General features: G+C 43.4%; 3 protein-coding genes across 7 annotated transcripts; all 3 read right to left on the bottom strand.

Annotated features, from left to right (window-relative positions):
* Positions 1-16,842: 16,842 nt before the first annotated feature.
* Positions 16,843-45,741, bottom strand: LOC129820922 (neuroligin-4, X-linked-like). 2 transcript variants are annotated; one of them, XM_055878042.1, is made up of 9 exons: positions 45,310-45,741; positions 41,965-42,619; positions 41,301-41,453; positions 36,001-36,186; positions 35,580-35,860; positions 28,676-28,837; positions 28,140-28,501; positions 27,867-28,013; positions 16,843-27,278 (listed from the first exon to the last, which is right to left on the bottom strand). In XM_055878042.1, exons 2-9 carry the CDS (start codon positions 42,449-42,451, stop codon positions 26,462-26,464), a joined length of 2,595 nt encoding a protein of 864 aa, XP_055734017.1. In that variant the 5' UTR covers positions 42,452-42,619; positions 45,310-45,741; the 3' UTR covers positions 16,843-26,461. The 2 variants fall into 2 exon arrangements, with proteins under 2 accessions (XP_055734017.1, XP_055734018.1); XM_055878043.1 differs by having other exon boundaries at positions 35,580-35,845.
* A 5,555-nt stretch (positions 45,742-51,296) lies between these two features.
* On the bottom strand, positions 51,297-54,382 carry LOC129820921 (protein mab-21-like 3). The gene is made up of 2 exons (XM_055878041.1): positions 52,443-54,382; positions 51,297-52,338 (listed from the first exon to the last, which is right to left on the bottom strand). The coding sequence occupies exons 1-2, from the start codon at positions 52,486-52,488 to the stop codon at positions 51,845-51,847; spliced, it is 540 nt and encodes a 179-aa protein (XP_055734016.1). The 5' UTR covers positions 52,489-54,382; the 3' UTR covers positions 51,297-51,844.
* Positions 54,383-54,467: 85 nt separating this feature from the next.
* On the bottom strand, positions 54,468-63,912 carry LOC129820920 (serine/arginine repetitive matrix protein 2-like). 4 transcript variants are annotated; one of them, XM_055878040.1, is made up of 8 exons: positions 63,792-63,912; positions 62,772-62,881; positions 60,560-60,767; positions 60,008-60,084; positions 57,037-59,922; positions 56,087-56,565; positions 55,345-55,455; positions 54,468-55,229 (listed from the first exon to the last, which is right to left on the bottom strand). In XM_055878040.1, exons 2-8 carry the CDS (start codon positions 62,797-62,799, stop codon positions 55,227-55,229), a joined length of 3,792 nt encoding a protein of 1,263 aa, XP_055734015.1. In that variant the 5' UTR covers positions 62,800-62,881; positions 63,792-63,912; the 3' UTR covers positions 54,468-55,226. The 4 variants fall into 4 exon arrangements, with proteins under 4 accessions (XP_055734015.1, XP_055734014.1, XP_055734012.1 ...); XM_055878039.1 differs by lacking the exons at positions 62,772-62,881; positions 63,792-63,912 and adding an exon at positions 61,365-62,728 and having other exon boundaries at positions 56,087-56,350; positions 56,381-56,565; XM_055878037.1 differs by lacking the exons at positions 62,772-62,881; positions 63,792-63,912 and adding an exon at positions 61,365-62,727.
* Between the last annotated feature and the right edge of the window lie 7,637 nt (positions 63,913-71,549).

Below are 71,549 nucleotides of genomic sequence, written 5' to 3'. Positions count from 1 at the left end.
AGAGAAACAGTGAGTGTGGTTACATGCACACAATAATACAATTACTATGGAGATTAATTTAATAGTTTGATTTAAATGTTTAAATTCTTTGCAAGAAGAACAATGTTTACATGGACTGCTTTGTGTGATGTATTGTTGTCTCTTAACTTCTTGCCCTTTGTGCTGTTGTCTGTGCCCAATAATGTTTGTATCATGTTTTGTGCTGCCACCATGTTGTGTTGCTACCATGTTGTTGTTCATGTTGTGTTGCTACCATGCTGTGTTGTCATGTGTTGCTGCCTTGCTATGTTGTTGTCTTAAGTCTCTCTTTATGTAGTGTTGTCTCTATTGTTGTGATGTGTGATTTGTCCTATATTTATATTGTGTTTATTTAATTTTTTAAATCCCAGGCCCCCGTCCCCGCAGGAGGCCTTTTGCCTTTTGGTAGGCCATCATTGTAAATAAGAATTTGTTCTTAACTGAGTTGCCTAGTTAAATAAAGATAAAATAAAAAATATACATATAAACTAAGCAAAAAAAGAAACGTCCTCACTGTCAACTGCGTTTATTTTCAGCAAACTTAACCTCTTTGGGCTCAAGGGGCAGTATTGAGTAGCCAGATAAAAGGTGCCCATTTCAAAAAGGCCTCGTACTCAATTCTTGCTCATACAATATGCATATTATTATTACTATTGGATAGAAAACACTCTCTAGTTTCTAAAACCGTTTGAATTATATCTGTGGGTGAAACAGAACTGGACTGAGTTTTCCTATGTGTATGTCAGAATGCAGAATTTTGCTGGCTGTTCTGAGACCTGTGTATTAATTTGCCTGTCCTCTATTGGTTGAGATGCACTGCATACGCCTTCCACTGGGTGTCAGCGAATAGGGAGAGTTGAAATGGAGTTTCTACGTAGGTCCCAAAGGTTATAAATTGCTTGGAACCGAAGTGTCCCATCTTTCCACTCTTCGCTCTGACGCAGGGAGGGTCTTGGCATGTCATTTTAGAAGCTCCCGTATTAGCTCCTAGATATATCCGGCTGTGTTTTTATTCGATATAGGTGTTGAAGACATCATAATGTTGTTATTTTAAACCAAATTATATCAGTTTATGTCAGTATATTGCGATTTTCGGGGATTTATTTTCATGACGTTTTAGGAAGTTGGGTATCTCTGGCCCACATGGCTATTGTTTACTGCTAATTGCAACGTTGAAGACGACGTTCTCCAACCTAGCAACGATTATTTTGGACAAAGGACACATTTCCCAAGATTCTGATGGGAGTTCATCGAAAAGTAAGAACTATTTATGCTGATAATTCATTGTTCTGTTGAAAAATGTCAAATGCATAAGACGCCATTTCCTGCAGTGTAGCCTTGCGTTATCGCAGCCTGTATTGCGCAGTAAGGTTAATTTTAAAAATGTAATTCAGCGATTGCATTAAGAACTAATTTGTCTTTCAATTGCTGTCTACCCTGTATTTTTTTAGTCAAGTTTATGAATAGTTTTCGATAAGAAAAGGTGCCTTTACAAGATGGCGCCGGACAGATTGCTTGACGTTATGGACACTATTCTCATTGTATAAGCACGATTTGTTCCACTAAATATGCACATTTTCGAACAAACTCTATATGCATTGTGTAATATGATGTTACAGGACTGTCATCTGAAGAATTCTGAGAAGGTTAGTGAAACAATTAATATATTTTGGTGGTTTATACGTTATAGCTATTTTTGCCTTGAATCAATGCTGTTGTTATGTTTGCTATTGTGCTAAGCTAATATAATGCTACATTTTGTTTTCGCTGTAAAACAATTAATAAATCGCAAATATTGTATGGCATCACAAGATGCCTGTCTTTCATTTGCTGTAAACTATGTATTTTTCAGAAATGTTTTATGATGAGTAATTAGGTATTTGACGTTGGTGTCTGTAAATATTATGGCTGCTTTCGGTGCAATTTCTGAATGTAGCTGCAATGTAAACTATGATTTATACCTGAAATATGCACATTTTTCGAAAAAAACATATGCTATACAATAAATATGTTATCAGACTGTCATCTGATGAGGTTGTTTCTTGGTTAGTGGCTATTTATATCTTCATTTGGCCGAATTTGTGATAGCTACTGATGGAGTCAAAAACTGATGGAGTAATAAAAGACTGATGGAGTCTTTTGCTAACGTGGTTAGCTAATAGATTTACATATTTTGTCTTCCCTGTAAAACATTTTAAAAATCGTACATGTTGGCTGGATTCACGATATGTGTTCCTTTCATCTGCTGTATTGGACTTGTTAACATGTGTAAATATTTGTATGAACATAACAAGATTCAACAACTGAGACATAAACTGAACAAGTTCCACAGACATGTGACTAACAGAAATTGAATAATGTGTCCCTGAACAAAGGGGAGGTCAAAATCAAAGTAACAGTCAGTATCTGGTGTGGCCACCAGCTGCAGTAAGTACTGCAGTGCATCTCCTCCTCGTGGACTGAACCAGATTTGCCAGTTCTTGCTGTGAGATGTTACCCCACTCTTCCACCAAGGCACCTGCAAGTTCCCGCATTTCAGGGGGGAATGGCCCTAGCCCTCACCCTCCGATCCAACAGGTCCCAGATGTGCTCAATGGGATTGAGATCCGGGCTCTTCGCTGGCCATGGCAGAACACTGACATTCCTGTCTCGCAGGAAATCACGCACAGAACGAGCAGTATGGCTGGTTGCATTGTCGTGCTGGAGGGTCATGTCAGGATGAGCCTGCAGGAAGGGAGGGGGATGTCTTCCCTGTAACGCACAGCATTGAGATTGCCTGCAATGACAACAAGCTCAGTCCGATGATGCTGTGACACACCGTCCCAAACCATGATGGACCCTCCACCTCCAAATCGATCCCGCTCCAGAGTACAGGTCTCGGTGTAATGCTCATTCCTTTCGATGATAAACCCGAATCCGACCATCACCCCTGGTGAGACAAAACCGGGACTCGTCAGTGAAAAGCAATTTTTGCCAGTCCTGTCTGGTCCAGCGACAGTGGGTTTGTGCCCATAGGCGACGTTGTTGCCGGTGATGTCTGGTGAGGACCTGCCTTACAACAGGCCTACAAGCCCTCAGTCCAGCCTCTCTCAGCCTATTGCGGACAGTCTGAGCACTAATGGAGGGATTGTGCATTCCTGGTGTAACTCAGGCAGTTGTTGTTGCCATCCTGTACCTGTCCCGCAGGTGTGATGTTCGGATGTACCGATCCCGTGCAGGTGTTGTTACACGTGGTCTGCCACTGCGAGGATGATCAGCTGTTCGTCCTGTCTCCCTGTAGCTCTGTCTTAGGCGTCTCACAGTACGGACATTGCAATTTATTGCCTTTGCCAAATCTGCAGTCCTCATGCCTCCTTGCAGCATGCCTAATGCACTTTCATGCAGATGAGCAGGGACCCTGGGCATCTTTCTTTTGGTGTTTTTCAGAGTCAGTAGAAAGGCCTCTTTAGTGTCCTAAGTTTTCATAACTGTGACCTTAATTGCCTACCGTTTGTAAGCTGTTAGTGTCTTAATGACCGTTCCACAGGTGCATGTTCATTAATTGTTTGTGGTTCATTGAATAAGCATGGGAAACAGTGTTTACTGTTTACTGTTTACTGTTTACTGTGGAATCTGCAGACGTGTTGCTGTGCGTTTTGTTGCTGTGCGATTTGCTGCAAACTTTACTTTACTTTGCTAGCTGACAACTTTACGTTTTTTGTTTTGTTTCTGTTTTTAATTACCGTTTATATTTTTAGTTTTTCCATCGCAACTTTTTTCCCTCATTCAACCTTTTCACTCCGGACGCTTTATCTGGACATGGTTCGTCAACACCTTCAACAACCGAAGCTAAGTAGTAACATTAACATGATGTCTTCTAATTGCAGTCGCTGTACTCATAATATACAGGAGAACGATCGCCTTACGGCGAAAATAGCTGTGCTGCAAGCCCAGCTTCAGACGCAATCGTTAGGCAAGGGTATTTTCAGTGTAGGAAAGGAAGAAACAGCGTCTGTGCCACCAGTAAGTACAGATAGTAACGTTAGTATAAATCCCCCCGCACAGTCCCCGCAGCCGGACAACTTTCTCATGGCTTCTGGAGGGAAATGCTGTTGGAATGCTCAACCGGTGTCGCTCATTCAGCCGACAGAAACTTTCAACCGGTTTTCCCCATTATGTAGCGAGTCGGAGTCTGAGTCTGAGTCTTCTCTTGTCTCTACTCCTCCCGTTACGGGGTCTGAGACGCCGAAGGCTCCCACCGTTAGCTCTGACAAATTGAAAACCCTAGTCATTGGCGACTCTATTACCCGCAGTATTAGACTTAAAACGAATCACCCAGCGATCATACACTGTTTACCAGGGGGCAGGGCTACCGACGTTAAGGCTAATCTTAAGATGGTGCTGGCTAAAGCTAAATCTGGCGAGTGTAGAGAGTATAGAGATATTGTTATCCACGTCGGCACCAACGATGTTAGGATGAAACAGTCAGAGGTCACCAAGTGCAACATAGCTTCAGCGTGTAAATCAGCTAGAAAGATGTGTCGGCATCGAGTAATTGTCTCTGGCCCCCTCCCAGTTAGGGGGAGTGACGAGCTCTACAGCAGAGTCTCAGCACTCAATCGCTGGTTGAAAACTGTTTTCTGCCCCTCCCAAAAGATAGAATTTGTAGATAATTGGCCCTCTTTCTGGGACTCACCCACAAACAGGACCAAGCCTGACCTGCTAAGGAGTGACGGACTCCATCCTACCTGGAGGGGTGCTCTCATCTTATCTACCAACATAGATAGGGCTCTAACTCCTTTAGCCCCACAATGAAATAGGGTGCAGGCCAGGCAGCAGGCTGTTAGCCAACCTGCCAGCTTAGTGGAGTCTGCCAATAGCACAGTCAGTGTAGTCAGCTCAGCCATACCCATTGAGACTGTGTCTGTGCCTCGACCTAGGTTGGGCAAAACTAAACATGGCGGTGTTCGCTTTAGCAATCTTATTAGGATAAAGACCTCCTCCATTCCTGCCATTATTGAAAGAGATCGTGATACCTCACATCTCAAAATAGGGTTACTTAATGTTAGATCCCTCACTTCAAAGGCAGTCATAGTCAATGAACTAATCACTGATCATAATCTTGATGTGATTGGCCTGACTGAAACATGGCTTAAGCCTGATGAATTTACTGTGTTAAATGAGGCCTCACCTCCTGGTTACACTAGTGACCATATCCCCCGTGCATCCCGCAAAGGCGGAGGTGTTGCTAACATCTACAATAGCAAATTTCAATTTACAAAAAAAAAAATGGCGTTTTCGTCTTTTGAGCTTCTAGTCATGAAATCTATGCAGCCTACTCAATCACTTTTTATAGCTACTGTTTACAGGCCTCCTGGGCCATATACAGCGTTCCTCTCTGAGTTTCCTGAATTCCTATCAGACCTTGTAGTCATAGCAGATCATATTCTAATTTTTGGTGATTTTAATATTCACATGGAGAAGTCCACAGACCCACTCCAAAAGTCTTTCGGAGCCATCATCGACTCAGTGGGTTTTGTCCAACATGTCTCTGGACCTACTCACTGCCACAGTCATACTCTGGACCTAGTTTTGTCCCATGGAATAAATGTTGTAGATCTTAATGTTTTTCCACATAATCCTGGACTATCGGACCACCATTTTATTACGTTTGCAATCGCAACAAATAATCTGCTCAGACCCCAACCAAGGAGCATCAAAAGTCGTGCTATAAATTCTCAGACAACACAAAAATTCCTTGATGCCCTTCCAGACTCCTTCTGCCTACCCAAGGACGTCAGAGGACAAAAATCAGTTAACCACTTAACTGAGGAACTCAATTTAACCTTGCGCAATACCCTAGATGCAGTTGCACCCCTAAAAACGAAAAACATTTGTCATAAGAAACTAGCTCCCTGGTATACAGAAAATACCCGAGCTTTGAAGCAAGCTTCCAGGAAATTGGAACGGAAATGGCGCCACACAAAACTGGAAGTCTTCCGACTAGCTTGGAAAGACAGTACCGTGCAGTACCGAAGAGCCCTCACTGCTGCTCGATCATCCTACTTTTCCAACTTAATCGAGGAAAATAAGAACAATCCAAAATTTCTTTTTGATACTGTTGCAAAGCTAACTAAAAAGCAGCATTCCCCAAGAGAGGATGGCTTTCACTTCAGCAGTAATAAATTCATGAACTTCTTTGAGGAAAAGATCATGACCATTAGAAAGCAAATTACGGACTCCTCTTTGAATCTGCGTATTCCTCCAGGGCTTAGCTGTCCTGGATCTGCACAGCTCTGCGAGGGCCTGGGATCGGGAGAGACACTTAAGTGTTTTAGTACTATATCTCTTGACACAATGATGAAAATAATCATGGCCTCTAAACCTTCAAGCTGCATACTGGATCCTATTCCTACTAAACTGCTGAAGGAGCTGCTTCCTGTGCTTGGCCCTCCTATGTTGAACATAATAAACAGCTCTCTATCCACCGGATGTGTACCAAACTCACTAAAAGTGGCAGTGATAAAGCCTCTCTTGAAAAAGCCAAACCTTGACCCGGAAAATATAAAAAACTATCGGCCTATATCGAATCTTCCATTCCTCTCAAAAATTTTAGAAAAAGCTGTTGCGCAGCAACTCACTGCCTTTCTGAAGACAAACAATGTATACGAAATGCTTCAGTCTGGTTTTAGACCCCATCATAGCACTGAGACTGCACTTGTGAAGGTGGTAAATGACCTTTTAATGGCGTCAGACCGAGGCTCTGCATCTGTCCTCGTGCTACTAGACCTTAGTGCTGCCTTTGACACCATCGATCACCACATTCTTTTGGAGAGACTGGAAACCCAAATTGGTCTACACGGACAAGTTCTGGCCTGGTTTAGATCTTACCTGTCGGAAAGATATCAGTTTGTCTCTGTGAATGGTCTGTCCTCTGACAAATCAACTGTACATTTCGGTGTTCCTCAAGGTTCCGTTTTAGGACCACTATAGTTTTCACTATATATTTTACCTCTTGGGGATGTTATTCGAAAACATAATGTTAACTTTCACTGCTATGCGGATGACACACAGCTGTACATTTCAATGAAACATGGTGAAGCCCCAAAATTGCCCTCGCTAGAAGCCTGTGTTTCAGACATAAGGAAGTGGATGGCTGAAAACTTTCTACTTTTAAACTCGGACAAAACAGAGATGCTTGTTCTAGGTCCCAAGAAACAAAGAGATCTTCTGTTAAATCTGACAATTCATCTTGATGGTTGTAAAGTCGTCTCAAATAAAACTGTGAAGAACCTCGGCGTTACTCTTGACCCTGATCTCTCTTTTGACGAACATATCAAGACTGTTTCAAGGACAGCTTTTTTCCATCTACGTAACATTGCAAAAATCAGAAATTTTCTGTCCAAAAATGATGCAGAAAAATTAATCCATGCATTTGTTACTTCTAGGTTAGACTACTGCAATGCTCTACTTTCCGGCTACCCGGATAAAGCACTAAATAAACTTCAGTTAGTGCTAAATACGGCTGCTAGAATCCTGACTAGAACCAAGAAATTTGATCATATTACTCCAGTGCTAGCTTCCCTACACTGGCTTCCCGTTAAGGCAAGGGCTGATTTCAAGGTTTTACTGTTAACCTTTAAAGCGTTACATGGGCTTGCTCCTACCTATCTTTCCGAGTTGGTCCTGCCGTACATACCTACACGTACGCTACGGTCACAAGACGCAGGCCTCCTAATTGTCCCTAAAATTTCTAAGCAAACAGCTGGAGGCAGGGCTTTCTCCTATAGATCTCCATTTTTATGGAACAGTCTGCCTACCCATGTGAGAGACGCAGACTCAGTCTCAACCTTTAAGTCTTTACTGAAGACTTATCTCTTCAGTAGGTCATATGATTGAGTGTAGTCTGGCCCAGGAGTGTGAAGGTGAACGGAAAGGCTCTGGAGCAACGAACCGCCCTTGCTGTCTCTCCAGGGCCGGTTCCCCTCTCTCCACTGGGATTCTCTGCCTCTAACCCTGTTACTGGGGCTGAGTCACTGGCTTGCTGGTGCTCTTTCATGCCGTCCCTAGGAGGGGTGCGTCACTTGAGTGGGTTGAGTTACTGACGTGAACTTCCTGTCTGGGTTGGCGCCCCCCCTTGGTTGTGCTGTGATGGAGACCTTTGTGGGCTATACTCGGCCTTGTCTCAGGATTGTAAGTTGGTGGTTGAGGATATCCCTCTAGTGGTGTGGGGGCTGTGCTTTGGCAGAGTGGGTGGGGTTATATCCTTCCTGTTTGGCCCTGTCCGGGGGTTTCTTCGGATGGGGCCACAGTGTCTCCTGACCGCTCCTGTCTCAGCCTCCAGTATTTATGCTGCAGTAGTTTATGTGTCGGGGGGCTAGGGTCAGTTGGTTATACCTGGAATACTTCTCCTGTCTTATCCAGTGTCCTGTGTGAATTTAAGTATGCTCTCTCTAATTCTCTCGTTCTCTCTTTCTCTCTGAGAACCTGAGCCCTAGGACCATACGTCAGGACTACCGGGCATGCTGACACCTTGCTGTCCCCAGTCCGCCCGGCCTTGCTGTTATTCCAGTTTCAACTGTTTCTGCCTGCGGTTACGAAACCCCTACCTGTCCCAGACCTGCTGTTTTCAACTCTTAATGATCGGCTATGAAAAGCCAACTGAGATTTATTCCTGATTATTATTTGACCATGCTTGTCATTTATGAACATTTTGAAAATCTTGGCTCTCTCTAATTTTCTCCTTCTCTCTTTCTCTCGGAGGACCTGAGCCCTAGGACCATACGTCGGGACTACCGGCCGTGGTGACTCCTTGCTGCCCCCAGTCCGCCTGGCCTTGCTGCTATTCCAGTTTCAGCTGTTCTGCCTGCGGTTATGGAACCGCCACCTGTCCCAGACCTGTTGTTTTTCAACTCTTAATGATCAGCTATGAAAAGCCAACTGAAAATTATTCATGATTATTATTTGACCATGCTTGTCACTTATGAACATTTTTGAACATCTTGGCATAGTTCTGTTATAATCTCCACCCGGCACAGCCAGAAGAGGACTGGCCACCCCTCATAGCCTGGTTCCTCTCTAGGTTTCTTCCTAGGTTTTGGCCTTTCTAGGGAGTTTTTCCTAGCCACCGTGCTTCTACACCTGCATTCTAGCTGTTTGGGGTTTTAGGCTGGGTTTCTGTACAGCACTTCGAGATATTATCTGATGTACGAAGGGCTATATAAAATAAAATTGATTGATTGATTGATTTACCCTTTACAATGAAGATCTGTAAAGATATTTGGATTTTTATGAATTATCTTTGAAAGACAGGGTCCAGAAAAATTGACATTTATTTTTTTGCTGAGTTTATATATAAAAACATTGTACCTGATGGGACTTTGATAAATGTTATTTTTGGGAAGCGTAGTTGATTCTGAGTTGGGGCATATAAAGTCTGTATGTGCAAACTATTTCTAAGATGCATGCTTTCAGTTTTCTGAACTGCGCTGCTGGTTCTGCCACATGCGCAGATTAAATACACCGCTTGAACTCTGATTAAGCTGTTTACATGTCCTAATAATTTGAAAGATTGCTCAGAAAACCGGGTGTTATAATCAGTGTATGCTTACTTCGATTATGACCTTAAACCGATTAAGATAAAAAGAGTAAGGTGTTTACATGACTAATGCCATACTCGGCCTACTCCCATAATCAGTTTAATATTGAGTTATTAGTGTGCATGTAAACGTACTCCGTAGAAGCCACTGGAGGGGAAGAAAGGATAATGAATGAGGCCAGAGTTAATAAGAGGCAGAGTGTTATTAGCCTGTTAGTAAGGGGCTCTGCTTGACTGTAATTAAACTTAATCCCAAGATTAAGATTAACAAGATATTGTTATATTACTCCGGGCAGATGTGGCTATAGAAACCATAATGGTATTCTGGACAACTCTGCTGACCACCAATAACTAATGATTCACACAAGGAAGGACTTTCAACCTGGGGAGGTCCAAAACCCTGCATATTAACACAATCAGATTACAAGGCCCTATAGCCTGCTTTGGCCTACTTCAACCGGCTAATTGCCTGGTTTTGTTCAGTAGGTCTCCGTAGCAAACACTGTAGCAAAACAATTTGAAGCAGAAAAACCCTAATTTTAGTTGTTATTGGACAAGGTAGTACAATTCAATTTCAGGTAGTACAGCCCCTTTTGAAAATATGACAAAGATGAGCCAAGGGGTACAGTTTGGATTGGCGCGACACACGTTGTAAGGGGTACGTAACTGGTGGCAGTGAAGTCAGACGCAGGAGAGCAGAACTAGGTAATAGCCGGAGCAGTTTAATTTAAACAAATAACCAACATGGGTACAAAACTCGACGCGCACCAGTAACCATGTGCACAAGCACTTGCAACAAACAATACCACACAAAGACATGGGGAGGAACAGAGGGTTAAATACACAACACTTCATGAGGGAAATGAGAACCAGGTGTGTAGGAAAACAAGACAAAACAAATGGAAAATGAAAAGTGGATTGAAGATGGCTAGAAGACCGGTGACGCCAAACGCTGCCCGAACAAGGAGAGGAACCGACTTCGGTGGAAGTTGTGACACACGCACACACACGCACAAACAAACACACATACGTGCATGGTTGTGAGTTCTTTAGGTTAGGTCAGGACAGGACAGGCAGAAAAATGTATGATTGGCTCCATCTGTCCGTCATCCAACATATAAAGCACCTTTCCATGTGTGATGGCTCACACTGAATCATGACAGCAAAACCTTTCACTGGACAGATGCAGAGACACACTCCAGCCTGGACAGACACACAGGCATTCTAGTCTAGAAACATCAGATTGACATCGAACACTGTGTGTGTGTGTGTGTGTGTGTGTGTGTGTGTGTGTGTGTGTGTGTGTGTGTGTGTGTGTGTGTGTGTGTGTGTGTGTGTGTGTGTGTGTGTGTGTGTGTGTGTGTGTGTGTGTGTGTGTGTGTGTGTGTGTGTGTGTGTGTGTGTGTGTGTGTGTGTACGTGTACGTGTACGTGTACGTGCATTCGTGCATTCGTGCATGTGTGAGTGAGTGAGTGAGTGAGTGAGTGTAGGACATGTGCTGACATCAGCTTGAGTCATAAACCCTTCAAATCGGACTGTTCATGTGGGTTGGATGGAACCTCTCTGTAAGAAAATGAGGAGAGGGACTGTCGGAGAAAGAGAGGAGAGAGCAGAAAGAGAAAGAGAAGAGGGAGAGTCAGAAAGAGAGGAGGGAGCAGAAAGAGAAAGAGGGAGCAGAAATAGAAGAGGGAGAGGCAGAAAGAGGGGAAGGAGAGCCAGAAAGAGAGGAAGGAGCAGAAAGAGAAGAGGGAGCAGAAAGAGAAGAGGGAGAGTCAGAAAGAGAGGAAGGAGCAGAAAGAGAAAGAGGGAGCAGAAAGAGAAGAGGGAGAGTCAGAAAGAGAGGAATGAGCAGAAAGAGAAGAGGGAGAGTCAGAAAGAGAGGAAGCAGCAGAAAGAGAAAGAGAAGGGGGAGAGTCAGAAAGAGAGGATGGAGCAGAAAGAAGAGGGAGAGTCAGAAAGAGAGGAGGGAGCAGAAAGAGAAGAGGGAGAGTCAGAAAGAGAGGAAGGAGCAGAAAGAGAAGAGGGAGCAGAAAGAGAAAGAGAAGAGGAAGCAGAAAGAGAGGAAGGAGAAGAAAGAGAAAGAGAAGAGGGAGCAGAAAGAAAAGAGGGAGAGTCAGAAAGAGAAAGAGAAAAGGGAGAGTCAGAAAGAGAGGAGGCAGCAGAAAGAGAAGAGAGAGAGTCAGAAAGAGAGGAAGGAGCAGAAAAAGAAGAGGGAGTGTCAGAAAGAGAGGAAGGAGCAGAAAGAGAAGAGGGAGAGTCAGAAGGAGAGGAAGGAGCAGAAAGAGAAGAGGGAGAGTCAGAAAGAGAGGAAGGAGCAGAAAGAGAAGAGGGAGAGTCAGAAAGAGAGGAAGGAGCAGAAAGAGAAAGAGAAGAGGGAGCAGAAAGAGAAGAGGGAGAGTCAGAAAGAGAAAGAGAAGAGGGAGAGTCAGAAAGAGAGGAAGGAGCAGAAAGAGAAAGAGAAGAGGGAGCAGAAAGAGAAGAGGGAGAGAGAGAAAGAGAGGAAGGAGCAGAAAGAGAAGAGGGAGAGTCAGAAAGAGAGGAAGGAGCAGAAAGAGAAGAGGGAGAGTCAGAAAGAGAGGAGGGAGCAGAAAGAGAAGAGGGAGCAGAAAGAGAAAGAGAAGAGGGAGCAGAAAGAGAGGAAGGAGCAGAAAGAGAAAGAGAAGAGGGAGCAGAAAGAGAAGAGGGAGAGTCAGAAAGAGGAAGGAGCAGAAAGAGAAGAGGGAGTGTGTCAGCAGGAGAAAGCAGGACAGCTGAACGCTTTTGGTAAAAATATAAAGACAAACGCACACACGCACACACGCACACACACACAAAACCTCTACTGCTAGAGCTGTCATATGTCTTTGGAGCAAGAAGAGTGATGCTCTCCTTTCCTGAGTCCTGACCTAGAGGCAGGCTGTGTGTGTCTGTGGGTGTATGATGATTTAGTGAGTGAAACACTTCACAGTATGTTATCACTGACAGTTCCTCCCCTAACAGCTGTTTAGCAGTTGCAACACACACCATCTGAATGACGCCCCACACCAGAGTTGACCACGTCCCAGGGCACCTAGCCCTAAAACTAACCCTACCCCTACCGCCACATACAACTCCTCTAGAGTGGGTTATGTGAGTGTTACACTGAACCGAAGGAAGACAACTACCTGACAGAATTTCACACACACACACACACGCACGCACGCACACACGCACACACACACACACACACACACACATATGGCTAAGATATCAGAGGTGAAAGTTGTAGAGGCTGACCTCAGTAGGTGGAGTTACTCTGTCTTTATAAAGGTCATCACCTCTGACCTCTGTAAATCGAGTCTCTGTATCACTCTTGATCTCTGTCTCTATCTCTCTTCCCATCTGTCTTGCTCCACCCCCCCCCCCCCCCCCCCCCCCCCCACTTTCCTGTTTCATGTCCACTGATACAGTAGTTTTCCCACTGCTGTAGAGGTCCCCTCTCTTTATTCAGGTGGGACAGTGTATGTGTGTGTGTATCTTGACTTGGACATATGGAGTGTTTGCCATGAGTAGAGTAAAAGCTGAAAATCCAAACTTCCTTCCTGTCTGAATGAGAGTACACACACACACACACATGCACGCATGCAAACACACACACAGCGAGTGATCATACATCAGCCAGGACAACACACGCACATGCACCCACACACACAGACATCGTGTGAACGGTACACACACTCATCAACCAGAAGACAGGTCGTGTGAACGGTACACACACTCATCAACCAGAAGACAGGTCGTGTGAATGGTACACACACTCATCAACCAGAAGACAGGCCATGTGAACGGTACACACACTCCTCAACCAGAAGACAGGCCATGTGAACGGTACACACACTCATCAACCAGAAGACAGGCCATGTGAACGGTACACACACTCATCAACCAGAAGACAGGCCGTGTGAACAGTACACACACTCATCAACCAGAAGACAGGCCATGTGAACGGTACACACACTCATCAACCAGAAGACAGGTCGTGTGAACGGTACACACACTCATCAACCAGAAGACAGGTCGTGTGAATGGTACACACACTCATCAACCAGAAGACAGGCCATGTGAACGGTACACACACTCATCAACCAGAAGACAGGCCGTGTGAACGGTACACACACTCATCAACCAGAAGACAGGCCGTGTGAACGGTACACACACTCATCAACCAGAAGACAGGCCATGTGAACGGTACACACACTCATCAACCAGAAGACAGGCCGTGTGAACGGTACACACACTCATCAACCAGAAGACAGGCCGTGTGAACAGTACACACACTCATCAACCAGAAGACAGGCCGTGTGAACGGTACACACACTCATCAACCAGAAGACAGGCCGTGTGAACAGTACACACACTCATCAACCAGAAGACAGGCCATGTGAACGGTACACACACTCATCAACCAGAAGACAGGCCGTGTGAACAGTACACACACTCATCAACCAGAAGACAGGCCATGTGAACGGTACACACACTCATCAACCAGAAGACAGGTCGTGTGAACGGTACACACACTCATCAACCAGAAGACAGGCCATGTGAACGGTACACACACTCATCAACCAGAAGACAGGCCATGTGAACGGTACACACACTCATCAACCAGAAGACAGGCCATGTGAATGGTACACACACTCATCAACCAGAAGACAGGCCATGTGAACGGTACACACACTCATCAACCAGAAGACAGGTCGTGTGAACGGTACACACACTCATCAACCAGAAGACAGGCCATGTGAACGGTACACACACTCATCAACCAGAAGACAGGCCGTGTGAATGGTACACATACTCATCAACCAGAAGACAGGCCATGTGAATGGTACACATACTCATCAACCAGAAGACAGGCCGTGTGAACAGTACACACACTCATCAACCAGAAGACAGGCCATGTGAACGGTACACACACTCATCAACCAGAAGACAGGCCGTGTGAACGGTACACACACTCATCAACCAGAAGACAGGCCATGTGAACGGTACACACACTCATCAACCAGAAGACAGGCCATGTGAACGGTACACACACTCATCAACCAGAAGACAGGCCGTGTGAACGTGTGATATTGTACTCTTGTGCAGTTGTGCGTTTCTCCACCATTTCACTGGCTTTATTGCAGTAACATCCTCTTGGGTTTATGAAGCAGGAATGACATCTAGTGGCATTTGTTGATATTAGAAGCACACAGTTAGTTCAACAATCACTTGAATGGTTTATTTATTTCTTTTGAAACTGAAGTCCAAACCACAGGAGGCTGGTAAAGGGAGGAGAGCTTATAATAATATCTGTAATAAAGTGATACCATTCATTTAGTTCCAGCCATTACTATGAGCCCTTCCTCACCAATTAAGGTGCCAGCAGCCACCTGTGGTCAAAACATATAGCACGTAGAACCTAGTGTCCCTTTATGCAGTGTTAATACAATAATCTTTGGACTATGGAGCTTTTTGTCAGTGTGTGAGGTGTGAATATTGATATGTACAGTTTAGGATGGCATTTTAGACCTAAGTTTTCTGTATTTGTGTCTTTCTATTTGGTGGATATGTCTCTGATGGACTCATAAACTACATTATCCAGGCAGATTATCTCTGATGGACGAACGGTTCATAAATGTCATAACTACTGAGTTAGCTGTGATGGACTAATTACTGTCATTCTAATTGTCTGTAGACCTGATGGACTAATGACTATGTTATTCAAATTGTCTGTAGACCTGATGGACTAATGACTGTTCTTCTAATTGTCTGTAGACCTGATGGACTAATGACTGTCCTTCTAATTGTCTGTAGACCAGATGGACTAGTAACTTTGTCATTCTAATTGTCTGTAGACCTGATGGACTAGTAATGTTGTTATTCTAATTGTCTGTAGACCAGATGGACTAGTAACTTTGTCATTCTAATTGTCTGTAGACCTGATGGACTAGTGGGTATCTCAATAAAGGGCCTATAAGCCCTTTAGGGGGCCACAGCACCAAGAGGTTTGGCGTACGTCTGCAGTTTCATTTAATCTTTAAAAAATATGTTTTGTTCTTGTATCGGCTGCGGCATCGGAACAGAAATAGAACAGAGAGGTGGTTTTAATGAGTAACATCAAAGCACAGCTCAGTCACTGAGCCTCAGGCAACAATTAAACACAAACTCAAAATAAGGGAATAAGGATTCTCAAAGGATTTAACATGGAATTACTCCATTACCATTTCATACCTAATGAAAATGTAATCTCAGATATAATAATGTAATTACTAGTTTCACTTCAATCTCAGGCAACATTCAGCACCTGCACCCAACCTGTATGTAAATATACTGTGGTTTGTGTGTGTGTGCGCGTGTGTGCGTGTGCGCATGTGTCTGTGCGCATGTGTGTACAGCAGTATCTATCTATGGAAGAGAAGGGCTCCATGAGAAAATGCATTGTGTTCAGGTCACTTTGTGTAGTTACTGTTGCCAGGAAGTGAGAGAGAAGGGAGGGATGGTGAGAGCGAGAGAAATAGAAATGGAGAAGTTTTGAGTCTTTTGTGACAACTCCAGCCTTGCTAACAAATTATTATGAGAAAATATTAAAATGTAGTAATGGTGGTGCAGTGTAATTGACAATAAATGTTGACGCCAAACAAATATTTGAACATTTCACACTGGCAATTTTGGGTAATTTCTGGGGCTAGCCTAAAATAGACAGTAACGGACCAGGGTAGGTTAGGTTCCAGTGCTGGAATAGGCTGGAAAATGTGCAATGAGAAAAGCCCCCTTTTTTCTCATCCCTGTTGTTAGAAAACTCAACCTTCAGTGTTTGTCTGGAGGAAATCGTTTTTTTTTTTTTGCAAGGTCACAGCATCATTCTTGGTCACATCTAAAGGAGGGCATAATCCGAAAATAGTGAGGCAGAGGGGGAGGCTTAGTGATGAGTGAGAAAAAAGAGATTGGGGGAAGGAGCAAATGTTTAATCACTACATCTCCAGCTTCACATTTTCCCTCAATTCCTCTCCAGAACAGCACTTTAATTTCCACCACAAAGAGCACTGATGATTTTCTTCTCATAATTCATGAAGCACACAGGACATGTTAAGGAGAGAGGAGAGGAGAGGAGAGGAGAGGAGAGGAGAGGAGAGGAGAGGAGAGGAGAGGAGAGGAGAGGAGAGGAGAGGAGAGGAGAGGAGAGGAGAGGAGAGGAGAGGAGAGGAGAGGAGAGGAGAGGAGCAAAGGGTCTTTAAACATGTAACTTAAATCAATCAAATGTTTTTATTAAGCCCTTTTTACAGCAGATGTCTCACAGTGCTTATACAGAAACCCACCCTAAAACCCCTAAGAGCAAGCAATGCAGATGTAGAAGCATGTGGCTAGGAAAAACTCAATTGAAAGGCAGGAACCTAGGTAGAAAGCTAGAGAACCAAGCTCTGAGGGGTGGCCAGTCCTCTTCTGGCTGTGTCAGTGGAGATTATAATAGTACATGGCCATTAAGGTTAGATCGGTCTTCAAGATGTTCAAACATTCATAGATGACCGGTGGTTATAGAGGGTGCAACAGGTCAGCACCTCATGAGTAAATGTCAGTTGGCTTTTCATAGCCAAGGATTTTAGAGGTCAAGACAGCAGGTACGGGAAATTGAAGATTACTGTAGAATGCACAATAAAATACTGTACATTTGTTTTACAGCACACTGTAAGACCTTTCTGTAAATTCAACAGTAAAACACTGTATAATGCACAGTAAAATACAGTAAATGTGTTTTACAGTATTAATTATGGTGCATTGTGGGGAAATAGTCTGGCTAATTAACATATTTTAAGGCGTGTCTTGTAAGAGTCCCATGAGTGAGAATGCTGTACCCCCACAGAATATGGTAATATACTGTATTTTAGGAATTCTACAAACCTTGTCCTGAAACTTTACAGTAACTTACTGGCCAATTGATGCCAGTCATTTATTGTAATTCAGAATACACTACCATACTGCATTTTTGGAGTTCCAAAAACCTTTTGAATGCTAGTGAGTGCATGGTATTGTTGTTTCTCTCTCATTTTTTTGAATAGTCTTGTAAGAGGCTATACTGTATTTGTTGCACCTGTTAGGGAGAGTGCTTTATCAATTGAAGTGATATGTGGTTCCCTATTCATTCCATGTATTTAGGGGACAGATCAGAGTGGTAGAAAGTCTCAAGCCTTTATTGATTGAGTGGCTAGACATGTCCTTTTGATCTGTTTTGCCCTGTAGTCACTGTCAGTCTAGAAGCTTTTGTTAAGGCCTAAATTGCAAGTGATATTTTCAACACCAACATCAGTTGGTATAGTGTAATATATAATAAAATATTCACTATTAGCAATTGCTGATTTTATTTACAATACAATTCAACAGTAAAGTAATGTATTGCTGTTTTGCTGTATTTGCTACCTCAGCATACTGTAAATGATGATGCATTTTGGAAAAATATTGTGGGAGAAATAATCGTTGGCTCATTAACATATTTTAAGGCGTGCCTTGTAGGTGGCTATATTTGAGTCCTGTGCCAATTTAAGTGATATGGTATAGTAGTTCTCTAACAATTAAATGTACTGTATATAGGGACCAGATCAGAGTGTATTGGGTTTAAAAAAATGTAATGGTTGAATATTTCCCATTTGATCTGTTTTGCTCTGTAATCAGTTTGGAAGCCTTTGTTAGGCCTCTGGAAATTAAAGTGATACAAAACATCTAGTATTCATTAATGTGCTGTAATATGTAAATACCTACAGCCAACCTGCTTGCTTTCTCTAATCCCCTGTAATTATAGTAAAATACTGTAAAAAAAAATCTTACAGTTTAATAGTCACTTTTACTGTATCGAGTACAGTTACATGCACACTAATAATACGGTATTAAACTGATTATGGCAATAGGCCGAGTATGGCAATAGTCATGTAAACACTTTACTCTGTGTATCCTAATCGGCGTAAGGTCATAATCAAAGTAAGCATACGCCGATTAAAAAACCTGGTTTCCTAACCAATCTTTCAAATGAATAGGACATGAAAATGGCAAACCAGTGATGTATTTGATCTGCGCATATGCCAGCACTGGTAGCGCAAGCCTCCCTCTTATGTTATGCACGAGTGAAGTGAGTTCGGAAAAACAGAGATAGTCAGATATACAGTGTATTCGGAAAGTACTCAGACCCCTTCACTTTTTCCACATTTTGTCACGTTACAGCCTTATTCTAAAATTGCTTAAATTGTCACGACTTCCACCGAAGTCGGCTCCTCTCCTTGTTCGGGCGGTCGACGTCACCGGCTTTCTAGCCATCGCCGCTCCATTTTTCATATATCCATTTGTCTTTTCTTGTTCCATACACACCTGGTTTTCATTACCCCAATCAATCTACTTGTATTTAACCCTCTGTTTCCCATAATGTTTTGTGTGTAATTGTTTCATGTTATTGTGGTGTTTTATTACACGCTTTACTTTTGTTATGTTCCGTGTTTTGAGCGTGTTTGATTTATGTAGTGCTCTCGTTTTTGGAACTAAAATAAAAGTGTGCCTGTTTACATCACTCTACTCTCCTGCATGTGACTTCGCCTCTGTTACACCCATTGACATAAATAGTTTTTCCCCCTCATCAATCTACACACAATACCCCATAATGACAAATTAAAAACTGGTTTTCATAAATTTGACAATATAAAAAATATAATAAAAAATGAAATATCACATTTACAGAATTATTCAAACCCTTTACTCAGTACTTTGTTGAAGCACCTTTTGGCAGCGATTACAGCATCGGGTCTTCTTGGGTATGATGCTACAAGTTTGGCACACCTGTATTTGGGGAGTTTCTCCCATTCTTCTCTGCAGATCCTCTAAAGCGCTGTCAGGTTGGATGGGGAGAGTCGTTGCACAGTTATTTTCAGGTCTCTCCAGAGATGCTTGATCTGGTTCAAGTCCGGGCTCTGGCTGGGCCACTGAAGGACATTGAGAGACTTGTCCCGAAGCCACTCCTGCATTGTCTTGGCTGTGTGCTTAGGGTCATTGTCCTTTTGGAAGGTGAACCTTCGCCCCAGTCTGAGGACCTGAGCACTCTGGCGCAGCTTTTCATTAAGGATCTCTCTGTACTTTGCTCCGTTCATCTTTCCCTCGATCCTGACTAGTCTCCAAGTCCCTGCCACTGAAAAACATCCCCACAGCACGATACTGCCACCACCATGCTTCACTGTATTTATTTATTCTTTATTTAACCTTTATTTAACTAGGCAAGTCAGTTAAGAACAAATTCTTATTTACAATGACGGGCTACACCAGCCAAACCCAGACGAGACTGGGCCAATTGTGCGCCGCCCTATGGGACTCCCAATCACGGACGGTTGTGATATAGTCAAGTTTGGTGCCAAGTTGCCAAGTTTCCTCCAGACGTGACGCTTGGCATTCAGGCCAAAGAGCTAAATCTTGGTTTCATCAGACCAGAGAATCTTGTTTCTCATGGTCTGAGAGTCTTTAGGTGCATCTTGGCAAACTCCAAGTGGGTTGTCATGTGCCTTTTACTGAGGTGTGGCTTCCATCTGGCCACTCTACCATAAAGGCCTGATTGGCGGAGTGCTGCAGAGATGACGGTCCTCCTGCAAGGTTCTCCCATCTCCACAGAGGAACTCTGGAGCTCTTTCAGAGTTACCATTGGGATCTTGGTCACCTCCCTGACCAAGGCCCTTCTCTTCTGATTGCTCATTTTGGCCGGGTGGCCAGCTCTAGGAAGAGTCTTGGCGCTTCCAAATTCTTCCACTTTAGAATGCTGGAGGCCACTCTGTTCTTGGGGTGCTTCAATGCTGCAGACATTTTTTTGGTACTGTTCCCCAGATCTGTGCCTCAACACAATCCTGTCTTGGAGCTCTACGGACAATTCCTTCAACCTCATGGCTTGATTTTTGCTCTGACATGCACTGTCAAATGTGGGACCTTGTATAGACAGTTGTGTGCCTTCCCAAATCATGTCCAATCAATTGAATTTACCACAGGTGGTTCCAATCAAGTTGCAGAAACATCTCAAGGATGATCAATAAAAAACAGGATGCACCTGAGCTCAATTTCAAGTCTCATAGCAAAGGTTATGAATACTTATGGAACTAAGGTATTTCTGTTCTTAATTTTTGATAAATTTGCAAAAATGTTTAAAAAACTGTTTTCGCTTTGTCATTATGGGGTATTGTGTGTAGATTGATGGAAAACATTTAATCAATTTTATAATAAGGCTGTAACGTAACAAAATGTGGATAAAGTCAAGGCGTTTGAATATTTTCTGAATGCACTGTATATCATAAGGTATCTAATTGTAATTACAGTTATTTTGAAGACCAATGTATCCCTAACTACAACAACATTTTGAGTCACTGTTACAGAAACATTTTACTTACTATGACTGTGATATGTTATTTTTTTTATCAACCTTGGTTGAATGCACTGACTGTAAGAATGCCAAGCTAAATGACCAAAATGTAAATATTAAAACATGCAAAGAACACAGGGTAATATGTTGCTGCGTGGGTAATTCCAGTAATATACTGTAAATTAGATTACCATAAAATGAATTACTGTCAAATAAATGACAGTAACTTCCTGGCCAATTGCTGCCATAAATTACTGTACATTTTAAATTAAATGTGTTACAGTGCAATATCTCCTATTTTACACTCAGGTCTCATTGGTATTCTCCAGGGCAGAGGGGAGAAATCATGACTGATTCAGTTTGAAGGTTTTTCTCTGAAAACGGCTGGTCTGCTCCTCAGCTACTGTGATCCTTCAAGATCAGCTGAAGGGCATCAGATAACCACACAGCCATTTAGTGGAGAGAGAGAAAGAGAGAGAGAGAGTGTGTAAACATGTTGTTTATAAACATCAGGATTTTTATTCCAGAAGACAGTATACCTATGAGAGTATAGTATATGTAGTGCCTTTGGAAAGTATTCAGACCCCTTGACTTTTTCCAAAATTTTTTACATTACAACCTTATTCAAAAATCGATAAAAAAAGTTTCTCAAACTAGACACACTAATGTACTTGTCCTCTTGCTCAGTTGTGCACCTCCCACTCCTCTTTCTATTCTGGCTAAAGCCAGTTTGCACTGTTCTATGAAGGGAGTAGTACATAGCATTGTATGAGATCTTCGGTTTGTTGGCAATTTCTCGCATGGAATAGCCTTCATTTCTCAGAACAAGAATAGACTGACAGGTTTCTGGCCATTTTGAGCCTGTAATCGAACCCACAAATGCTGATGCTACACATACTCAACTAGTCTAAAGAAGGCCCGTTTTATTGCTTCTTTAAACAGAACAACAGTTTTCAGCTGTGCTAACAGAATTGCAAAAGGATTTTCTAATGATCAATTAGCCTTTTAAAATGTATAAACTAGGATTAGCTAACACAACGTGCCATTGGAACACAGGAGTGATGGTTGCTGATAATGGGCCTCTGTACGCCTATGTAGATATTCCATTAAAAAAAATATTTAATTGAATTTACAACATTAACAATGGCTACACTGTATTTCTGATCAATATGATGTTATTTTAATGGACAAAAAATGTGCTTTTCTGAAAAAATATTTTTTTTAAATTCTAAGTGACACCAAGCTTTTGAACGGTAGTGTAAGTATTCAGACCCTTTGCTATGAGACTCGAAATTGAGCTCAGGTGCATCCTGTTTCCATTGATCATCCTTGAGATGTTTTTATAACTTGTTTGGACATGATTTGAAAATGCACACACCTGTCTATATAAAGGTTCCACAATTGTTAGTGCATGTCAGAGCAAAAACCAAGGAATTGTCCCGAGAGCTCCGAGACAGGATTGTATCGAGGTGCAGATCTGGGTAAGGATACCAAAACATTGCTGCAGCATTGAAGGTCCCCAAGAACACAGTGGCCTCCATCATTCTTAACTTCTTATGGCTGCAAGGCAAAGTGTTGAGTAGCCAGTGAAATCGTGCCCATTTCAAACGGCCTCCTACTCAAATCTTGCTCGTACAATATGAATATTATTATTCTTTTTGGATAGAAAACACTTTCTAGTTTCTAAAAGAGTTGGAATTATTTCTCTGAGTGAAACAGAAGTCCTTCTGCAGCATTTTTCCTGAGCAGGAAGTGAAATGTCAGAAATCGATGCTCTTTTCAACTTGATGCCTATACATGGTCTTAACACTTAGGAGTCTGCTGACACTCTATACGCCTTCCTATTGGTGTAAAGAGGATGTCAGAGAATAATTTTTTTTGCTCCTCTTGGTCTGTGGTGGAAAAAAAACTATTTCTTTGACGTGACGGTCCACTTCCGGTACTCTGAAGGAAGTGGGATTGACTTCTGTTTTGCCTTGGTAACGAACGGCTAACGTCTCCGGCTCGAATTTTTTTTTGATACATGTGACCATATCATCGTAATGTATGTCAGATTATTGAAACTTTATTCGGGAGTTTTGCCGTGTTCCGTCCTCTGACTGTGTTTACGTTGGAGAAATTTATGCCACTCGGCTAGTGCCAATGCAAATTGAAGAGGGACATTTCCCATTCTGAATCGAAACAACGACTCATCTGGACAGAGGACACGTTCTTCAACATTCTGATGAAAGATCAGCAAAAGTAAGACCTATTTTATGATGTTATTTCATATATCTGTCGTGCATGTGAACTGGCCGTGGGCACCCAATTATTTCTGTCTATTGTAGCTACGCTAATATAGCGATACATTTTGTTTGCGCTGTAAAACATTTAATAAATCTGAAATATTGTTTGGAATCACAAGATGCCTGTCTTTCAATTGCTGCAGACTATGTATTTTTCAGAAATGTTTTATGATGAGTAATTAGCTATTTGACGTTAGTGTCTGTAAATATTCTGTCTGCTTTCGGTGCAATTTCGGATTGTAGCTGAAATGTAAACTATGGTTTATACATGAAATATGCAAATTTTTCTAACAAAACATATGCTATACAATAAATATGTTATCAGACTGTCATCTGATGAATTTGTTTCTTGGTTAGTGGCTATTTATATCTTTATTTGGTCGAATTTGTGATAGCACCTGATGGAGTAAGAAACTGATGGAGTTGTGTCTTTTGAAAAAGTTGTGTCTTTTGCTAACGTGGTTAGCTAATAGATTTACATATTTTGTCTTCCCTGTAAAACATTTAAAAAATCGGACATGTTGGCTTGATTCACAAGATGTGCACCTTTCATCTGGTGTCTTGGACTTGTTAATGTGTGAAAGTTAAATATTTAAAAAAAAATAGATTTTGAATTTCGCGCCCTGCACTTTGAGCTGGATGCTGTCATAAGTGTACCGGTGTCGGGCTGACCCCGTAAAAGGTTAAATGGAAGAAGTTTGGAACCACCAAGACTCTTCCAAGAGCTGGCCGCCCGGCCAAACTGAGCAATCGGGGGAGAAGGGCCTTGGTCAGGGAGGTGACCAAGAACCCGATGGTCACTCTGAAAGAGCTCTAGAGTTCCTCTGTGGAGATGGGAGAACCTTCCAGAAGGACAACCATCTCTGCAGCGCTCCACCAATCAGGCATTTATGGTAGAGAGGCCAGATGGAAGCCACACCTCAGTAAAAGGCACATGACAACCCACTTGGAGTTTGCCAAGATGCACCTAAAGACTCTCAGACCACAAGAAACAAGATTCTCTGGTCTGATGAAACCAAGATTGAACTCTTTGGCCTGAATGCCAAGCGTCACATCTGGAGGAAACCTGGCACCATCCCTACGGTGAGGCATGGTGGTGGCAGCACCATGCTGTGGGGATGTTTTTCAGCGGCAGGGACTGAGAGACTAGTCAGGATCGAGGTCAAGACGAACGGAGCAAAGTTCAGAGATCCTTGATGAAAACCTGCGCCAGAGCACTCAGGACCTCAGACTGGGGTGAACGTTCACCTTCCAACAGGACAATGACCCTAAGCACACAGCCAAGACAATGCAGGAGTGACTTCGGGATAAGTCTCTGAATGTCCTTGAGTGGCCCAGCCAGAGCCGGACTTGAATCTGATGTAACATCTCTGGAGAGACCTGAAAATAGCTGTGCAGCAACGCTCCTTATTCAACCTGACAGAGCTTGAGAGGATCTGCAGAGAAATGGGAGAAACTCCCCAAATACAGATGTGCCAAGCTTGTAGCGTCATACACAAGAAGACTCGATGCTGTAATCGCTAACAAAGGGTGTTTAACAAAGTACTGAGTAAAGGGTCGGAATACTTATATAAATGTGATATTTCCATTTCTTATTTGTAAGAAATTTGCAAAAATGTCTAAACCTGTTTTTGTTTTTGTCATTATAGGGTTTTGTGTGTACATTGATGAGGGGGGGGAAATTATTTAATCAATTTTAGAATAAGGCTGTAACGTAATAAAATGTATAAAAATTCAAGCGGTTTGAATACTTTCCGAAGGCACTGTATATGAGAAACATATAAATGGTAAAATACTGATACTTTATTTAACAAAATGGAGCAGAAAGTTCATACAGTACATACAGCAAAGACTCCTTCCATCCGTTAAGGCAGAAACTGAAAATATTTTGGAATTTTTTTTTATTGTAATCTAGCCTATGGTAGTATTTCAAATAAGATTAATTGTTTCAGATCCACTATTTCAGCTTTCAGTGTATGATTTCATATTAGTTTTATTTTATGGTTCAAAAAGCGCACAAATGCAGGATTTGTGTCGGGACGGATTTTAATCGCAACGTTTTAGACTTCAGTATGATTGAATTAGGGTCTCAGGTCAACTGATCACTTTTGTCTCTGGGAGACATGGTGGAAGCAGGTAGGGTTAGAAGACAGGGTTAGAGGTAAGGGGTCAATAAGCGTAAGGACCGAAATAAGAGTTCATAGACAGGTTGAGGGTCCAAGTTAGGATGTAGGTCAAAGTTAGGATGAGGATAGGGTTAGAGGTCAGGGTCAAAGGTTACAGGTCAGGGGTAAGGACCAAAGTAAGGGTCCATGGCTGAGAGATGGGGCCAAAAACAGACCCAGTTCCATGTCCCAGTACAAGTTTCAGATCAGAGAAGAGGTTGGGCATAGATGTGGTCAGGGTTAGTGTTAGGGTCAGGGTTTACATCTTGTTAGATGTGGTCAGGGTTAGTCAAGCGTCAAATGACATCTTGTTCTGGGGACCTATACATTTATAATCAACTCAAATTAAATCCTACGGTCGTTAAATAACATATTTGAATGCAATAAAGCACTAAAAGCTTTAAATCTTACCATCTTTTCTCCATTAAGGTTTACAAGTTATTTACATATTTGAACAGACTGCTGGTTGGTAGATCTCCGGACTGTTGAACTTGTTATTGTTGAACCATTCAGGGGAATTTGTCCCAGGTGCTATGAATACAGTCTGTCTCTGTCCCTGTCCATCTGTTGTTCTCTGTCTGTCGGTGTCTGTCTGTCTGTCTGTCTGTCCTTCAGACCACATCCCTGGCCTGGCTGAGCACAGAGCTACAGGGAACGTTGATCCTCTGAAGGATTTCATTGCAATTGAAATATTCTACATTCACATTTCACAGGTTCTTCAAGTTGTTCCCAGAGGGTTCAGTCAGTAGTCTGATCTGGACATTACAGCAGCCCCGCTCCAGGGCAAATCACATGGCAACTTCGGCCATTTCGGACGCAGCTTATAGAAGCAATGTTTCCATGATGTATGGACCAAATTGGCAGCCATATTGGATGTTCTCATTTATTATGTTCTTTTTACTGATGCACATTACTTAATCTCCCAGAGTTCATCACTTCTGCTCCCTCATTGTTCTATTCATGCAACATGGCAGACTGGATCGTTCCGCCATCTTAGGTGCTGGAGAAACTATCCTGCTTCGTTCTGCCCCATCTCTGTCTGTGGTTATACGCGTGTGGTAGAATGTGTGTGTGTGTTGGGGTGTGTGTGCGTGTGTGTATGGGGCAGGTGAGTGTTACTGTAAGGACTATAGCCCTGCATGGGCTGCACCCCCACAACAGATCCAGGGGTCATGGGGGTGGCAGGGTGAGAACCAGGGGTCATGGGCAGGGACCTGGGGGTCATCAGGGGCACGTCATCAGGGGAACGTCTCAGGGTCAGGGTGTAGTCAGGTGGACAGGTCAGTCGCAGGGTGTCCAGAGTGTTGTAGATGTCCTGTGTGTCCAGCGTGTCCAGAGCCTCCAGTGTGTGGTGTATGTTGTGTGTGTCGTGTATCTCCAGCGTGTTGTGTTGGTGCAGAGCCTCAGCCTCCAGCTGCTTCAGAAGTCCCTCCCCCTGCAGCTGGTGTGTGATGTCAGCGTTCATGATGTCACGGCGTGGAGGTGGGCGTGGCAGCCTCCGGTGTTCCATCTTGCGTTTGTCCTTCTTGTAGAGCAGAGCTGCAAAGGCCAGGATGTTGAGGAAGAGGAGTGAGGCTCCCACTGCAATGGTAACACTCAGCTCAGTGGAGTAGTCCTCCATAACGGGGTGGGGGACCTGGAGCTCCTCCCCCTGCAGTGCTGGAGCCTGGGGCGTGGCCGGGGGGTTGGGGTTGGGGTGGCGCGTGCTACCCAAGCCCAGGCCTTTAGACAGCCGCTTGGTGTAGGAGTGGGGGGTGGTGTCCTGGGGAGGGCTGTGGGTTGCAGAGGACACGTACTGCAGCAACTCGTTGATGTTGTGGAGGTGGGGCACCAGCTGTAGCCAGAAAGCTGTCTTGGCGGCTCTGGAGTCAGAATCATCATCCATACAAAGAAAAAATACATTTCACAAGGAATCGGATAATATACACAATAACGTAAGATAACATCATACATTATAAATTATAGTTATTATACATTAAACAGTCAGAAGGGGAAAGTGGCAAGTGCTGCTATTATGAAGTGCTAACACTGCAAAGTGGTTCATTATACATAATTTAACAAGATATGGAAGCAGCAAGATATCTGTTGCTCTTGGAAAGGTAGGCAAAGAAATATCTACCTGTAGTGGTCTCTGACTATGTGATCTACCTGTAGTGGCCTGTAGTAGTCTGTGATTATCTGATCTACCTGTAGTGGTCTGTGATTATCTGATCTACCTGTAGTGGTCCGTAGTGGTCTGTGATTATCTGATCTACCTGTAGTGTTCTGTATTGGTCTGTGATTATCTGATCTACCTGTAGTGGTCTGTAGTGGTCTGTGATTATCTGATCTACCTGTAGTGGTCCATAGTGGTCAGTGATTATCTGCTCTACCTGTAGTGGTCTGTAGTGGTCTGTGATTATCTGATCTACCTGTAGTGTTCTGTAGTGGTCTGTGATTATCTGATCTACCTGTAGTGGTCTCTGACACGTGGCTTCAGGCCGATGTGCAGGTACAGCTGTTCCTTGGGGGTGTACTTGGCCCAGGCCACCTCCTCAAAACGGTTGGGTTTGGTGTGGATGAACTTGGTGTCCTGGGGCACCGGCTGGTTAGGATCTCTGGGACACAGCACAAACACAATCAGAAAACGTGATCTTAAAAGTGAACTGTGGTTATTTTTACCATTCATTAGAGGAAAGTAAGATATTTCTTAGCAAAGGAGTTAGACAAGAGATTTTTCTTACCCTGTCTTGGCGAAGTTTGTCCAGTATGTCATGACCACGGCGCTGAGCATTACATCGTTCTTAGAGAAGTTACAGTTGAAGAGGTCAGTGGGGCCGATCAGCGGCAGACCGAACACATACGGCACCTCATCTCCATGAGCGGAGTCAGCCCAGGCGGGCGACGCGTCACTCTGACAGTGGTGGTAGAAGGAGTAGAAATATGTTGGCGATCCGTACTGGGCGTGGAGGTCTGCTGTGGCCACCGCCGGCGCCACCCACTGGTGATCAGTGAACAGGGCGACTAGCGTCTTCCGCCGGGTTTCAGGGTTCTCCCGGTCGGCCCAGTCTGTGTACATGAACTTGATGCTCTCTCTCAGCGTGTCCTGCCGCAAGGATAAAAACAAGGTAAAAAAAAGACCTTGTCAATAAAGCACATGAGAGCATAGACAGATTGCAGTATGCAGAGTGTAGTTCTACTTTTTGCTGAACATATTCTTTGCCCTCCAGCACCTGGCGTAGAAACACTGGATGGGCATATACATTTTCCTACAGCCTACCTTCCCCTCTGGGTAGCCGTAGAGACTGTCCACGAAGTCCGACACGGCAAAGTCAAAATCGTCACTGGAGACACCGTCCTCACTGTCCACCATCCCGTCAACGAACTGAAGCCCCTCCCCCTGGTTCACACCCAGCATGATATCATAGTTGAGGAACTCTCCCTATGTGTGACGAACAGGGTTGACAATAACAATATTATGCATCCTTAACCCTGACTCAGAACCAAATCTTGCTAAATCTAATAAACCATGTTTTATTATTAACTTTTATTTAATCAGGGGAGCCCAATTATATTATTATTCTTTTTTTACTCCATATACAAATTATACACACGAACATCAACTTACAGACACACAAAAAATGAGCACATATCATCTGCCCGGACCCGCATGCTCACACCCCCATCCCTAGTGCCTGCATTATTGTTTGCTACTTGGCCTGCAATTGTATCGATTTGTTTTTCTCAGTCGCCAATGCTATTTATATATTTTAAAAATAAATCATTCGATTTTTCCATTGTGTTAATGATGGCGGATTGATTTATTTCCAAGTTTTTACAATATGTTTTTTCAAGTGAGGAGAAGAGAATTGTCCAGCCCAGCCCAATATGCCATGTCTTGAAATATGCAGACAGACGGATTAAAAGTAAGTTACATTGAAATACTTCTGACAGCAAACTTTATAGCTCCGCCCACAACTTCCGGACTTTATAGCATTCCCAAAAAGCATGGATTATTGAGCCATTATTAGTTTTATACGTAAGACATGAATTTTGTATCTTGTATAAAAAATTCTATACAGTAGTTTATATCTCCATCTTGTACCAACATCAGTTCTTTATAAGTCTTGGTTGCAATAGTTTATATATTTTTCTAAGAGACGGTCAGTTGGATATGCCCTCTGCAAGGTTTTGTATATTCCCTATCATTTGAGCATCTGTTTCCGTAACTTTTAAGTTGCATATATTTAAAACTACTGTATCTTCATTGGTAAGTCCAAAATGACTTTTTAATTCTGTCATGGAAATACATTTATTTTCTGTTACCAAGAAATTTAGGGTTTCTATGCCTTTAGTTTTCCATGTGGACCAATTCATCTGTGAATTCTGAAAAGCTATCCAAGGATTGATCAATAAGGTTGTGTTTTTAGGGAATGATATTGTTTCTTGTAGAATATGTTTCATTTTCTTCAATATTGTTATAGTGTTCTTAACTATGAAGTTGATTCTGGAGATGAGCATCTGCATCTTCAATATATACCCATTGTTCCTCTTTAGTGCATTTAACCATATGTTGCAAATAAAAGCCTTGGGTAGTGAGTTGATACAATTCCATGTCTGGAAGGTTAAAACCACCCTCAGACTTAGGAAGATGTAAAACTTTCTTTTTTTATTCTATACATTTCATTTGGCCATATAAAGTCTGTTATGACCAAGTATACTTTTTTAAAGAATGTCTTCGGTGGGGTACTTGGTATAAAATCCAAAATCATTGGCAGCCATGCCATTCTAAAGAGGTTTATCCTACATGTAAGATTTATGGGAAGATTTTTTCCATTTAATTAGACCTGCTTTCCTATTGTTGTGTAATGGAATAAAGTTATCTTTATATATTTGTTGTTATTTATTAAGCATCGTTAGTATTTCATTTTTTTTTTGTGGTCCACTTAAAGGATTCCTGTAGATCGTGACTTATTCTTTTACTTTTTCCTAATGCCATTTTTTCATTTTTTCCCACATACATTTTTGATCCTGAGATTTTTGAGTATTCATAAAATATTTTTAGCAAAAGGGGGCATTGAGTTTTCAATATTGGTCAGGTATATCAGGAGATCATCTGCAAATAAGATAATATTTTTTATTAATGTTTACCAATACTGATACCTGTTACGTTTGGGTCCTGTCTAATTCTTTCTGCAAAGAATTCAATAGCCAGTGCAAACAGTTCAATAGCCAGTGCAAACAGGAGTGGGGAGAGGGGACGTCTTGTGCCCCTTTCTAAAGCAATTTCAGCAGATAATGTATTATTTGTGTATATTTTGGCTTTAGGACATTCATGCAATATTTTTATAAATTTATTATTTCAGCTGGAAAGTTGAAAGCTTCCAAAGTTGTGAATAGAAAAGACCATTCAAGATGGTCGAAAGCCTTCTCGGCATCAACAGCCATTATTGATAAATGTGAATCTTGTTTTTTGGGGTATTGTATTAAACTAAAACATGTTCTTGTATTTGTTTGTGTATATTTTCAATAACCCTGTTTAATTAATATATACTGTATCAAGTCTGTTAAGACTTTTGCCATTCTATTGTTTATAAGCTTTGTTATTATTTTATTGTCACAATTGATTAAACTTAAGGGTCTATAATCAGCAGGGGACTCTCCAAGTTTTCCTGGTTTTAATATAACTGAAATAACCGTTTGATACATGAAACTAGGAAGTATTGAATTGAGTGACATGTGCTTTGTCATTTGTGTGGGGCTATTTTGTCCCAAAATGTTGAATAGAATTCTATGTGAAAGCCATCCATTTCTGATGCTTTTCTCCATGTGAATGTTTTAACACTATCTAATATTTCTTCTTGGGTGATCTCTGTTTTTTCAATGGTGTCCTGAGGACATAAAATAGAATGTAAAACAAGTACATTACATTAGAACATCACAGGCATCATAAACAAATTATTAAAGTCAATCAAAATAATTGCACACCTCAGTGAACTCATTCATCATCAGAGTTTTAAACTGCCCTAGTGGCACCAGGGAATCCAAATATGTAATCAATTTTGTAAGTGATTCCAAAAATGTGGAGCGTTAAAACAAAAAACAGATATACCTAGTTTGGTGGAGACCAACACTGTGAATGGGTTTGGTATCTCATGTTTTTATACTTTAAAAAACTAAGTTAGGTAAGTCAAGAGCTTGTATAGTAGAGCTTTGAACACAAAATGGGACAAATGAAGTGATCTACGGGACTTTAATGAGAACCAGCCAACCTTTTAATACAGGATGCAGTGATGGTAATTAAAACTATCACCTGTGATAAAACGAAGGGTGCTATGGTAGACGGCATCCAAAGGGTTAAGAGTAGTGCCTGCTGCATTCCAATAAATGGAGTCACCTTAGTCAAGCTCTGGCAGGAAAGTTGACTATACAATCTGCCTCTTGTTGTTCAGGGAGAAGCATGATCTATTTCTATAAAAGAAGCCTACTTTAAATGTCAGCTTCTTAACTAGCTCATCCATATGTATTTTAAACGTCAAATTATTATCAGTCCAAAAACCCAGATATTTATAGGCGAGAACCTGCTCAATGACCTATGAATGACCCAAGCCCAGCTCAGTTAATCCCTACCATTGTGTCGCTGAGTCATCATAATGCTTTAGCAAATGTACATTATACCAGGGGCATTGGTAGACACAATGTAAGTAACCTAATGTATGTCCCTCTAACTGCCCTGAGGCCTCTGCTGATCCTACAGCTATTGTATGCAGCAATCATCTGTCTATGAACCAGATTTATGCTGTTAGCAATGAGGCGGTGTGCACTAGTAGGAAGTCCACTGTGTGCAGCTCACCCTGCACTAACATAAATACCATGAGAATATCTACTTCTGCTAAGCTTCCCAGTAAAGCAATGAAAAGAAGCAAGCCTCCCAGAAAAGTGCTCAAAATATCCCACGTTAACATACGTATCTTGAGAAACAAGGTTCATGAAATTAATAACTTGTAGTAACAGATTACATTTATTTTCTGACTACCGGTATCTCTGAAACTCACTTAGACAATACCTTTATTGATACAGTGGTAGCAATACAAGGTTATAACATTTACAGAAAATACAGAAATGCCAGTGGTGGAGGTGTTGCTATTTATATTCAGAACCACATTCCTGTAAAGATTAGAGAGGATCTCATGTAAATTACTGCTGAAGTAATATGGTTCATCTGCCTCACCTAAAGCCCATTCTTGTGGGAAGCTACTATAGACCACAGAGTGTTAACAATCAGTAGCTGGATAGCATGTGTGAAATGCTTGATAATGATTGCGATATCAACAGAGAGGTATATTTTCTAGGTGATTAAAATGTGATTCAAATATGGCTTTCATCAAGCTGCCCACTCAAGAAAAAGCTTCAAACTGTAACCAGTGCCTGCAACCTGGTTCAGGTTATCAGTCAACCTAACAGAGTAGTTACAAACAGCACAGAAATGAAATTTACCAGATTTATTGATCACATCTTTACTAATGCTGCAGAAATATGCTTGAAAGCAGTATCTAGATCCATCGGATGTAGTGATCACAATATAGTAGCCATATCTAAGAAACCCAAAGTTCCTAAGGCTGGGCCTAATATAGTGTATAAGATGTCATACAATAAGTTTTGTAGTGATTCCTATGTTGTTGATGTAAATAGTATTTGTTGGTCCGTGGTGTGTAATGAGGAGCAAACAGACATTGCACTTAAAATTGAAATGAAATTGCTTATCCCAGTTACTAATAAGCATGCACCCATTAAGAAAATGACTGTAAAAACGGTTAACTCCCAGTGGATTAATGAGGAATAGAAAAATTGTATGGTTGAGAAGGATGAGGCAAAAGGGATGGCAAATAAGTCTGGCTGCATAACCGATTGGCAAACGTACTGCAAATTGAGAAATCATGTGACTAAACTGAATAAAAAGAAGAAGAAACTACACTATGAAAGATAAATGACAAAGAACAATAGTAAAAAGCTTTGGAGCACCTTCAATGAAATGTTGGGGAAAAAAGCTAACTCAGCTCCATCATTCATTGAATCAGATGGCTCATTCATTACAAAACCCACTGATATTGCCAACTATTAAAAAAAAAATCATTGGCAAGATTAGCAAACTTAGGCATGACATGCCAGCAACAAACGCTGACACTACACATCCAAGTATATCTGACCAAATTATGAAAGACAAGAATTGTACTCTTGAATTCTGTGAAGTGAGTGTGGAAGAGGTGAAACAATTATTGTTGTCTATCAACAATGACAAGCCACCGGGGTCTGACAACTTGGATGGAAAATTGCTGAGGATAATAGTGGACGATATGGCCACTCCTATTTACCATATCTTCAGTTTAAGCCTACCAGAATGTGTGTGCCCTCAGGCCTGGAGGGAAGCAAAAGTAATTCCGCTACCTAAGAATAGTAAAGCCCCCTTTTATGGCTCAAATAGCCAACCAATCAGCCTGTTACCAACCCTTAGTAAAGTTGAAGAAAAAATTGTGTTTGACCAGATACAATGCTATTTTATAGTAAACAAATTGACAACAGACTTTCAGCATGCTTATAGGGAAGGACATTCAACCAGCACAGCACTTACACAAATGACTGATGATTGGCTCAGAGAAATTGATGATAAAAAGATTGTGGAGCTGTTTTGTTTGACTGTTAGTCGGCTTTTGACATTATCAATCAGTCTGCTACTGGAAACACTTTATGTGTTATGGCTTTACACCCCCTGCTATATTGTGGATAAAGATTTACCTGTCTAACAGAACACAGAGGGTGTTCTTTAATGGAAGCTTCTCCAACATAATAAAGGTAGAATCAGGAATTCCCCAGGGCAACTGTCTAGGCCCCTTCCTTTTTTCAGTCTTTACTAACAATATTGAGTAAAGCCAGTATGTCTATGTATGCGGATGACTCAACACTATACACGTCGGCTACTACAGCAACTGAAATGACTGCACTTAACAATTAACAAACACTTAACAAAGAGCTTTCAGAATGGGTGGCAAGGAATAAGTTAGTCCTAAATATTTCAAAAAATAAAAGCATTGTATTTGGGAGAAATCATTCACTAAACCCTAAACCTCAACTAAATCTTGACATGCCACCAGAGGTCTCTTCAAGTCCAGAATAGAATATTGGAGGCGCACAGTACTACATAGATCCATGACTACATGGAACTCTATTCCACATCAGGCAATTGGTTAAAGCAGTAGAATCAGATTTAAAAAACTGATAAAAAACACACCTTATAGAACAGCGGGGACTGTGAAGCAACACAAACATAGGCATATCAAATCAAATGTATTTATATAGCCCTTCTTAGATCAGCTGATATCTCAAAGTGCTGTACAGAAACCCAGCCTAAAACCCCAAACAGCAAGCAATGCAGGTGTAGAAGCACGGTGGATAGGAAAAACTCCCTAGAAAGGCCAAAACCTAGGAAGAAACCTAGAGAGGAACCAGGCTATGAGGGGTAGCCAGTCCTCTTCTGGCTGTGCCGGGTGGAGATTATAACAGAACATGGCCAAGATGTTCAAATGTTAATAAATGACCAGCATGGTCAAATAGACATAGACATAGGCATACACACATATGATAACATACGCACTATACACCCACACACGTACACATGTATTTTGGGTTGTAGATATGTGGTAGTGGAATATGGGCCTGAGGGCCCACACTTAGTGTGTTGTGAGTTCTGTAATGAATGTATTGTAATGTTTTTAAAATGGTAAAAATGCTTTCATTTTTCCAGACCCTAGGAGAAGCTGCTGCCTAGGCTTTAAATTGACCCCTGTAGGACACCTTTAGTAATATCGAGGAAACTTGACTTGACACCATCAGAATGCACACATTGTGTCCTATCTGACAGATAGTTACTAAACCACTTGCAAGACGCCTGGTTAAGGCCCATTACAGACAACCTTTGAATGAGTAAGCGATGGTCAACAGTATCAAAAGCCTTGGATAGGTCTATAAATATGGCAGCACAATGATTCCTATGATCTAAGCAATTTAATATATCATTTAAGACAAACGTAGCTGCTGAAATGGTGCTATGTCCAGGTCTAACATTTTAAGAATAACTTGTAATACATGTATAATATATATAAACCATAGAGGCTTCTATATTTTCTCACCTGCTCCATGAGTATCTGGGGGTCATCAGGGATGACATCACCGTCGATGACAGGTCCGAAGGCGGTGTGGTATTTAGCTGGAGTTATATTCTGTTCCACCAGCTCCTGGTAGGTCTTCCCCTGCAAACAGACGATCAGCTCTGATGAGTCCTCCAGGCTGCAGCCCACCTTGTCCCCCAGCAGCCTTGCATACTTCCCTGGCTGGTAGTTGACCGCCCAGCTGGACAGGGCTGTCCCACTCTGGATGATCGCCTTCTGGAACAGATCTGATACACAGCATGCTGACAGAGGTTAGAGGTCAGAGGTTATGGGTCAAGAATTGGAGGTGACTCTTTGAGAAGTGTGACCAGGCTAACAGTTAGAAGTTAAAGGTCAAGGGTAAGGGTTCAGAGGTTGGGTTCAGGGGTTAGAGGTTACTTACCCTCAGAGTAGTGGGACAGAGTTAGTAGGCTGACACAGGAGGCTCCAGCCCCGGAGCCAAACACAGTGACTCTGTCTGGGTCTCCGCTGAATGCAGCAATGTTCTCCTTCACCCAGCGCAGAGCCTGGATCTGGTCCAACAGACCATAGTTGCCTTTAGCTGCCTGGTCACCCGTACTGAGGAAACCTGAGGGAATAACACATATAAAATACATAACAATATAGAAGGAAAGTCTAGTAGATATTAGAGTAAAACATTATTATAACACAACAAACAGAAATGCAGAGCATTCGGAAATTATTCAGACCCCTTGACTTTTTCCACATTTTGTTACGTTACAGCCTTATTTTTTAAATCGATTGAATTGTTGTTTTTCCTCATCAATCTACACACAATACCCCATAATGACAAAGCAAAAACATTCTTTTTTACAATTTAGCAAATAAAAAATTGAAATATCACATTTACATAAGTATTCAGACCCTTTACTCAGTACTTTGTTGAAGCACCTTTGGCAGCAATTACAGCTTTGGGTCTTCTTGGGTATAACGCTACAAGCTTGGCAGACCTGTACTTGGGGAGTTTCTCCCATTCTTCTCTGCAGATCCTCTCAAGCTCTGTCAGGTTGGATGGGGAGCTTCGGTGCTCAGCTATTTTCAGGTCTCTCCAGAGCAGAGGTCGACCAATTAATCGGAATGGGCGAAACGGGTGATGATTTAACAAGCGCATTCGCGAAAAAAGCACTGTCGTTGCACCAATATGTACCTAACCATAAACATCAATGCCTTTCTTAAAATCAATACACAAGTATATATTTTTAAACCTGCATATTTAGTTAATATTGCCTGCTAACATGAATTTCTTTTAACTAGGGAAATTGTCACTTCTCGCGTTCTGTGCAAGCAGAGTCAGGGTATTGTGATAATGTGCGTCTAGGTGGTAGGTGTAGGAGTCAGGCGCAGGAGAGCAGGGATGTCTGAGAAGCGTGTTTTAATAAGAAAGTCCACCAACACAGGAATGGCACAATCGAAAAGGTACAACGCCCTCGACAACAGAGAACCCGTACAAACGCACGGAGGAACAAACAAAGTTACGACACGATTACACTTAAGAATCCGTGAAAATAAATAACGGTATAATCTAACCGAGCACATCACAATCAAAGACTAATCTCGCACAAATTTAGGCAGGCAACAGGTTACAATTATACACACAGAAATTAACGCAAATGAAACCAGGCGTGAAAAAGAACCAAAGACAAAACAAACAGAAAAGGAAAAAGGGATCAGTGATGGCTAGTAGACCGGCGACGCCGACTGCCGAGCGCCGCCCGAACAGGGAGAGGAGCTACCTTCGGTAGAAGTCGTGACAGGTAAATGCAGCAGTTTGGGCTGCCTGGCTCGTTGCGAACTGTGTGAAGACCATTTCTTCCTAACAAAGACCGTAATTAATTTGCCAGAATTGTACATAATTATGACATTACATTGAAGGTTGTGCAATGTAACAGCAATATTTAGACTTAGGGATGCCACCCGTTCGATAAAATACGGAACGGTTCCGTATTTCACTGAAAGAATAAACGTTTTGTTTTCAAAATGATAGTTTACAGAGTTGACCAAATGAATGACCTAAGGCTCGTATTTATGTGTGTTATTATATTATAATTAAGTCTATGATTTGATAGAGCAGTCTGACCGAGCGGTGGTAGGCAGCAGCAGGCTCGTAAGCATTCATTCAAACAGCACTTTCCTGCATTTGCCAGCAGCTCTTCGCTGTGCTTCAAGCATTGCGCTGTTTATGACTTCAAGCCTATCAACTCCCGAGATTAGGCTGGCAATCCTATAGTGCCTATAAGAACATCCAATAGTCAAAGATAAATGAAATACAAATGGAATAGAAATAGTCCTATCATTCCTATAATAACTACAACCTAAAACTTCTTACCTAGGAATATTGAAGACTCATGTTAAAAGGAACCACCAGCTTTCATATGTTCTCATGTTCTGAGCAAGGAACTTAAACGTTCGATTTCTTACATGGCATATATTGCACTGTTACTGTCTTCTACAACACTTTGTTTTTGCATTATTTAAACCAAATTAAACATGTTTCATTATTTATTTGAGACTAAATTGATTTTATAGATTTTTTATATTAAGTTAAAATAATAGTGTTCATTCAGTATTGTTGTAATTGTCATTTTTACAAATATATATATAAAAAAAATCGGCAGATTAATCGGTATCTGCTTTTTTTGGTCCTCCAATAATTGGTATCGGTATCGGCGTTGAAAAATCATAATTGGTCGACCTCTACTCCAGAGAGTTAGATCAGGTTCAAGTCCGTGCTCTGGCTGGACCACTCAAGGACATTCAGAGACTTGTCCCCAAGCCACTCCTGCGTTGTCTTGGCTGTGTGATTAGGGTCATTGTCCTCCTGTTGGAAGGTGAACCTTCGCACCAGTCCGAGGTCCTGAGCGCTCTGGAGCAGGTTTTCATCAAGGATCGCTCTGTGCTTTGCTCCGTTCATCTTTCCCTCAATCATGACTAGTCTCACAGTCCTTGCCACTGAAAAACTTCCCCACAGCATGATGCTGTCACCACCATGCTTCACCGTAGGGATAGTATTGGCCAGGTGATGAGCGGTGCCAGGTTTCCTCCAGACGTGACTTTTGGCATTCAGGCCAAAAAGTTCAACCTTGGTTTCATCAGACCAGAGAATCTTGTTTGTCATGGTCTGAGATTCCTTTCGGTGCTACTTGGCAAACTCCAAGCGGGCTGTCATGTGCCTTTTACTGAGGAGTGGCTTCTTTCTGGCCTCTCTACCATAAAGGCCTGATTGTGGAGTACTGCAGAGATGGTTATCCTTCTGGAAGGTTCTCCCATCTCCACAGAGGAACTCTGGAGCGCTGTCAGAGTGACCATAGGGTTCTTGGTCACCTCCCTGACCAAGGCCCTTTTCCCCCGATTGGCCGGGAGGATAGCTCTAGGAAGAGTCTTGGTGGTTCCATACTTCTTCCACTTAATATGATGGAGGCCAATGTGTTCTTGGGGACCTTCAATACTGCAGAATTGTTTTTGGTACCCTTCCCCAGATCTGTGCCTTGACACAATTCTGTCTCCGAGCTCTACGGACAATTCCTTCGACCTCATGGCTTGGTTTTTGCTCTGAAATGCACTGTCAACTGTGGGACCTGATATAGACAGGTGTGTGACTTTCCAAATCATGTCCAATCAATTGAATTTACCACAGGTGGACTCCAATCAAGTTGTAGAAACATCTCAAGGATGATCAATGGAAACAGGATGCACCTGAGCTCAATTTCGAGTCTAATAGCAAAGGGTCTGAATACTCATGTAAATAAGGTATTTCTGTTTGGTTGTTTTTATAAATTTACATACATTTCTAAAAACCTGTTTTTGCTTTGCCATTATGGGGTATTATGTGTAGATTGATGAGGGAAACATTTTATTTAAACCAATTTAGAATAAAGCTGTAATGTAACAAAATGTTGAAAAAGTGAAGGGGTTTGAATACTTTCCGAATGCACTGTATCGTATTTAAAAAATTATTTCCATCAAAGACATGAACAGCAGGATGTAAATATGGACTTGGAACTAAAGGCCGATCTCCACTTCAAACTAGATTTGATTCCTTACAATTATGGGACTAGTAGGCTCACTGGGGATTGGTTAATATGGCAGATACTTATAAATCTCTCATTAATGATCTTAATAAATAAATAATAACAAGTATTACAGTATGCCGTTATAACCTAAACCTAATCCAGTAAGTGGCTAAAGTTGCGCACTAACCCTTATACTGTAGAACAAATTAATTGTCTAAACACAGATTGACAGACATGTTTTACAGTGTAGCCAAACCCTGAGTACCCTGGGTAATGTGGTGACATGACTCAGTGACTGATGATGTCATGTGACCGTTGCTCACCACCCTCAGTCAGACCTGGGGTAGACCTGGGACAGCAGAACATCCATGTGTCACTGAACACATGCACACGCAAAATGAGTGTGTCACTAATTCACACGCCACACTAGAGACATGAGTGTGTCACTAACAGGATGAGCTGGAGTGTGTGTGTGTTACTGAGGGCTGAGCCACAAGATACATGTGACCTTCAATGATTATAAATCCGATCACTTAGCCCTCCTCTTCTCCCCTCTTGTTTTCCTCCTCCTCCCCTCCCACTCTTTTCCTCTTAACCCTTCCCGCACTACCTCTTTCCCTAGATCACCTCCTCTCCTCCTCTCTTACCCTCTCTCTTATTCCCTCCCCTTCCTTGCCTCACACCCTGCTTCTCTTATCTCAATTCAATTTAATTCAAAGCGCTTTATTGGTATTGGAAACATATATTTACATTGCTAAAGCAAATTAAATAGATTTTTTAAAGGTGAAATAAATGATAAAAAACGAACAGTAAACATTACATTAACAAACGTTTCAAAGGAATAGACATTTCAAATGTCCTATTATGGCTATGTACAGTGTTGTAACGATGCGGAAATAGTTCAAGTACAAAAGGGAAAATAAATCAACATAAATATGGGTTGTATTTATAATGGTGTTTGTTCTTCACTGGTTGCCCTTTTCTTGTGGCAACAGGTCACAAATCTTGCTGCTGTGATGGCAGACTGGTATTTCACCCAATAGATAAGGGAGTTTTTTTAAATGAAAATTTGATTTGTTTTCGAATTCTTTGTGGTTCTGTGTAATCTGAGGGAAATATGTGTCTCTAATATGGCCATACATTTGGCAGGAGGTTAGGAAGTGCAGCTCAGTTTCCACCTCATTGTGTGGGCAGTGTGCACATAGTCTGTCTTCTCTTGAGAGCCAGGTCTGCCTACGGCGACCTCTGTCAATAGCAAGGCTATCCTCACTGAATATTTACATAGTCAAAACCTTCCTTCATTTTAGGTCAGTCACAGTGGTCAGGTATTCTGCCACTGTGTACTCTTTATTTAGGGTCAAATAGCATTCCAGTTTGCTCAGGTTTTTGGTTCATTCTTTCCAATGTGTCTAGTCTCTCTCTCTCCTCCTCCTCTCATGAAGCTTAATTTAACCCTACCTACTGTGAGCCATAAACACAAAGCTGATGGCTCCCCTCTAACCAGGCGTACACACAGATGAATCTGGCTGTGTACAGGCTGCTAGCTTCTCAGTGGCAACACAGACCGGTGACATTTCAACCAGTGAGAGAGTAAGCCAGAAAGGTGATTAGGCGGAATCTCACGATGATGATGGTAAAGATGACGACGACGCTGATGAAGAAGTTGACTAACCCAGTACTCCCAGCCTGTAGTTGATTGTGATGACAATGACGTTTCCATAGCTAGCGAGGACACTGCCATCCATCATGTTGCCGCTCCCTTCAGAATAAGAACCTCCATGGACATACACCATCACTGGCCGCAGACCGCCCTCATCATGGATGTCTGGAATCACACACACACAAGCCAGATTTGCAGAGCGTTCAACAGCTCTTGCAATATGCAAAGAAACATATGTGGGCGCATGCATAAATATGTAGAGATGGATGCATCCACCCGCCAACCCCTCTTTACGCTACTGCTACTCTCTGTTCATCATATATGCATAGTCACTTTAACCATATCTACATGTACATACTACCTCAATAAGCCTGACTAACCGGTGTTTGTATGTAGCCTCGCTACTTTTAGAGCCTCACTACTGTATATTGCCTGTCTTTTTACTGTTGTTTTATTTCTTTACGTACCTATTTTTCACCTAATACCTTTTTTGCACTATTGGTTAGAGCCTTTAAGTAAGCATGTGACAAATAAACTTTGATTTGATTGTGTGTGTGTGTGTGTGTGTGTGTGTGTGTGTGTGTGTGTGTGTGTGTGTGTGTGTGTGTGTGTGTGTGTGTGTGTGTGTGTGTGTGTGTGTGTGTGTGTGTGTGTGTGTACTGTATACACTACATACCTTCCTCAGTAGGGACGTATATATTGAGGAAGAGACAGTCTTCACTCTGCTGTGACAGGTATGCGCTGGCTATGTCCAGATTGGCAGAGTACCAGAGAGGTAACATCTCTGTCAGCAGGCTGTGTTCCTCTACAGGCTGGGGGCAGACGGGGGAGAACTGGGTGGCGTTCCTCACCCCTGGCCAGGACAGGGGGGGCTCGGGGGGCTGGAAGCGTCTCTCCCCGGTGGGGGGGCGGGCGTAGGGGACCCCCAGGTACTGGACCACAGGGCCCAGCAGGTCAGAAGGCAGGGGGGTCAACTGACCCCTCAGTCTGCCCTGGGACGTGGTGATGACTGACTGGCTAGCAGCAGGGGGGAGGGACAGGACAAGGGAGAGGAGAGGGGGGAGGATGCCCCTCAGTCTGGACAGGGACAGGAACATGGAGAGGACACACAGTAGATAGGAGGGCAGAGAGAGGATAGGGGTGGGGGTAGACGGGGGAGACATGTGGGAGTGTCTGCGTTCGGTTTAGATCAGGACTCCGTCTGAGAGTCTAACACACACTCACGTAGCCCTGCTCAGTTTTTTGTGTGTGTTTGTCTCAGAATATGTCTCTCTCCTCCCTGGGTCAGCCAGTCACCTTCCGGTTCTCTTCGTACAGTCACACTGTTCTGCCTAGATGGAGGGAGAGAGACAGAGACAGACAGAGAGAGAGAAAAAGCAGAGACAGAGCTTGAATTATATATACATACTGCATGTACAATGGTTCTCCTCCAAGCGTGTGGGCTGAACTGGGAAAATTCCCTCTTCTACTGCCAGTTGAAAAAAAGCATGCAAGTTTTGACACAGCCTACTCTGAAAGAGTACAATACCACAAATAAAGGCGAACTTAAAGTATAGACATGAAGACCCCATTAAAACAACATGACTGGCCAGAGAGAACAGGCTGCAACCTCTCAAGGTGCAGAGTGGTAGAAACTGAGAGACATTTTCTCCTCTCATGCTCCAACTAAAGAGAAACTGAGAGCAATCTTGGTATAATTTTACATTGCAGCCAGTGGCGACCTGTCATTTTGAGCCCCACTTGTTTTTTTGTTGCCTGTTTTGCATGTTATTTTGGCAAACAATGTATAAAAAAAAAATTTGCGTTAATAAAGCCGCATACAAACATGCAAGTGCTTCAGCCTAGCTCAGTGCTTTCTGTGGTGTAGGGGCAGCTAGCGAAAAATACAGAGCATAGGGGTTGGTCATCTTCTCTAGTTGTGCTGTGATTGGCTAAGTGTTCTGTCACTCATGGGGACACTACATCACCTCAAAATCTACAGGGAGAGCTAGAAATGTCAAGCCCTCTTGGGTGCTGTCATAGATTTACATTTGAAGTGCACATCCAAGAAGGATCAAGGTCATTGGCCACAGATAAAATGACGTCAAATCACATTATATCTACCGTAGCTTTGATTGAACTGATCATGTCAACATAATACTTTCAAAATCTTAGCTAGCAAGCTAGACAAGCAGTCATCATCATGACAAAATTTGCCCACAAGAAGGGCCGCCGCCCCACATTCCTGTTCAAGTGAGCACAGCACAACAGTGATTCCAAAAATGTATTGTACGTTGCTGCATAAATAATGTAATTTGCTAGGGAGATATGTAAACTGTAGCTAAGAAAGTAATACTAAGTGTATGTTGTGTAGTAAGCTGTTAGTAGCCCATGTGCCACACCCTAATAATTTGGTCCCTTTCCCCCTCAGAACTTAGCCTACTGTTCTGACTTGGTGGTGCACATGTAGCCTATAGCCTGTTTTAGAGAAATGTCCTCATTGAATATTGAAATAGCTTTCATTGTCTGCTTATATGCCCCCTTTATTTATCCTAAGGTTCTGACTTGGTGTACAGGGAGAATACGTTAAGAACGGCCCATGATCTGAATTCTGTCGCTGTACATTTCAAAAGTGATTAACAAATAGTTGTATTGACTACGTCCGTCTTAGCTCGTTCATTAAATGTCTTAATCGAAATTACGGATTACCTCTTATCCGCTCATCGTTCCCTTATGCCATAGTTTGTACATCTCAATTGTCAGTAGAAATCACATTTGTTTAAGCAAGTCAACCATATCAGCTATGTTTTTAAAAAGGCATTTTTTACATTTTTTACTCATTTACTATGAGGATGAATGAACTGTTTCGCTGCCAGACAAGGCTCCACTGATAGCCAGGTGTAGAGGTGGTAAGGATTCACTCCATGGTGCTGAAAAGAAAGCTCTGCTGTTGCGACAGTTTTATGTAGGGCTTAACAGTTTGTGGGCACCGTTTGTCACCGTTATAGTGCAATTAATGTATTGTTTAGTGTTGTGTTGTGTAGTGGCTTTGCTGGCATGCATCTAAAAAAAATGTGGGGAGTTAGCCCCACCAAGACTTACATGCTTAAATCGCCACTGACTACAGCACAGGATAAAATGGTTATAGCATTGCAATATCATGGTAACAAGTTATAGTTACTCATCATTAGGGCATTGTTTTGCCCATTTACCACTTAACTTCAGTGTAATGATCTATATTATTATTTCAGTGGAATAATCATTTGTGCCTACATTCAATATAGACATGCCAACAGTCTTGGCGCTAGCAGCACAGTATGTGCTAGTTATTGCAATTGTCATTAATGTAATTTCCTTATTGTAATTTTTGTTAAATATCAGTCCTAGGTTTCTAAATCTCAGAACCCCCCTGCCCTTTTGGGGAAATTAGTATGAATGTTTAAAACGTCCGCACAAGTAGTTGTTGTTGCTATAGCATTGATATTGTATTGGTCGTTCCCATTCGTGCCAATAAAGGTAATTTGAATTTAATCGATTTTAGAGAAAGAGATGGAGAGAGAGCGCGCGCGCGAGAGAGAGGAATTAATATGTAACATTTAAATGTTATCTCTTGGCTGTGACTGGTACTGCAGCTGCATCATCAGGTATCCTATCTCTGGACCTGTATCAGCTGCATATGGCTGGATATTTAAATCAGAGCCCATTCCTCTCCATTCGCTGCAGTGACACCCCCCAGGTGCTACAGGGGCCATGACACCGCTTGTGTTGCTTAAATCATGACGTTTAGACTCAGGACATGTCTAAATAAAATCAACCTGTTATCCATCTGAAATCCAGCTATATATCTATTATATACAGCCAATAGTGAAATAAATTCGATAGCGGGGTTTTAGTCACAACAATTTGACTGTGAAGCGCAACATCAGATGAATAGTAATGAGCGTACTGTAGCCCACAGGACCCCCCCCCCCCCCCCCCCCCCCTCCCACACACACACACACACACACACACACAGTAGAACATGGTGATAAATGAGACTCACCGACACACGTCATTGCTCCATTGGTCTGTTCACGCAGCTGCTGCAGTAAAAATGTCAGCTGACAGAGCGTTTCATCCCTCACTGCGAAGAAAACTGAAAAGAAGATGGGGAGAGAGGACAGGAGAGCGGTGAGAGAAATCCTGGGACCGTGTGTCGATGACTGCAGAGCCTCGTGCACCAGCGACGTGCCAGGGGTAAATTCCACCGTTGCCGTGAGCTCCCGGGAATAGGCTAAGTATTTGTGGTCTGAACCCCGCAACAACTGAATACGGTACAGGACGTGATTATCGTTAACAGAAGAAAAAACTACGACGTTCACATCTTTCTCGCTCTCTTTCTCCCTCTCCCTCTCTCTCTGTCTCTCTCCAGATGCTATTGGACAGTGTTGAATGGAGCCTGCAGCCAATAGATTCATGCACCCTCATCAGCTGGGACAGACACACACACACACACACACACACACCACAGGACAGGCTATCAGTAATCACAACAACACAGCCCATCTTAGCTTCTGAATCCATGTTGGGAGAACTGTGTCTCAGACAAGATGGAACATAAATGGAATATCTTCAAAATACTAGGCTTTGCCAAAACCACACATTGTATCATTGCAGCACCACGGTAAAATACATACAATCACACACACACACAGCTTCGTGACAAAAAACCTTCAATCAAACAATCAAACTAAGTCACAAGATGACATCACATTAGTGTGTTTTTCTGTCTCCAATAACTACCCTATGTCTGTATTCTTTCCTGAGGCCATTCCGGTGGACAGTGTGTGTGTGTATGAGTGAGAGAGAAATGACATGACTCACCCAGTCACCCCAATCCCTAACCCTTAATGTCAGCTCAGTGATTCATGTCCCCTCCCATGACGCTACCCTAACTCTAACCCTAACCCACGATGCCACACAACAAAGCTGATTCTCCTTACATAGACGATCTGGTTCTATAAACAAATTATACACTGCACAAATCTGACTTTGCGGCCCCCAAGAGCTAGAACGCTGGTAGGAGCAGTAGGCCTCAGTATGGATGGGATCCTGAAGATGTAGAGGTGTAAATGGTAACAGCTATACTAAAAATACTGTTGTGTGTGTGTGTGTGTGTGTCATTCTTTCAGTGTGTTTGGGAACATTCACCATGTCAGACATATTTAGTTTCCTCCACACGTTCTCTCCATCCTCTCAGTTCCCTGTGTTCGCGCCATCCTCTCTTCACCTTCTCAGCAAACATAGAAAAACATTAACCAAAAACAGTGTGTGCAAACATAAGCCCAAAACAGTACAGTGCATGAGGGTACTTTTATAAACACACAAATCCCTAAAAAGGGTGCCTAGGAGGACAGAGTGCAGTCCTTGTCATTCAGTATGTCTTCCAATATCCAATATAAAGCCTGCCTCAGGTGTCTGCTATGAGGCAATGTGAGGACTAGCTCCCTGCTGTGGCCTTTTAGGAAAGCTCATCTCATCTGCAGGTGTCACTCACACACACACACACACACAGAGGGCCGAGCACGCCCTCATCCACATCGACGGGGCTGTAGTGGAGCGGGTTGAGAGCTTCAAGTTCCTTGCCGTCCACATCACTAAGGAATTAACATGTTCCACATACACCAACACAGTTGAGAAGAAGCCGGCACAACAACGCTCCCGAGTGGCGCAGCGGTCTAAGGCACTGCATCTCAGTGCTAGAGGCATCACTACAGACCTGGTTTGATTCCAGGCTGTATCACAACCGGCCGTGATTGGGAGTCCCATAGCATTGCGTACATTTGGCCCAGAGTTGTCCGGGTTAGGGCTTGGCCGGCGTAGGCTGTCATTGTAAATAAGAATTTGTTCTTAACCGACTTGCCTAGTTAAATAAAGGTTCAATAAAAAAGAAACGCCTCTTCCCCCTCAGGAGGCTGAACAGATCTTGCATGTGTCCTCAGATCCTCCAAAAGTTATACAGCTGCAGCACTGAGAGCATCTTGACTGGTTGCATCACCGCTTCGTACGGCAACCACTTGGCATATGACCGCAAGGCGCTACAGAGGGTAGTGCGTACTGCCCAGTACATCAATGGGGCCGAGCTTCCTGCCGTCCAGGACCTCCATACCAGGCGGTGTCAGAGGAAGGCCCAAAACTTTTTCAAAAATTCCAGCCACCAAAGTCCTAGACTGTTCTCTCTGATACGGCACGGCAAAGCAGTATCGATGCTCCAAGTCTGGAACCAACGGGACCTTAAACAACTTCTACCCCCAAGCCATAAATCTACTTAATAGTTAACCAAATAGCTACCCAGACTATCTGCATTGACCCTTTTTCACTAACTCTTGACTCATCACATACGCTGCTGCTACGGTTTATTATCTATCCTGTTGCCTAGTCACTTTATCCCTACCTACAGTTGAAGTCGGAAGTTTACATACACTTAGGTTGGAGTCATTAAAACTTGTTATTCAACACCTCCACAAATTTCTTGTTAACTAACTATAGTTTTGGCAAGTCAGTTAGGACATTTACTTTGTGCATGACACAATACATTTTTCAAACAATTGTTTACAGACAGATTATTTCACTTATAATTCACTGTATTACAATGGGTCAGAAGTTTACATACACTAAGTTGACCGTGCCTTTAAGCAGCTTGGAAAATTCCATAAAATGATGTCATGGCTTTAGAAGCGTCTGATAGGCTAATTGACATCATTTGAGTCAATTGGAGGTGTACCTGTGGATGTATTTCAAGGCCTACCTTCAAACTCAGTGCCTCTTTGCTTGACATCATGGGAAAATCAAAAGAAATCAGCCAAGACCTCTGAATAAATTGTAGACCTCCACAAGTCTGGTTCATCCTTAGGAGCAATTTCCAAACGCCTGAAGGTACCACTTTCATCTGTACAAACAATAGTACGCAAGTATAAACACCATGAGACCACGCAGCCGTCATACCGTTCAGGAAGGAGACGCGTTCTGTCTCCTAGAGATGAACGTACTTAGGTAAGAAAAGTGCAAATCAATCCCAGAACAACAGCAAAGGACCTTGTGAAGATGCTGGAGGAAACTGGTACAAAAGTATCTATATACACAGTAAAACTAATCCTATATCGACATAACCTGAAAGGCCGCTCAGCATGGAAGAAGCCACTGCTCCAAAACCGCCATAAAAAAGCCAGACTACGGTTTTGCAACTGCACATGGGGACAAAGATCACACTTTTTGGAGAAATGTCCTCTGGTCTGATGAAACAAAAATAGAACTGTTTGGCCATAATGACCATTGATATGTTTGGAGGATAAAGGGGGAGGCTTGTAAGCCGAAGAATACCATCCCAACCTTAAAGCACAGGGGTGGCATCATCATGTTGTGGGGGTGCTTTGCTACAGGAGGGACTGGTGCACTTCACAAAATAGATGGCATCATGAGGGAAGGAAAATTAGGTGGATATATTGAAGCAACATCTCAAGACATTAGTCAGGAAGTTAAAGCTTGGTCGCAAATGGGTCTTCCAAATGGACAATGACCCCAAGCATACTTCCAAAGTTGTGGCAAAATGGCTTAAGGACAACAAAGTCAAGGTATTGGAGTGGCCATCCCAAAGCCCTGACCGCAATCCTATAGAAAATTTGTGGGTAGAACTGAAAAAGCGGGTGCGAGCAAGGCCTACAAACCGGACTCAGTTACACCAGCTCTGTCAGGAGGAATGGGCCAAAATTCACTCAACTTATTGTGTGAATCTTGTGGAAGGCTACCCGAAGCGTTTGACCCAAGTTAAGCAATTTAAAGGCAATGTTACCAAATACTAATTGAGTGTAGGTAAACTTCTGACCCACTGGGAATGTGATGAAAGAAATAAAAGCTGAAATAAATAATTCTCTCTACTATTATTCTGACATTTCACATTCTTAAAATAAAGTGGCGATCCTAACTAACCTGAGACAGGGAAGTTTTACTAGGATTAAATGTCAGGAATTGTGAAAACTGATTTTAATGTATTTGGCTAAGGTGTATGTAAACTTCTGACTTCAACTGTATAAGTACGGTACCAGTCAAAGTTTGGACACACCTACTCATTGAAGGGTTTTTCTTTATTTTTTACTATTTTCTACATTGTTGAATAAATACATGAAATAACACATGGAATCATGTGGTAACCAAAAAAGTGTTAAACAAATCCAAATATATTTTGGATTTGAGATTCTTCAAAGAGCCACCCTTTGCCTTGATGATAACTTTCACACTCTTGGTGTTCTCTCAACATGATTCCTGAGGTAGTCACCTGGAATGCATTTCAATTAACAGGTGTACCTTTTCTTTCCTTCTTAATGCGTTTGAGCCAATCAGTGGTGTTGTGACAAGGTAGGGGTGGTATACAGAAGATAGCCCTATTTAGTAAAAGACCAAGTCCATATTATGGCAAGAACAGCTCAAATAAGCAAAGAGAAACGACAGTCCATCATTACTTTAAGACATGAAGGTCAGTCAATCTGGAAAATTTAAAAAACTTTCAAAGTTTCTTCAAGTGCAGTCGCAAAAACCATCAAGCGCTATGATGAAACTGGCTCTCATGAGGACCGCCAGAGGAAAAGAAGACCCAGAGTTACCTCTGCTGCAGAGGATAAGTTCATTAGAGTTAACTGCACCTCAGATTGCAGCCCAAATAAATGCTTCACAGTGTTCAAGTAACAGACACATCTCAACATCAACTGTTCAGAGGAGCCTGCGTGAATCAGGGCTTCATTATTTAATTTTTTATTATTCATTGTCAAATTGCTGCAAAGAAACCACCACTAAATGACACCAATAATAAGAAGAGACTTGCTTGTTCCAAGAAATACGAGCAATGGATATTAGATCGTTGGAAATCTGCCCTTTTGTCTGATGAGTCCAAATTTGAGATTTTTGGTTCCAACTACCGTGTCTTTGTGAGACGCAGAGTAGGTGAACGGAAGATCTCCGCATATGTGGTTCCCACCGTGAACCATGGCAGAGGTGGTATAATGGTGCTTTGATCGTGACACTGTCAGTGATTCATTTAGAATTCAAAGCACACTTAACCAGCATGGCTACCACAGCATTCTGCAGCGATATGCCATCCCATCTGGTTTGCGCTTATTGGGACTATCATTTGTTTTTCAACAGGACAATGACCCAACACACCTCCAGGCTGTGTAAGGGCAATTTGACCAAGAAGGAGAGTGTTGTAGTGCTGCATCAGATGACCTGGCCTCCACAATCACCCGACCTCAATCCAATTGATATTTGGGATGAGTTGGACGCAGAGTCAAGGAAAACCAGCCAACAATTGCTCAGCATATGTGGGAACTCCTTCAGGACTGTTGGAAAAGCATTCCAGGAGAAGCTGGTTGAGAGGATGCCAATAGTGTGCAAAGCTGTCATCAAGGCAAAGGGTGGCTACTTTGAAGAATCAAAAATATATCTAGATTTGTTTTACACTTTTTTGGTTACTACATGATTCCATGTGTTATTTCATAGTTTTGAAGTCTTCACTATTATTTAGAAAATAGTACAAATAAAGAAAAACCCTTGGATGAGTAGGTGTGTCTAAACTTTTGACTGGTACTGTACATATCTACCTCAATTACCTCGTACCTCTGCATATCAACTCGGTACTGGTACCTTGTGTATATAGCCACGGTGTTGTTAACAATTGTGTATTTCTTCCTTGTGTTATTATTTTACTCTCTGCATTGTAGGCAAGAGCCGGAAGTAAGCATTTCATTGTTTATCTACACCTGTTGTTTTCGAAGCATGTGACAAATAACATTTTACTTGCTGACACACAGGGAGTGGAGCGATGCTGCACTCTGCTGGATCATAAACGTAGAGGCAGTTGATATGTGTTACATGAAAGTTAAAATCTATGAAACTTTTTAACTGACATTTCAACAGACGCAATAATGTATGCAACATAATAAACTCAAAACTTGATTCAGTAAAGAAAAAATACACTTGAGACTTGTTTAATAAGGACATTCAACACACTCTGTATTGGTTTTACAGTGCATTCGGAAAGTATATTCAGACCATTGACTTTTTCCACATTTTGTTAGGTTACAGCCATATTCTACAATTGATAAAAAAAAAAAATGTCATCAATCTACACACAATACCCCATAATGACAAAGCAAAACCAGATTTTTTGAATTTTTTGCAAATGTATAACATTTAAAAACGGATATATCACATTTACATAAGTATTCAGACCCTTTGCTCAGTACTTTGTTAAAGCACCTTTGGCAGCGATTACAGCCTCGAGTCTTCTTAGGTATGATGCTACAAACTTGGCAGACCTGTACTTGGGGAGTTTCTCCCATTCTTCTCTGCAGATCCTCTCAAGCTCTGTCAGGTTGGGTGGGAAGCATCACTGCACAGCTATTTTCAGGTCTCTCCAGAGATGTTTGATTGGGTTCAATACCGGGCTCTGGCTGGACCGCTCAAGGACATTGAGACTTGTTCCGAAGCCACTCATGTGTTCTCTTGACTGTGTGCTTAGGGTCATTGTCCTGTTGGAAGGTGAACCTTCACCCCAGTCCAAAGTCCTGAACACTCTGGAGCAGGTTTTCATCAAGGATGTCTCTGTACTTTGCTCCGTTCATCGTTCCCTCGATCCTGACTCGTCTCCCAGTCCCTGCCGCTGAAAAACACCCCGACAGCATGATGCTGCCACCACCATGTTTCACCGTAGGGATGGTGCCAGGTTTCCTCCAGACGTGATGCTTGGCATTCAGGCCAAAGTGTTCAATCTTGGTTTCATCAGACCGGAGAATCTTGTTTCTCATGGTCTGAGAGTCCTTTAGGTGTAGGGAAGTAGGAGTTAGTAAGCATGACTCCCAGCTGACCTTGATGCAGTGAGCTCTCTCTGTGGTTGGCCAGCGCTGCAGAAGGTGGGGCCAGTGGGCCTTTTTCTGATAATAGTTGATCAGCTCCACTGTTGGAACAAGTTCCGCCTCCATCACACCTTCCACCGTCTCTATGGCAACAACAAACAATGTCTCCCTCCACACACTTTGGCATCCTATAAAAGACAAACATACAAACGCATGCAGATCAATAGAGTTATTTGAGAATATTTAAAACATTTTACTGGCTAACTCTTTGAACTGCTTTAAGACATTCTACCTGCAAGTCCTGGGCGGGTCTTGTGAAGCTCTCCAGCTTCAGCCATTGGTAGAGTTTCTCTGGCTCATGGAAAGGAGTAGGGAGGAGTGAGCCAGTCAGAGAATAGTATCTCTACCAGTGGAGGCTGCCGAGGAGAGGACGGCTCATGAATGGCTGGAACGGAGTAAATGGAATGGCATCAGTCACATGAAAGCCATGTGTTTAATGTATTTGATACCATTCCACTAATTCCACTCCAGCCTTTACCTCGAGCCCGTCCTCCCCGATTAAGGTGCCACCAACCTCCTGTGATCTTCACTGACAAGTCACATGCTCATGATATCCAATCAACCCTCTCACCGGAACACTCACCAATACCAGGCTGGGAGTCAGGACCTACACACACAATCATCAGACCCCTCACAGGCACACACACAATATTAACACACACAAGCACAGTGGCCCCATTTAGACACCACGGCAGGCTGGTCCTGAACACACACACACACAGATCCCATAATTCTGAGATTGACATATTGAAGGCTACTGTGTGAAAGATATCAAAGTCGTTGTGTTATCTTGATGTTCTCGTTGTTGACTCCAGCGTGGGCAATGGACTGGAGGCATCCATCTATCTTGCTGACCTTAGCGGTCAGATCTCTGACCACCTTCAGAACCTCAACACGCCTGTCCACTGTCCGGTACCACTAGGTCCACCTAACACACACACAATAAGCACAATTACACACATACACAATAATCAACACACACGATAACCACGACACACACACACTACGTGGCAGCATATGATCCTCACTTGATTCAAGAGGTAGAGGTCCAGCCGTTCCTCAGAAGTCTGTCATTTTCACTATCTAACTCTGCGAACAGTTCAGCTCTGATCTCTCCACCAGAATTTAGCGGACTGACTGGAGCTGACTGATGAGTGTGTGTGACCTGTTTTCCTGGCACTATGGTCCGGATGTCGAAAGTGTTCCACCATCATTTATTTATTTTTTTTATACTAAAGAGCTTCCATGAGCCTTTGGGCCACCATGGTCACAACGGCATGATCGTAGCTGGGGTGTATTCATTACTTTGATTCTGTTGCAAAACATTTAGTCGGTTGCAAAACATTTTGCAACAGAAACCATTTTTTCCCAAACTGAAAACAAGTTTCTATTGGACAAATTCAGGTAGGTCCCTCAACATTTTATTTTGTTTGCTTCCGTTCTTGGTTCCTAGAATAAACGGTTAATGGTTATCGTTGCAACAGTCTGAATAATGAATACACCCCTGGCCCTGCTCTGAAAGTGCGGTCTGAAAAGCCCAAATAAGGGCCAGTAAAACAATGAACTGTGGATCTTTAGAACCCAACGAAGTGCCCGGCAGAAGGACCTCCAGTGCCTCAGGATCCATTAGCACTAGATCCCTGACTGAGGTCAATAGTGTTGTACATTGGAATGGGAACAAGGTTAAACTTACTTACACAGCTCAGAGTTTGTCATATAGCTGTGAGGTCAAAAATAACAAACCTGAGCTACGTTCAATACATTTTTAAGTTAGGAAAGTTAAATTGAACGGAAATGGTGCTGTACTGAACAACCAGATGAAAAACAGGGAGGGGTTGTGGGTTGGGGAATACTGTCAGCATGGCCACTGCCCTTTAAATACGTCACTCATTGCTTCAAGCCACACCTCGCCACACTCACCAAACGAGAGCAAATGTACCTCAAAGTCTGTTCAAGAACATTTTGGTGTAAAGTATCGTTCACTAGAAACTGTTTCAAAATGTAGCAAGCATTCAAGCAAACTAAAAAAAACTTGTGTTCCGGGTCTGAATCGGTCTCTGATTAGAATCAAAGAATATATAGTACATCGGCGGTAATAAATTCAAACAATTAAAACAAGTTTCTATTGGAGAAACATTTGCAACAGAATCGGCGTAATGAATACACCCCTGCAGTACTGACCACAAGGTAAAGAGTTAGAAAAAAAAATGGGGACCTTAACAGTTAGGCTCCTACATAAAGAACATTAGACAACAGGTGATTTTCTGGTTTCCTTTAATAATCAACACATTATGTACAAAGTCAGCCAAATAATATTCTACTACTGATCAAGGAAATCCTAAAATGTATTTGTCATTAAAATAGCTAAAGATTACATCAGTTAATATATAGAGAATTGACAAAACATTTAGAGTGGATCCTACAAAGACCTGATAAGTTTGTCTTCTCAATGGAGAGACCTGGTCGGTCTGCCCGTCACTAAAGACACACCTGACCATCATATTACTGATGTGTGTATTTGTGTGCCCGTGCGTGCTGAGGGCAGACCGAGCAGTTCACTTAATTACAGGTTAAAATGTCACTAAAGGAACCATGAGGTGGAAATATTATTACTGAACACAATAAAAAAGAAACAGAAGTTTAACATTAGAAAGGGTTGACAAAACATTGAAAATATGTTCCTATATCATTTTGCTTCAGTCATTGTCCAGAGAGCTCTGTCTGAGCAACGTGTAGAAGCTAGGGATAACCACACTGTACACACTGCAATCCATCCAATGACACACAAGAACACTCAGGCCAGTCTGTCCGATGGGACACAGGATCACTGACGTTTCAAACACTTCCCCAGACAGCTAGAGTACTGATGGGAGGGGCTGGGGAGGGAATGATTGTCCAAAGAACAAGGGCTGGCAGTATCTGATGAGGTTCCTGCTCTATAACCACAACAACCTTGACTTCTGTCCACCTGGTGATGGTATCCATGGGGAGTACCTCTGATGTGCCCCAAAGAAAGTTACTGCAGAATAGAGAGAAAAGTTACTAAATCACTCTACTACTCATCATTCATCTAATATGCGTGAATGTTTGAATGATGGTGGGTGCATGCTAGAATGAAGCTTGGGAGTTCTTACACTTAATAAGAAGCTCTTGCCACAGGGCTTCCTGTCCTCGTTCTCGTCATCAGACACATGCGGCTTCGCTATGGCCATCTCCTCTTTACTCGCCGCTATCATCTTACATTTCTACACACAAATCATTGTGAAGTCAACACAGTCAGAATAATACAAGAGAACACCCCAAACAACACAGTTGTCTTCACATTCGAGTCTTGTCGCGCTTGTAACCTCAAGACACTACATAATAAATCTGGAACCGGTTGACTCGTCAGTAAGATGCAGGTTCATTCTCTTCATGTTTGTAACCTTTAAGGATACTTCGCAATTTTGGCAATGAAGCCCTTTATCTACTTCCCCAGGGTCAGGTCTCTGCATCCAGTATGAAGGAAGTTAGAGGTGGTTTTGTGAGCCAATGCTAACTAGCATTAGCGCAATGGACTGGAAGACTACGGCATCTACTAGCATGCTAGCAGTTACCATAGACTTCCAGGCATGACGGTAACACTAATTAGCAATTGCACAGTTAGCAAATTCCTTCAAACTGCATGCAGAGACATAAAAATGGTATCCACAAGATCATGACTCTGGGGAAGCAGATAAAGGGCTTAATTGGCAAAATCATTACATAAAAGAATACAAATGGAAGTCTGAGCTAAAGTTTGATGCTTGCTGTAATACACTATGGGGGGTCTACATCCACAATTGATAAAGTAAATCTTTGTTATTACATACAGTACAAGTCTCTTGTAAGTCTTACCTCAGTGAGCTCCTTGATGCTGTAGATGTTGGCCTGCTGAGTCACCTTCCTCTTCACCTCCTCTATGTGGTCCAGGTTGAGGGGGGGAAGGGTTGTTTGGGGAGCCTGGCTAGGAGGGGGCTTGTTGGTGATAGTGGGGAGGGGGGCCATCTGGGGCATGTTTGACATCTGGGCCATGTTGGTGAGGGCTGCAGTCATGGTGGCAGCTTTCATACTGGCCATGGCAGCACTCATGGCCATATTGGACATGTTCATGCTGGGCATGTTCATGCTGGGCATGTTCATGCTGGGCATTCCCATGCCGGGCATGTTGAGAGGCAAGGGCAGGGGAAGAGGCAGATTCAAAGGGGTTGGGGCTGGGTTGGGCAGGGGAAGCTGGAGGATGGCCTTGGGTCTCAGACTCTCTGGAATGGGCACACCTGCTTTAGCACACATGGCTGCTGCATTGGCCTTCGCTATCTCCAGGAGCTGGTCTTTGTCTGTGAAGAGAGAAAGGGGAGAGGAAAGGAGAGAATACACATCTGTCAACAATGGAATTTTAGACTACATTATCACTATCATCTAATCTGTTCTAAGGTGCCTAGAACAGCCACCATTAAACTGAGGGTACTTAACTATGACAATACATTGGATTGGTGTATGTATATACGGAGTGGCTGCGGATCCAAGTTCTCTGGAACCCTCTTCTCGACAGCTAAAGGTCCTAAGCTTCTGCGCATGTGTGGGATTCTCTACTTTACACCCAGTCTCTGCTGTACTTGTTCAGCTGTCCAGAGAACAGGCTACTCTGGCAAATGGTGCTTGTTTAATAAAGTAGCCTGTTCTCTGGACAGCTGAACAAGTAGAGCACAGATTGTGTGGAAAATAAAGGATCCTGCACATGCGCAGAAGCTTCGTAGCTTTAGCTGTCGGGAAGAGGGTTCCAAAGAACTCCATACTTGTAGTCTTACCCAGCTCAGTGAGACGAGGAGGGGTCTTGCTGGCACTGCGGCGGGTTCGAGATGTGGACCGGCGCTTGCGGAGGATGAGGATGGGTGAATGGCTTGGTTCCCGTTTCCATCGGTCGCGGCGGTCAAACGAGCGATTTCGCATGATGGGTCGGCGCCGTCGCGACCCGGACCTTCTCCTCCGGCCTGGAGAACGAGACTTTAGGCGTTTGCTCCTGTCTGTGGATTTGGACCTCTTCCTTCTGGCCGGGGAGCGGGACTTTGAGTGCTTGGTCCTGGACTTGGAACGTGACTTCCTGCGCCGTGCTGGTGACTTAGAGTGTGATCTCCTGCGCCGGACAGGACTTCTGGACTTGGACCTCTTCTTCCGTCTGGCAGGCGGAGAGACAGACTTCCTTTTCCTGGATGGAGACATAGATCGCCTCCTTCTGGAGGCAGACTTGGACTGAGAAGGAGAGATAGACTTGGACCGGGAGCACCTCCGTGAGAGAGAGGTGGACGTCTTTCTGCCGGCAGGTGAGTAGGACTTCCTGGCAGGAGATGCTGATTTTGAGGACTGACGTTGCTTCGAGGATGATGCCTTCTTGATGGAGGATTTAGAAGATGATGCCCTGTAGCGGCGATCAGCACAAACGGTCTCTGGTGACACAGACCTGGAGATAGCATGCTCATCTGGCTCTTCTTCAGAGGAGCTTGTTGGGCTTCTTGCTCCCTTTGGCTCTTCTGCTGCAGAGTCATGGTCTTCAGATGGAATCTCAGAGCTACTCTCGTCAGCCTGCCCAGCCACTGGCTTGCCCTGTATGATAGAACTGGAGGCTGCAGCCCAAGGGAGGGGCTTCCAGGGCCCTGCTGCAGCTGTTGCTACAGCCTCCCCAACAGGCTTGGTAGGTGCTTCATCATTCACAGTTTTGTCTGCAGTATGTTTGACCGATTTCAGAGACTTCAGGTCTTTGGCAGTAGACCTGGATCTTGAGCGTTCTGGGGATACGCTGTCAGATTGCCTGTCGCTTAAGACAGACCTGGATTTCGATATGTCTCTTTTGGGCGATTTTGACAGTGAACACTTGTTTCTTTTCAGGGATTTGGCTTTAGGAGTACAAGACCTGTTACATGGCAATGGTGATCTTGATGGTTTACTGCGTCTTGGGGATCTGGACTTTGTCCTGCCCCGCTTTGGTGATCTGGAAAGTATTTTCTGTACTGGTGAACTGGATTTCCTGCAGCTCCTGGAGCGGGACTTGGTGTTCTTGCTGGTTGGGGATTTGGACAGTGAGCCTTTCCTGTTCCTCTTCAGGATCACGACAGAGCGGGAGCGAGTACGCTTGCCTCTCCTGACCGGAGACCGGGACCGTCGTGTCCTGGGGGGGGACCTCTTCCTGTGAGACGGGGAGCAGCTCTTGGAGCTCCGGCCTCTTCTCAGCGACCGGGAATGACGGAGCCGTCTAGATTTGGAGCGTGAGCGGCGAGTCAGCCTCACAGGCGAGCGGGACCTCGAGGGTCTACCACGACGAGGGGGAGGGGTTCTGGTCCTCGACCTCCTGACACGACCGCGAGGCCTGGACGCAGACCGCCGCCCTCGTCTTGGAGACGGAGACAGTTTGCGTCCCCTCCTGGGGGACAGAGGAGGCGACTTGCGTCCTCTCCTGGGGGACAGAGGAGGCGACTTGCGTCCTCTCCTGGGGGACAGAGGAGGGGACTTGCGTCCTCTCCTGGGGGACAGAGGAGGGGACTTGCGTCCTCTCCTGGGGGACAGAGGAGGGGACTTGCGTCCTCTCCTGGGGGACAGAGAAGGGGACTTGCGTCCTCTCCTGGGGGACAGAGAAGGGGACTTGCGTCCTCTCCTGGGGGACAGAGAAGGGGACTTGCGTCCTCTCCTGGGGGACAGAGAAGGGGACTTGCGTCCTCTCCTGGGGGACAGAGAAGGGGACTTGCGTCCTCTCCTGGGGGACAGAGAAGGGGACTTGCGTCCTCTCCTGGGGGACAGAGAAGGGGACTTGCGTCCTCTCCTGGGGGACAGAGAAGGGGACTTGCGTCCTCTCCTGGGGGACAGAGAAGGGGACTTGCATTCTCTCCTGGGGGACAGAGAAGGGGACTTGCTTCCTCTTCTAGGGGACAGAGGAGACTTGTGTCCTCTCCTAGGGGACAAAGAAAGTGACTTACGTCCTGTCCTTTTAAGGGACTTAGACTGCTTCCTCTTGGGAGTCATGCTCTTTGAGAAGGATCGAGACCTGCCCCTGCTAGACATAGGCAGACCAGACAATCGCTTGGGGCTTTGTGAACGACTACGGCTTGATCTGGACTGCTTGGAGCTTGTCGAATGACTAAGACTCGATCTGGCTTTTTTAGTGTCCGTCAGTGACTGTGACCTTGACCGTGAGGGAGCATGGTTATTCACCTTTGACCTCTGCCCTGCGTTTGTCTCCTCTCTCTGGCCGCCTTGCTTGGGGATGATGTCCGGAAGCTCCTGGGTGTGACTGAAGCACCTGTCGCTCTGTGAATCGTCTGCCTTTATGACAGAGACTGTCTGTTCCTCGCTGTCAGCAGGGGGCACCTTCTCTTCTGTCTTTCCTCGTGCATCCGCAGACTGCTCATCCGAGGTTTGACACATTTTCAGAGATCCCTCTTTTTGGCCGAGAGTTAGGCGTAGGGAGGACACCCTTTCCTCTTGTCTGGCCTTAGACAGGATGGGAACTGCTTGCATAACCGTGACAGCTGGCTTCTCCTCAGACTCAGAATCTGACCCTGACATAGATTCGCTCTCTGATGGGGAGTGTAAAGGTGAGTTCTTCTCCTGCTTCTCTTCCCCTTTTCTCCTCCTCTTTTTCTTTTTTTTCCCAACATGTCTTTTGTGTTTTCTGGCTTTAGCATCACATACCTCAGGTTTATCTGCTTGGACCGGTAAACAGGCATTAGCAACAAATAACTTTAGCATCTGTTCATTTCCTACAACTGAACCCAGAGCCACACTCCTTACCTGTGATCAAGCCCTTTGTTGCCTCATCTTTTGTGCTTGCTCCTGCATCAGAAGCCACTAGGCCATGAGTCCTCAAGCTAAAAACAACAAAGAAAACAGTTATTATAACAGCAAATATTCACAATTGTCCCAGTAGTATAAAGACAAACAAGAGCCTGTTGGCTGATTAGTGCAACATTTCTGCTGCTTTGTCTCCTATATTCCAGCGAGGGAACCATCTAGAGGTGACCAGGCAACACCCTGTTCTGTCTAGCACAGGTCTGGGTGTAATGGGCAGAGTCTAGCAGTGAGTGCATTCAATTATTTGGCCCATGTTGCTCTGGTGGGAGGAGCATGCGCCGGGTGAAAAGTAATTGCATTCGTTTTGGAACTGCGCTGCCTCCCGGGCGTGAGCCAGGTGCCCTGCTCTGGCTGACGATGAAGTCTTCTCAAAACAAAAGTGACATAGGTTAAGCACGTGCACAGCAGTTAAGCTTAATCTAACTTCCTCATTGTTGTGGTTCTAACGGGAGGAGTCAAACAATGTTCTGGTTCTAATGGGAGGAGCCTCACCCTGCTCTGGTTCTGACTGGTGGCTTCTCTACGTCGGACTCTGGGACCGACTCTGAGCTGGTCTCCCGCTCTCCCTTGCAGCGTTTCTTCTTCTTCTTTTTGCCCTTGTGTTTTTTGTGCTTCTTGTTCTTCTTGTGCGGCATCTCACTTCCTTCTTTTGCAGACGTTTCCTCTAGAGTGTGTTCACTCTCTGCTGCCTCGTCCACACCTGCACAGATTAACCAATCATATTCCTTATTTACAGATTAACCAATCGCATTTCTTTGTCTGGATAAATTACAAGTATGGTGAATTTCATCAGCAACATAGGACATACATTCCTAATGAAAGGTGGCCAGGAAGAGAATTGGCAACCTGGTGGGTTTGCCATTGGTATTTCATGATCTAGCCAATCCAGCTCGAACCTCCAGCAGCATAGCTATAGCTATCTTGAGGTCGAGACGATAGTCTACTGAAAGCACGGCAAAGAAACTTTCAACAAACATTTACTTGCGGCAGTGTTTCCTCTAGGTTCACTTAAGTGTTGCACTGCTCCACGGCAGAATAATATCCACCACGCCAAAATAAACTTTCTACCAAACATAGTTTCAATCAAGTTCTGTAAAGCACATTCACTTTTCTTGGTAAAAAGATAATCTGTCTGGGTTCAACACAGTTCTGAAGGTTATTTAGCTTTGTGAGCAGTGGCAGGCAGCCTACAACTCAAGAAACACCAGTGCCAGTGACAAGTGCACGAGTGACCCATGCTCGATACAGACGCTCTATGGCGCGAAACACAATTCACTTGAATCACTTCAGAATGCACCTGTGCGAGAAACGGCACGCCAGGGACCAGTACGTGAGTGACCAGTGCGCAGTACAGAAGCTCTGTGGCGTGAAACACAATTCACTTGAATCCCCTCAGAGTGATCCTGCATGAGAAACTGCAAGAAAGGTAAGTTAGGTTGTTTGACTAACGTTAGCTAGCCAACTAGTTAACTACATAAGCTAGATATAACCTAAAAACTAACATCATTTAGCTCTATAATATTGCTGCCACAATTGTAATGGCAATTAGCTATCAAATATCTACAAGTATGTTGATGATAAAAACATGATTAACTAACATTACTAGTCTAGCAAGTTAGCTAGCTAGTTTGTTTGGAACTGTATAAAGTGCAAGCAAGATAGCTACATTTATCTGTCTTCAATTTTATTTTTTCCCTCGGGTGAGTTTGAAATATTTCCAGCCGCAGCAGAAGAGGAAGGGAGAGCAGGGACAAGAGTGTCAGGTAACGTTAACTTAGCAAGCTAACGTTCAAAATTCTAAAAGAAGGAAAGAAATTGCACAAATGAACTTTTAACAAGGCACACCTGTTAATTGAAATGCATTCCAGGTGACTACCTCATGAAGATGGTTGAGAGAATCCCAAGAGTGTGCAAAGCTGTCATCAAGGCAAAGGGTGGCTACGTACTTTGAAGAATCTCAAATATAAAAGACATTTAGATTTGTTTAACACTTTTTTGGTTACTACATGATTCCATATGTGTTATTTCATAGTTTTGATGTCTTCACTATTATTTTACAATGTAGGAAATAGTCAAATAAAGAAAATCCCTAGAATGAGTAGGTGTGTCCAAACTTTTGACTGATACTGTATATACTGCACATTTACACATGCAGCCCAAAGCGGGAGGTCTAAAACATACTTACTAACCGCCAAAGTTTCGGAGCATGTCTGGGCATGGGTGTGTTTCCAGTTGCTGGTGAAACTCTGATAACCAGAGAATATTCAGAAAGATATTAAATCCACCTTTTGTACTGAGTGAGGAGATCCCTCGTCATCTTAGCTGCCAGATATATCACATTTCCCAACATCTACGCTGGAACTAGTTATTTCTAAAAGATGTGGCCACGTGTATAAATAGGAGACAGCACAGCACACAGCACAACCCAAACAAAGATCTACATCACACACGAGAAGCATCTCTCACTTGGTACAAAACGTGGATTTAATATACTTCTGAATATTTCCTAATTATTGGAGTTCCACCAGCAACTAGAAACAGGCGTTTATAAGACACCGGTGCTTTCCAAATGAGAATTTAAGAAGCATTGCCAAGTAAAATTGTTTTGGTCATGAATTTCCAGTATTTAGGTATAACCCTCTATGTGAGGATAACCATCCATCGCATTACAGGCATATATCTATAGTAAATCTTGATAACACACCTTGCCGAGTGTCCATCGCACACTCCATTTTATCAGCTCTGTGTGGGGGTGAGTGATGACCTGAAAACCTCTGGCCCCAAGCACTGTTCTCCTGGCCCTCGTCTCTCACTCTATAAGGAAAAACAGTACAGTTACTCCAGGGCACTCAACAGGGATGTGTTGATTAGTCAGATTCCATTGCAAAACCATTTATAGGCCTACTCTGAACTGAAACCTTTTGCAACGAAAATGAGTGTTTCTATTGGACAAATTCAGGTAGGCCCCTCCCTTTTCTGTGGTTCCTACTTTCTAGAATAAACGGTTTCCATTGCAAAACGTTTTGCAACTGAATCTGACTAATGAATGTACCCCTGGCTGTTTCAGAATGTCAAGACAATACAAATGAATTACATTACTACCGTTAAACAAACAGCCATAAATGTCCTCTTGGTTACACTGAGTCTGAGCACACAACAAAAAGAAACACACTGCAGCAGTATTACATAACCAATGACCCACCTACATGCAACCTTTTTGTAATCGTCCATCTCAACTGGCAATAACACTTGCTAGGTAACGTTACATAAAAACAACTGTGCTGGACACTGGCTAATAGTTAGAAAGGTACTTTGCTGGGCAGCTACATTGCAACCAAAGTAGCTAAGTAAAATAACGTTACCCCGCTAGCACTAACGTTAGCTAGTTGGCGTATAGTTAGCTAGCGTGGCACGCTAATGCTAGCTAGTTATCAACGAGAGGATTGTGTCGTTTTTAAACCCCCAAAAAGTTAGCAGTCTTAAGCGTAACAACTTTTAATACTTGTGAACTTTAAAATGACTAACGTAACTAGCTAGTTAGCCACTACGTATTATCTAACAAAGACACGCCGTATCAGCACCCGCGGCCTCATTCATTCGACTAGCTTTGATAACAGTTGTTAGATTTCTTGACTCGTCGCACAAATCCAACAATATGTATGCAGACAACCGATGCTTGCGCTATAACACATATGTACACCGTTTTTATTTTTATTTTTTTTACCTATGGCTCCAATTCCTTGAATTTAAATAGTTAGGAAATCCAGCAACGCCTGTTTAATGGTAGTCGCCATCTTCACAGGACGCCATGATAGTTTGGGGAGACCCAGTAATCCCAGAATGCCGTCCTGGGCGGCAAATTCCGAGAGGAATCTCCATGGCAACTCAGAGATGAAGGCTCTTCTTTAAAAATCAAAAAAGAATAATCAAAGAAATCATACATTCTATTATTAATTCGACCAATATATTCTGTCTATTTCTATGACAGAGGCATAGGGCACAGGGGCCATATAAATAGTCACCTTAACTGAGACAGGTTGAAAGGTTTTTTCTCTACAACCCAATATGTAGGCCTATTCTATACAATAGCCTATATTCAGTGTATTGCATTGGGGCATGGGGCAGAGTAAAAAGCCATGCAGCAGACCGTGTGACACAATGTCCCTCAAAAAACAAAACATATTTGGTTAGTAGAGACCTCAATTAATAATTACCACTCCAGTTTTGCTGAGACTAAACCAGGTTTCCATCCTACATTATATGCGAGTAAAGTAGGCCTAAAAGAGGCCTGATAGAAACAGCACATCTGCCAGTAAAATTTCCAAATGTTGACAAAACAAAATACGCTAGATAAGGTGGGTTCTTTTTGTGTAGGTAAAATAAATTATACAAGAACAAATGTTGATATAATATGTTGTGTGGTCCTCCCACTTGACTCTGTCAAGCATGGAGTTTATTAGGCTACATATAAAATATGTTATAATGAACTTCACGGTGGTGAAATTGCACACTGTTTAGCTCGATGCTCCTTTCCAAGAAATATCGAGGGTCTTATTCTGTTGACATAATGGTGATGTTTGACAGTCGTTTGAAAAATATAAATAATCTCTCTCTTTTGTCCATAATAATCTTATCATGTATACTATTGGCTATATATGCAGTGTAGCCTATCTGTGAGCTGTTGGCTAATGCAGCGCCAATACCGGTGGGCACATTCACTAGCCTATATAAGCCAAACATTTTTCAGACAAACCATCAGTGGAGTTGAAAATGAGACGGAAACCCAATTAACTAGTATTTTTTATCCGGTAGGCTACTTGGGAATGTAACCACAGCATGCGCTGATCAACTGGTAAGTGTCTTCACTGACATTTTCAACCTGTCCCTAACTGAGTCTGTAATACCTACATGTTTCAAGCACACCACCATAGTCCCTGTGCCCAAGACCAAGGTAACCTGCCTAAGGTAGCCTGCCTAAATGACTACCGACCCGTAGCACTCACATCTGCAGCCATGAAGTGCTTTGAAAGGCTGATCATGGCTCACATCAACACCATTATCCCAGAAACCCTAGACCCACTCCAATTTGCACACCGCCCCAACAGATCCACAGATGATGCAATCTCTATTCCACTCAACACTGCCATTTTCCACCTGGACAAAAGGAACACCTATGTGAGAATGCTATTCATTGACTACAGCTCAGCGTTCAACACCATAGTGCCTTCAAAGCTCATCACTAAGCTAAGGAACCTGGGACTAAACACCTCCCTCTGCAACTACATCCTGGACTTCCTGACGGGCCGCCCCCAGGTGGTAAGGGTAGGTAACAACACATCCGCCACGCTGAACCTCAACATGAGGGCCCCTCAGGGGTGTGTGCTCAGTCCCCTCCTGTACTCCCTGTTCACTCATAACTGCACGGCCAGGCACAACTCCAACACCATCATCAAGTTTGCAGATGACACAGTGGTAGGCCTGATCACCAACAACGATGAGGCAGCCTATAGGGAGGAGGTCAGAGACCTGGCCGTGTGGTGCCAGGACAACAACCTCTCCCTCAACGTGATCAAGACAAAGGAGATGATTGTGGACTACAGGAAAAGGAGGACCGAGCACAGCCCCATTCTCATCGACGGGGCTGCAGTGAAGCAGGTTGAGAGCTTCAAGTTCCTTGGGGTCCACATCACCAACAAACTATCATGGTCCAAACACACTAAGACAGTCGTGAAGAGGGCACGACAAAGCCTATTCACCCCCAGGAGACTGAAAAGATTTGGCATGGGTCCTAAGATCCTCAAAAGGTTCTACTGCTGCACCATCGAGAGCATCCTGACTGGTTGCATCACTGCCTGGTATGGCAACTGCTCGGCACTACAGAGGGTAGTGCGTACGGCCCAGTACATCACTGGGGCCAAGCTTCCTGCCATCCAGGACCTCTATACCAGGCGGTGTCAGAGGAAGGCCCTAACAATTGTCAAAGACTCCAGCCACCCTAGTCATGGACTGTTCTCTCTGCTACCGCATGGCAACGGTACCGGAGCGCCAAGTCTAAGTCCAAAAGGCTTCTTAACAGCTTCTACCTCCAAGCCATAAGACTCCTGAACAGCAAATTAAGGGCTACCCCCTCTTTTACACTGCTGCTACTCTCTGTTTATTATCTAGGCATAGTCACTTTAACTCTACCTACATGTGAATATTACCTCAATTACCTAGACTAACTGGTGCCTCCGCACATTGACTCTGTACCGGTACCCCCTGGATATAGCCTCGCTATTGTTATTTTACTGTTGCTGTTTAATTATTTGTGACTTTATTTTTTACTTAACACTTTTTTCTTAATACTTCGTAAAGCATTGTTGGTTTAGGGCTTGTAAAGCATTTCACTGTAAGGTCTACCTACACCTGTTGTATTCGGCGCATGTGTGTAACGGTCATCGTTGCATGAAGAAGTGGACCAAAGCGCAGCATGGTAAGTGTTCATGATTTATTCTCAAAAAAACACTTGAACAAAATAACAAAGAGCAAAATGACAACGAACAGTTCTGTCAGGTGCAGGAACACAAAACAGAAAATAACTACCCACAAAAACCATGTGGGAAAAAGCTACCTAAGTATGGTTCCCAATCAGAGACAACGATAGACAGCTGTCCATGATTAAGAACCATACCTGGCCAAAACAAAGAAATACAAAACATAGAAAAAAGAACATAGAATGCCCAACCAAATCACACCCTGACCAAACCAAAATAGAGACATAAAAAGCTCTCTCCAGTCAGGGTGTGACAATGTGACAAATAACATTTGATTAGGTATGCACTACTGAATTACGCACAGCCAATTTTATCCGCAACAAGTCAATTTGATGGTAACACATCACTAGATAGGTTTCCATCCAATTGGCTGCAGATTTTCATGCGAATATTCTAAAATCTGTATTTTCACACCAGTGGTGTGTTTCCACCAAACGGACACATATTTTGTCTGGTTTAGCATCCCAAATAAAGCTAAATATTTTTTGCTCATATGATTTGAAAAACGAATCATCAGGAGTAGGCAGCGCCATAAGTAGGTGAGTAAACTGAGATATGACTAAGGAGTTAATCAGGGAAATTTTCCCATAAATAGACAGGCATTTACCTCTCCATTGTTGCAGGATCTTGTAAACATTTTACACGTTTTCTATAGAAATTCATTGTGGAGAGCTCATTAATATATTTTGTGATATGAATACCAAGTATGTCTACTTCACCGTCAGCCCATTTTATAGGTAAACTGCAGGGTAATGTAAAAAGTTGCATTTTTTAAAGATCCAATACATAATATTGTACACTTATCATAATTCGTTTTTAGTCCAGAGAGTCCAGAAAAGTAATCTAGCTCTTCAATGAGACATTGCAGGGATCTAGCTTGTAGACTTAATATAAAACTTGAGTCATCGGCATACATGGACACCTTTGTTTTTAGCCTTGGATTTCTAATCTTCTAATGTTGTTATTTGATCTGATTGTAATAGCTAGCATTTCAATGGCCATAACGAATAGATATGGTGACAGCAAACACACTTGTTTAACTCCTCTTGACAATTCAAAACTCTCTTGAGAAGTAGCCACAATTTACTATTTTATACCTGGGGTTGTTATACATTACTTTTACCTATTTTATAAGAGAATCACCCAAATGTAAAAAATCCAGGCATTTATAAATAAATCCAGACTTACTGTATCAAAGGCCTTTTCAAAATCCGCTATAAATACCAGGCCTGGCTTCTTAGATGTTTCATGATGTTCTATTATTTCTAGTAGTTGTCGTATATTATCGCCAATGCATTGTCCATGTAAAAAACCTGTCTGATCAGGATGAACAATACCTGGTAAAACCTTTATAATTCTGAGTGCTATGCATTTCGCTAGTATTTTTGCATCACAACATTGAGGTGTAAAAGGCCTTGTCACGCCCTGACCTTAGTTATCTATGTTTTCTTTATTATTTTGGTTAGGTCAGGGGGTGACGACGGTGGGTATGCTTGTTTTCTATTGTCTAGGGTTTTTTGTATGTCTAGGGGTGTTGGTAAGTCTAGGCATATGCATGTCTATGGTGGCCTGAATTGGTTCCCAATCAGAGGCAGCTGTTTATCGTTGTCTCTGATTGGGGATCATATTTAGGTTGCCATTTTCCCTTTTGGTTTTGTGGGTTCTTATTCTATGTTTAGTTGCCTGTCTGCACTATCCATATTAGCTTCACGTTTCGTTTTGTTATTTTGTTCGTTTTGTTCAGTGTTCGTTCTTTTAATAAAGAAGAATGTACGCTTACTACGCTGCGCCTTGGTCTCCTCCTTACGACGGCCGTGACAGAAGAACCCACCATAAAAGGACCAAGCAGCGTGTTCAGGAGGAGCAGACAGCATGGACATGGGACGAGATTTTGGACGGTAAAGGATCCTGGTCGTGGGAGGAAATATTGGCAGGAGAGGATCGCCTACCATAGAGGCAGGTGGAGATAGCACGGGATGAACGGCGACGATATGAGGGGACACGTTTAGCACGGAAGCCCGAGAGGCAGCCCCAATAAGTTTTTTGGGGGGTCACAGAGGAGATTGGCTGAGTCAGGTTGGAGACCTGAGCCAACTCCTTGTGCTTACCATGGGGAGCATGTGACTGGTCAGGCACCGTGTTATGCAGAAATGCGCACGGTGTCTCCAGTTCGCATTTATAGCCCGGTGCGATCTATTCCAGCTCCTCGCATTTGCCGGGCTAGAATGGGCATCCAGCCAGGATGCATTGAGCCAGCTCTACGTTCCAGATCTCCAATGTGTCTCCACGGCCCAGTGTATCCTGTGCCTCCTTCCCACACTCGCCCTGAGGTGCATGTCCCCAGCCCGGTACCACCAGTGCCGGCACCACGCACCAGGCCTCCAGTGCACTTCCACAGTCCAGTAGGGCCTGTGCCTCTTCCCCGCACTCGCCCTGAGGTGCGTGTCCTCAGCCCGGTACCACCAGTTCCGGCACCACACACCAGGCCTCCAGTGCGCCTCCACAGTCCACTACCGGCATGTGCCTCTTCCCCGCACTCGCCCTGAGGTGCGTGTCCTCAGCCCGGTACCACCAGTTCTGACACCACGCATCAGGCTTCCAGTGCGCTTCCATAGTCCAGAGCTTCCGGCGACAGTACCCAGTCCAGAGCTTCCGGCGACAGTACCCAGTCCAGAGCTTCCGGCGACAGTACCCAGTCCAGAGCTTCCGGCGACAGTACCCAGTCCAGAGCTTCCGGCGACAGTACCCAGTCTGGCGCTTCCGGCGACAGTACCCAGTCCGGTGCCTCCGGCAACGTTTCACAGTCCGGAACCTCCAACGACGGGCCACAGTCCGGAACCTCCAACGACGGACCACAGTCCGGAACCTCCAACGACGGGCCACAGTCCGGAACCTCCAACGACGGGCCACAGTCCGGAACCTCCAGCGACGGGCCACAGTCCGGAACCTCCAGCGACGGGCCACAGTCCGGAGCCTCCAGCGACGATCCCCTGTCCGGAGCCTCCAGCGACGATCCCCTGTCCGGAGCCTCCAGCGACGATCCCCTGTCCGGGGCCTCCAGCGACGATCCTCTGTCCGGAGCCTCCAGCGACGATCCCCTGTCCGGAGCCTCCAGCGACGATCCCCTGTCCGGGGCCTCCAGCGACGATCCCCGGCCCGGGGTCTCCAGCGACGGTCCCCGCCCCGGGGTCTCCAGCGACGGTCCCCGGCCCGGGGTCTCCAGCGACGGTCCCCGGCCCCGGGTCTCCAGCGAAGGTCCCCGGCCTGGGGTCTCCAGCGAGGTACCCGGTCCGGTGCCTCCGGCGATGATCCACGGTCCGGATCTACATAGGCGGAGGGATCGGTGTAAAGAGTGTGGGCGGCGTCCAGAACCAAAGCCGCCACCGAGGGTAGATGCCCACCCGTACCCTCCCCTATAAGTTCAGGTTTGCGGTCGGGAGTCCGCACATTTGGGGGGGGGAGGTACAGTCATGCCCTGACCTTAGTTATCTATGTTTTCTTTATTATTTTGGTTAGGTCAGGGTGGGACGAGGGTGGGTTTGCTTGTTTTGTATTGTCTAGGGTTTTTTGTATGTCTAGGGGTGTTGGTAAGTCTAGGTGGCCTGAATTGGGGATCATATTTAGGTTGCCATTTTCCCTTTTGGTTTTGTGGGTTCTTATTCTATGTTTAGTTGCCTGTCTGCACTATCCATATGAGCTTCACGGTTCGTTTTGTTATTTTGTTCGTTTTGTTCAGTGTTCGTTCTTTTAATAAAGAAGAATGTACGCTTACTACGCTGCGCCGTGGTCTCCTCCTTACGACGGCCGTGACAGGCCTCCAGATTTCTATATAGACTGGGTCTTTATATTTGCCATCTGGGTCTTGTTTTAATAATAGTGAAATCAGACCTTACTGCTGAGTACCTGACAGACTACCATTTCTACAGTAGTTAAAACAAGCTAGCAATGGAGCTTTGAGTTTATCAAAAAAGGCTTGATATACATCTACCAGTATGCCATCAAGCCCTGGGGTTTTTCCAGATTGAAAGGATTTAATAGCCTCAAAAAGTTATTCCTCTGTAATTTGGCCTTCACACTGATTTTGTGTACATTTGTTAATTTATATTTTGTTATTATTATTTGGAAAGAATTCCTTCCTTACAATAATCAGAATTCAGTGGTTGGGGATGAGAAGGAAAAGAGAACATCTGCTTAAAATATTTAGCTTCCTCTTTTAAAATATAATTTGGAGAATCATAGATGACTCCCTTTTCAGTAACGAGTTTCTGCAAATTCTTTTTGTTAGCGTTCCTGTGTTGGAGATTCAGGAAGAATTTGGTGCATTTTTCTCCATATTTCCTCCAGTTTGCTTTATTTATGTAATAGATTACATTAGATCGTTCTTGAATAAGTTTCTCCAGTTCTTTTTGTTTTTCCTCTAACTTATTTTGTATCTCTGTAGTATCATTTTTATTGATATATACCTGTACTATTAGTTCATGGATCTCCCTTGTTAGTCTTGTCTCTTTAGCCAGAAACTGCTGTTTGTCACGCCCTGGCCTTAGTATTCTTTGTTTTCTTTATTATTTTAGTTAGGTCAGGGTGTGACATGGGGAATGTTTGTGTTTTGTCGGTTTTGGGTGATTATATGGTAAAGGGGGTGTTGGGTGTATTGTATGGGTTTGTGTGTAGTGCATGTGTCTAGCGTTGTCTATGTTGGTTTAGTTGTTTAGGAGAGTCTATGGTTGCCTGAATGAGTTCCCAATTAGAGACAGCTGATTTCTGTTGTCTCTGATTGGGAGCCATATTTAGGGTAGCCATAGGCTTTCATGTGATGTGGGTAATTGTCTATGTAGAACGTTTGTAGCCTGTATGTGTATGTGCACAACGTTATTTAGCTTCACGGTCGTTTGTTGTTCTGTATAGTTTGTTAAAGTGTGTCGTGTTCGTTCATCTTCTTTAAATAAAAA

This window comes from Salvelinus fontinalis, chromosome 23, assembly GCF_029448725.1.
Source record: "Salvelinus fontinalis isolate EN_2023a chromosome 23, ASM2944872v1, whole genome shotgun sequence".
Taxonomy (NCBI): Eukaryota; Metazoa; Chordata; class Actinopteri; order Salmoniformes; family Salmonidae; genus Salvelinus; species Salvelinus fontinalis.
The sequence above is the reverse complement of the archived record's forward strand: the minus strand, read 5'-3'. Positions and strand labels throughout refer to the sequence as shown.

What these genes read in the sequence shown, in the direction of transcription:
- LOC129820922 (XM_055878042.1), bottom strand. Translation starts at nt 42,451, where the DNA reads ATGTCTCCCCCGTCTACCCCCACCCCTATCCTCTCTCTGCCCTCCTAT. An exon ending in ACGGCTACCCAGAGGGGAAG is followed by an intron (nt 28,502 to 28,675) that starts GTAGGCTGTAGG and finishes TCCTTGCGGCAG; the next exon opens with GACACGCTGAGAGAGAGCAT. An exon ending in CGTGTCAGAGACCACTACAG is followed by an intron (nt 27,279 to 27,866) that starts GTAGATCAGATA and finishes TTCTGACTCCAG; the next exon opens with AGCCGCCAAGACAGCTTTCT.
- LOC129820921 (XM_055878041.1), bottom strand. Translation starts at nt 52,488, where the DNA reads ATGGCTGAAGCTGGAGAGCTTCACAAGACCCGCCCAGGACTTGCAG. An exon ending in GACCCGCCCAGGACTTGCAG is followed by an intron (nt 52,339 to 52,442) that starts GTAGAATGTCTT and finishes TGTCTTTTATAG; the next exon opens with GATGCCAAAGTGTGTGGAGG.
- LOC129820920 (XM_055878037.1), bottom strand. Translation starts at nt 61,476, where the DNA reads ATGCAGGATCACTCTGAGGGGATTCAAGTGAATTGTGTTTCACGCCAC. An exon ending in TCCTCGTCTCACTGAGCTGG is followed by an intron (nt 56,566 to 57,036) that starts GTAAGACTACAA and finishes CTCTCTTCACAG; the next exon opens with ACAAAGACCAGCTCCTGGAG. An exon ending in GCATCAAGGAGCTCACTGAG is followed by an intron (nt 55,456 to 56,086) that starts GTAAGACTTACA and finishes ATTTGTGTGTAG; the next exon opens with AAATGTAAGATGATAGCGGC.